We start from the raw sequence: 60,948 nt of genomic DNA, 5'->3' as shown, positions 1-60,948 counted from the left end.
ACTAGGAAAGCATTTAATGAACATTAATTGCTTCTTAATATGATTTAGGTGCTGGAAATAAGAAGGCTAAGCTGGCTCCATGTGACCAGCAGCCCTACAGCACCTCCACCAGACTCCTTTCGAGATGCAATCCTGACAACCTGGGGGCAGCAGCCTTTCATGGATGATAACCAAGGCTGCATTTTGCTTTTCCAAATTAGCAGCTAAGTAGGGCTGTAGGAGCTCAGTAACAAAGTCATGATGACACCACCTGGCTGATTAGTGATCTCTTCCTTCTGTGCAAGCCAGCAATTATCAATTCCTGCTGACTTCAGAAGCTAATGGGAATCAGAGGATGGGGGATACTGCCAAGATGCAGCAGCTTCCAGCTGTGAGGAGGAGGACAAGATGGGACACAGACTTTGTGTCAGTCTCTGTCTTTTCCTGTGTGGCACCTTTGGCACCTGTGCCTTTATCATTTTGACCCTCTACATTGCATCACCTCACACCATCACTTCTGACATGGCAACACCATATAAGAGAAACTTGGTCTTTTGAATCCAGCATTCCTGAATTCTGATTCACCATTGATTCTCATCTCACCCTCCAGTAGGGTCACTTAACCTTTCTACTAAGCTGCTGTGCCAGGAAATTAAGGCTGGTAGCATTTAAAGATACTGTGACAATCAATCAATACAAGTTTGTAAACTTGTTAGTAAACAACAAGCACCAAGTGCCAAGTCTAATTTAAACACATATAGTTTATAATCTTCCCATTTTCTTTGCAAGAACTTTAATATGACACAAAGATTAACCTTCTGATCTCAGAAAAAAAAATCCTTACTGGTATTATAGACTAGTGTTGGCAGCAGACCTCTAACTTGAAATATGATGTCCTCACTGGCATCACTAAATTTCCCATGGATTAGCTGACAGTGATACTTCAGGACTCATGGGAAAACTGTATTGCAGAGGGAAATAACAGTGAGGGAAAAAAACCAAATCTTTTTCTGGACTGTAATTCTTAGTTTTCTTTCATTCAGAGCTGGAACTGAATACCACTAGGCTTTCTAAGATGAAAGACTTACTGTTTTACATAGAGTATTTAATGGATATTATGAAATAGTTGATGATATCCACTAACATAAGCAGGAGCCTTCATGTTTTACAGAGGTGATGGGGGATTGAAATTTCCAGTATCTGCTGATCAATAAACATACACCTACCTTGAAAAGCTTGGCCCCCTACTTGTTCATATACAGTGTTAATTGGTTTTATAGGCCTGAAGCAAGCTTTTGGGAAATGGTGATGAGCCATCTTTATGTTCCAGACATTTATGATTCACAACAATCTCAAACCAGCAAACTTCTTCAGGACTTCAGAAGTCTTAACTCTGGCTTTGTTTCGCTATTACAACTAAGTACGTCAAAGCCAAGAAGACAACTGAGCCTTGCTCCGGGGGGGATTGTGCAATGAGCCATTCGGATACCTGCAACCCCTTGGGACACCAGACAACTGCTTCTAGCTCCCTCCCACCAGCACCCACAGCCCTGCTCCTCAGCGAGCTAATGAATGCCCCAAAAAATCATAGATATTTCCCTGTATATGCCATCACAATCACAGCTGGTGCTGTGCTGTTCCTCTGGTGCACTATTGGCATGCTGCTTCTTATTGTCATATCTAACCACTCACAATATCAAGTCCATGGTACTTCATTAATATAGTTGCAGCAGAGCTCTTTGAGGCTTTCCAGCCATTGTTTGAGAACAGAGGAGCAGCAGCTTCAAGGCTTAAGGAAATGCTAACAGATACAGAAAACAGGAAGGATAGGGAAGACTCTGCAAAAACAAGGTGTCAGAGAGCTCGTGATTGAAAGGCTGCTGTAAGTCACAGCATCTACTACCCACTCTTTTAATAAAGGAGGCCTAGTTATTGGCACCTTGTCACCTTACTAGGTTTCTCATACCAATGGCTGGCTTGGGAAAGCAACACTGCATGCACCATTAGGTAGAAAGATACAAGCTTACTACAGAAACATTTCTTTGCCAAAACCACTGCAAATCATAGACTCGTAGAATGCTTTGGGTTGGAAGGGACCTCACAGACCATCTAGTTCCAGCTGTCCTTTACCATATGCAGGGACACCTTCCACTAGGCCAGACTGATCCAACACCTCCAGGGATGGGGCATCCACGGCTTCTCAGGGCAACCTGTTCCAGTGCCTCACCATGCTCACAGTAAAGAATATCTTCCTAATATTCAATCCAACCTCCCCTTCTTTCAGTTTAAAGCCATTCCACTTGTCCTATCACTACATGTCCTTGCTAAAAATTCCCTCTCCAGCTTTCTTGTAGGCACTCTTCAGATACCAGAAGGCTGCAACGAGGTCCCCCCAGAGCCTTCTCTTCTCCAGACTGAACCACCCCAGCTCTCTCAGCCTGTCTCCACAGCAGAGGTGGTCCATCCCTCAGATCATGTTCATGGCCCTCCTCTGAACAGGTCCACGTCCTTCTTATGTTGGGGGGTCCCAGAGCTGCACACAGTATTCCAGGTGGGGTCATTTTTATCTACAAAATACATATTTTTATAACATACCTTCTATAAGACAAAACACAGCACACATTGACTATTATTTTTTAATTCAGATAAAGAGCAATTGAAGTAGCAGCGGCTTCACTACACCAGCCACGGGACAGAACTGCCTGCCCTCGCCAGACAAGCCCCGCACGCTACTCCCGCCGCGGTCCCACATGGCGCCCCTCTCCCCTATTAAAGTTAGGGCACTTTCGACTCCCTGGGTCCGCCGCCCTCAACACCAGGAAGCGCCCCGACACCGGGAAGTTCCCCGAGCGGCCGCAGGCACAAGCCGAGAGCAAAGGCCGCCCGGGTGCCTCCCTCACGCCGGCCGAGCCCCGCCGCCCCCCGCCAGCACCGGCCAACCGGGCCCGCGCGGCGGCCGCGGTGGGAGGGGGGGCTGATGGCGGCGGCGCAGGGCTGCGGGCGAGGGGCGGAGCGCAGAGACCCTGTGGCTGCCATGGCCGCCTCCCCCTCCCCGCAGTCTCCCTTAAATACTATGGGGCGGCCGTGACTGCGGTGGGTGCTGCTGCCGAGCGCACTATGCGGGCTGTCATCGCCTTGGCCGCGGCGCTGGGCAGCCTGCTGCTGGGAGGCTGCCTCCTGCGCCTGGGCGGCCAGCAGCCCCTCCGCGCCAGGTAGGGCGGCCTCGCCCGCGGTCCGGAGCCGGCTGGGGAGGGACGGAGGGAGGAGCGGGACGAGCCCCGCGGGGCGCGGCGGAGCCCGGCACGGTGCCCCCGGCACGGTCTGGGCTCGGCGCGGGTGCTGGCGGCTGTGAGCGGGGTCGTGGGCAGGAGAGCGGCGCCGCTCGCGCCGGGTGATGTTCAGTCACTGGTCCTGACAACTTTGTTTTCTCGTCTCGCTTGCCAGGGGCTGGGAGGAGGAGGCAGGAGTAGCGGCTGTCACGCCGAAAGTGGTGCGAGCCCTCAGGTCTCCCCTGACGCCCCTTCCTCAGACCGAGAACAGGTACGGGCTGGCCGCCCGCAGGTGGGTCCGTGAGGTCGGGTCTACAAAAGCAGAAATTCGCCTTCGCTCTGGTTCATTCTTCCTTTTGTTTCGGCAGCTTGATCAGAGAGAATGTTAGAGATTATTAGAGAAAATGACACTTTGCTTTAACTGTAATGAATTAATTTGCTTATGGGCCCTCTTAATGACGGCTGTCACTCTGCCGTTGGTTTTGAGCCCAATAAAATGTTGCGTAGAGCAGTTTTGTTAGTGTACGATGCAAAAAGTGCCTGCTGCATGGCATGTTCCAGGTATCTTTTATTCTTCTTTCCAGGAAGGTGGAGCTGGGGCTGGGTAACACTGTTACTGTTTTTGTAATGTGTATTTAGTTAAAAATACGGTTTTATCATTTACAGACCATAGGAGGAAGGTGAGACACACGAAGCCTGTTTCATTTTGTGTTGGCATCGTACTTTGTGGGAGCCCCTTCACTTGATCCTGTGTCTTGACCTTTCAGATCAGTGTAGATCTTTGCTTTACAGCCTGTTATTTTATACTGTGAAGTTTAATATGAAATACTTCATAAAATCAGCTGTGAAACAAGTTGTGTCTTATATGCAGATTTCAGTACTAATGACTTGTTTTCAGGCTCTTGAGTCCTCACACACTGTAGAAAAACTAATAGTGCATAGGACGGTGGTGTAATCCACGCATGAGATAAATACTACATAAGAAGTAGTTTTGAAATATTTTTTGCTTTTCTCTTTTACTTTATATGACCTTATTAACATTGCCGTTTTCATGACTATTATATGTTAATATGTATTATGGTCAAAAACACATAATAAAAATTAGAAAGAACTTAAGAATTGGGTCTTTCACAGAAACTGTCATGTCCTGGTTGTGTTGAAGACAATAGTGACAGTGCAGTTAACCTTACTGAGGCCACCATCTCACCCAATCTAGTTGAATTTGACAGCCTATGCTTTCCCTAAGTGAATGCAAGTGATGTTCTAGTAACCATTGCAGTGTACTGTAACAATGCATTACTTAATGTGTTTCCGATGAGAGACCCTTGTGCTCCCTCCCTCAAAATTTATAACTTTCAAAAGCTGTAAGTTTATAGCATCTTTCAAAATTAGCGTGAAAGAAATGGAACAGAATTCTGTAAATGCTCCTATCTGGTGTTATGAGCTTCTAGCCTGCTTCTCTTTCCTATTCTCATTTTTTTCCCTTTCTGCCTTTTTTCCCTTCTTTCCCTGGTTGCAATGTATTGGTTTTGCAGTATGTACTCAGTTCTGCTTTGCCTTTTTTTGTAGTCATTACTCCATTTTTCTCTCTGTTTTGAGTTATGTCTGTGGTTTCCCCCCGGCCTGTCTCCTCACGCTTTTCCCTGCTAGTTTCTGAGCTGCATCTCCTTTCACTCAGCTCTGTATGCTATACCATGGAGTTGAACTGACTAGAAATGCTGGCAGAGAGCACTTCAGAGAACAGCCTAGCTATTTCCCATCTGCTGTTAGTACACTCACAACTGGAGCAAAGAAAGTAGAAGAAACACATACCAGAGAGGTCTGAAAATTCATGGCATGTTTTTAACCTTTGTAATAGGGAAAGTGAGCTTGAGATTTTAAATGTGTATTTTTCCTTATTCTACTTGGAGGATTTTAGCACTAATTTGGAGCTAGTTTTGGTCAACCTGAAATTGTATTTCTTCATGACTAACTGATTGCAGAAGTGTGTCAAATAAATAATTCACCAAAGAAAGTTTCAATTTACTCAAGCTCCTGTAACCATAGTGTCTTTGGAGAGATGTCTTGCCAGCTAGATCCAGGAGTGGATGTGCTTTCTCACCTGAGTGGCTATGCTCAGTAAGACAGGAGTTTGTGGTGCATGTTTGGCGTATGAGAAAGGAGAGAGAGCTGCTGGACTGGACTGACCAGGAGCTGTTACTTCATCCAGAGAGCAGCAAGACTGGGCAGGGAGCCATGCTGGAGGGGTTTGATCCAGGCAGCAGCTGGGCTGGGCCTGGCTAAGGGCCATGCTGGAGAGGTTTGATCCAGAGAGCATCTGGACTCATTCAGGAGGTTCAGACCAATCCCTCAGTGATGGAGATGGATGGTCTGGTCAATAGGAATTAGATTCCAGTGTGCAGTGGGGAAGTATGGTTCTCCTAAACTACCCTGATCATTTGAATGGCATTGTTGTGTTATTGACAGCAACGTCCTTTCCTGCATAAGTGGATGTGCATGGATCTTTCCAGGAAAGGAAAAAGAAAAAAACCTTGGCACTATCCTTCTTGATCTCTAAGTATAAGTAATCTAGACAATCTTCACAGTCACAAGCTGATCTTTTTTCTTATCATGATTTCCTTTGCTGTTGGAGGCGTATTTGTAACCAGACATCTCCCGAAGAATCTCCAAGGCCCTATTATTCTGTTGCCTCGCAGTATTGAAAGCTAATCTGTTCTTTTACTTTGAGTAATTCTTTTAAAAGCATGAAACTGAAGGATGAAAGGGTGAAAGGCAGGGGATTGAATCAGACTGTCTTAGATATTTCGGCAGCTATTATGCGCAGCAATATTTAAATACATGGTGACCAGGCACCTAAAGTTCTCTGAAGATCTGTGTAGTAGTAAATAACCTTGAGTATGTGGTTTGTCTCTTACAGGACATTGCTTACCCCTTTTTCTTGTTAAGTGTTAGCTCATTGGAGCAATGTGACTGCCTCTACAGTGTGACTTGCAGGTTTTTTCTTGGGTTTATTTCACAGACTACTGTGCCTGTTAGTAGGGTTTCTTACTGAAAAGAAAGGCCATTGTTAGTAAGATATGTCTAGCAGTCCCCAGATTTATTCATGGAACCAGTATCATTTGTACTGCAATACTATGTTCTCTGGCAAATCCTCCTATCTATGCCTCCTACCATCCTCTCAATTTTTAAGCTGTAACTGCAAGTACAATTTCTATTTTCTTGAGCCAACAGTACAGCCAAAACCAGAAGTCTTTCATTTTTCTCACCTTTAAACCCTTGGTCTTCTTTGTCTCCTTTCCTCTCTCCCCAGCTGTGTTTGTGCAGGCATATTTGTTTGTGTAGTGGTTTCATTAATAGTAGTGCAGAAGGCTCAGTACTGCTAGTGCTTATCAGGGGAAAGTGAAAATAGTAAGAGAAGCTAGGTAGTCTTTTCTCTGTTATGAGGCCCAGGCTGTGCTGGGTTAAATTTAGGCAGAAATTCTAGCCCCTATTATACTACCCAGGAATATGTCACAGATAAATATTGGCAGCTCCTGCAAGGGGGGTGAAAATAGCACTATTTATATATACTTTACATAAAAGTAACGGCAAGGCAGAAGTACCCTGAAGAACTGACCACCATTGCTCTGTTATTCTGTGTTGCCAGTTTTAAGGCATTCACTTACTATTTCCCTAGCTTGCTCTCTGTCTTTGCAGGTCCAGGACAAGCACAGCGTAAAGACCACTGGGGTAATTGAACAGTGGGAGGAAGTGATTGAGGAGCCATGAGTAAACAAGTTAGTATTAATACAGTGTTCCACAGTGTTGGTTTCTCCAATTCCTCTCTCAGCAGCAGATCTTTGTGCAGGCCTAGGAAATAAGCAGCTATACTTAATTAACTATGCTACAGAGACCTGTACATTCTGTCTCCTGTCAAAATATTGCATACAGGCAGTCAGAAGGGAAAGAAGATACAGGCTAATACCACAATTATGGAGTAGCCTCATGTATGGCGCAAATAATTTGCTATGGTTTAGATTAGTCAGCAGTGGGTCCACTTCACTAATTTTACTGCTCTCTTAATATTTTGCCCCTTCATTCCCAAGCAATGCATGCAGACATATTTTAGGAGCACATTTTGAACACATGCCTCATGTATTAGTTCTGTCTAAATGAATAGGTGTTCAGTTGAAAGCTGCTGCCAGGACACATTTATGTTCTGACAGTGGTGAAAGGTTTCCCAGACTCTTTCTGTTTACTTGGTCCAAGTGAAACTGCTCTGTCATTCTGTCATGTGCCCTTGTAACATGATTTTAGTGTACCTGCCTTATTCTTTTCACTTCACCCACTATGAGGCTCTGAATGCTGCTTGTCATGTTACCTGTCATGCAGTTTATGGATTTTATAAATAAAAAGTATCTGATGTTACACATAACCCTGGTGAATGCACTGGAGGGTCTTTCAAGTAACTTAAAGATGCAGTTTGTGTTAAAGACCTGATTTAGTGTTCCTTATATAGGCAATGCCTCCATAGGAACTTGAACAAAGATAGTAGGATCAGTCTCTTTAACAGTTACTGTGATTAATGTTTCAAGACAAATTCTCACTACTGTGGTTTGATAAAGCCATTTTTATAGTCCATTTCACCAAGAATTTAAATTGTGTATTGCCTTATTAATCAAGGTGTTGTGAACTTTAAAAACGTCACTATATTCTTATCATCTGATTAATCTAAAATAGTGTCAAAGACAGCACTTAAGACCACCCTTCCTGGGGAAGTATGGATTGTGGTTTTTTTTTAATAGTATTCAACTAACGGATGACAAGATTCAAATACAAATTAGTCCCTTCAAGGGAGAGATTGAGACAGAAGATATTCACAATCTGGATAATTCTATTCAGTGCCACTTTGGTAGAATGATAAAAATGTGCAATTTTGCATAGAGAAGTTATCTTTTATAGCTGAAGATGCTCGGCTGGAACATGTTTAGAGCTCCTGTGCTGCTTCAGACAGACAAGGGCAAGAAGTTATGGAAAAGTAGAGCAACAACTGGTTCTGCTGGGTGTGAAGTGAATAGCCAATGAGTGGGATTTTCCCTTACTTTCAGTGTGGACTTACTAGGGAGGTGAAATTTTTGTTGCTTTCACTGCTGCCTGACAGTCCAGTTCTGAACAGTTTTGAAAATCTCATCCCACATTCTTTTGTTTCCACCTGATTTTGAAGGAAGTCTAGAGGAGTGGCCTTTCAGTCTTGGGCATATCTTCATGTTACACTACAACTCACAGCACCAGCTTTCCTTTTTCCATCTGCCTTTTTGTTTTCTTCCCTACCATTCCTCCATCTTATGCCTATACCTTTTTCCTACTCTGATAACTCTTTGGGGTTGAGTTTGGTTTTGTTTTTAAAGGGCTTCCCTTTTCTTTCCCTCCCTCTACCTTGTACCTTTCTGCTCCCCCAGAATCCCATGTTACTTGACATACCTCTCTGTCCGGTGATTCCCTGCACTAAGGTTCCCTGTTGTCTCAGGACTGAATGCTACAAGAGCAGCAAAAGGGACTATGGCCTTTCCATATAGTTTCTGTATTTCTTATTCTAAAGGTGAATACAATCCTTGTCTTAAAGAATTTTACACTTTGAGGATCTGCTGTCTTCACGAGAGCAAGATATAGAATAAAAACATGCTGATAAATATGGCACATGGTCTTAATCTACTGTGGATTTATTAAAGTACAGATGGTGTACTTCCTGAGTTCCTAGAATTACCATAGGAAGTATGTGGTCCTCAAGCTGTTCGTATATGATTTTAAAAAACCCTGTTTTTCAGATTTGCTCCAATGAGATTGGCTTTGAAAACATCTAAGCCCTAAGGAAAATGCAGCTGAAATTTCACTGTATCATCAGTTTTATGCGTTCAAGCCAAGAGACTGTTTCTACTTCGAGTTCTTATTTAGCTTAATAGTTAACGAAAGTAGTTGAATGTAGCCTGATATCTGTATTGTTAGGCACGTTATCTGATTTCATTGCAGAAGTTGTAGTGCTGCTCTAAGTAGTGAACAAAGATTGTCATCCACTAGGTCAGGTAAATTCATTTAGTGATAAATATTGCCTTGCACATTTGTCCAAAATGAGCAGAAATTTAATCTGAGTCTGATGTCTGCACAACTTTGCCATGAATAATGCAGTAGAAGTCTGGACTGTCTCTTGCACACCCATTTTTACCTAAATGCCACTCTGACAGTGAAACAGAAATTCAGAAATTTAACTTCTGATGGAATGAGTCATTGTTTTACATCTCTTGCAAAGAAATTGTTTTAATTTTGTACTTTTTGCACCATATAAAGAGCATTGAGTAAATTTTATGTGTAAAAAGCCACAGTAGAAGCATTTTGGTGATCTATCATGTGCCTGCACTATATGAACAAACAATTTAGATTACAATTCCTTTCTGGTTTTCTGCTCAATTGTGCCATTTTCACCAATCTTTGCATGGGTTATGGAAAGGGAGGGAAAGACTCTTTGTTCCTTTTTTTTTTTTCCATGATGGCTGTAAAAGTGACTGTGAGGATTTAATGACAGAACAGGGATTTATTTTGTTCTTTCTTTTTCTCTGACTTCCTCCTCTTTGAATTTTTCAGGTCTTGAAATGAGTGCATTAAAAAAAATTACGTATTAAAAAATGAGGCAACTTGCTTGCATTGATCTTATGAATTTAAAAGGACTAAAAGTCTGTGTAGTAAAGCTTGTGTTTGAGAGGATATTTATTCATTGCCCCATAGATCTCAGGACATAAATTAATAGGGAGCTGTAAGGACCTTGTAATGATTGTCTGCACAGAGTTGTGAAAGAATGTTGTTGTTCTGCTGCTGCCTGCGAACGCACCTCTCAGGGAGCTGATCAAACCTAACTGCCTGACTTGGTCATCCTGGCAGCCTTCACATGTTAGAGAGGGTCTCTTGTGACCAGCTGTGGCTCAGAAGGGCTGGGGTCACTTCTCAAATCAGCATCCAACATCTTAGGTTTTAGTTATATGGAAAGGCTTATTTGCAGCGGTAACATGTACTTGGCCTATATCAATAGTTCTTTTTTTTTTTTTTTCTTTTATTTAAGATGCTGTTTAGGCAGCTAAACTTTTGCCTGTAGCCATTTCTCTTATTTCAAGCTGCAGCTGCAGAATAATCATTTGAGGTTACTGAGCTAAAGAAGCAAGAGAGAGGAAGCATGATTTAGTGCTAAATAAATTTGTTTGAGAACTGGAAAGGGCCTACCTGGTTGGTCTGCATAGACAGAACCATTCAGACCAAGCTGCAATAAACCTGTGTACCAAAACTGTGTAGGCAGAATATTTGCTAGCCCTTGCTATGTGAGACCTGCAGAGTTTTTAGCTCTGAACTGTGTGCTCTGAGAGCCTTCTGCTATTTGTATGTCACTCCTTGAGAAAAAATGAGATAAAGAGCTGTATACAAAGGCAGCCAAGGAGCTCTCAGTGGGCAGTGCCAGTTGTTACAATCTATTGAAGTCACTGCAGAACTGAAAGGGTAGAGGTTTATGTTGTATTGTCTTACTGTTGCCCTCAACAAGGGGCATACAGACTGGATGCTTCCTTAGGTGCACTAAGTGTATACTGGGAAGAATTTCTTGGTGGTGGGGAAAAAAGGAAGAGGGCTGTTCTCTCTCCTCTGTGGCCTACATCCTGTGGGAATTGCTGCTAGGGGTGACTTAGTCTCTAGAAAATTCGTGGACAATGGAAAGAAAAAGAAAGGTGGTTCTTTCTTTTTCCTTTATGTCAGCTATGACCATGACAGTCAGTTCAGCAGCAAAATAAACAAGCATTTATTCTCCTTTCTTCTTCAGTCAGTCTTCTCATTTGAAGTGTTTAAGAAGAGGAAGCTCAGGAGGGACCTTATTGATAGCTGAAGGGAGGATGCAAGGAGGATGGAGCCAAGTTCTTAGTGGTGCTCAGTGGTAGAACAGAGGCAGTGGGCACCAACTGAAACACAGGCGGTTCCCTCTGACCATCAGGCAACTTTTTCACTGTGAGAGTGACTGAGCACTGGCACAGGCTGCCCAGGGAGGTTGTGGAGTCTCCATGCTTGGAGATATTCAAAAGCATCTTGATACAGTCCTTGATGACCCTCTCTAGGTGACCCTGCCTGAGCAGGGAGTTTGGACCAGATGATCTCTAGAGATGCCTTCCAACCTCAGCCACTCTGTGATCCTGTGGCTTGAAATGGCATCTTTCCCAAGCAAGATGACAAACTTCAAAATGAGTTTGTCAGAAATCTTGTTGGTAAGGGGTCTCCATATTGTAGCGGGTGAAGACAATGGGGTTTTGGTCCTTGTCAGTAAAAGCAGTGATGATTCAGAAGCTGTGTGTAAAGCAGGAAGACCCTTTCTCTTCATGTCAGTGCCTCTGTACAGGTACTTATCAGTTGTTCTTTAAGAACAGCATACAGCATCTCTGTCTTCTGTGTTTCTACTTCTGGTTTGGACAAATAGGCTGCATTGCCCAAGGGCTCTGTAAGCAGTAAATCAGGGGACAGAAGCAAAAAAGGAGGGGAAGGTGGCAGGGAGGAAGATGGTGAGGGGCAGAGAAAATAAAAATGCCAGAGGACAAATCTTTATGATAAATGGCAATCCACACGGTGGAAGGCTGGTGGTAGAGGAGGGCGATTGTATGAGATTTGACCTAGATACACGATGAACTGAGGTGAATGGAATAAGACCTTGGTATCTCAGTCATTTACTAATTTACATCTCAGTCTTCTACCAGGGCTGCCCAGAGCAAGAGGACCACACAGGAGTTTCGTGAAAATAAGACAGGAATTAAAGATCACTATCTGGCACTTGCCTTGGTTCCTTTTACAAATATTTGTTCTTGCTGTGTAAATAAAGAATAAACAAGGCAGGAAGTATTATGCTTGAGTCAGTAAGTTAAGACTGAAATATAAAGATCCACTTCACCTGTGGTGTTTCCTGTATATATTATATTTGCTCTGAATATTGCATTTCATCAACGATTTTAGGAAATCACATCTGCTAAATATTTTACTAGTGAATATTTTAGATATCTTCAAAACGTAATGTTCAAGAGCCTTTCCATTTAATTTATTTTTTTTAATTACATTTGCTGATTACAGTGTAAAGTGGAAAATATAATTCAGACTATGAAATAGGGTTACTTTAAAGAATCAAATATTTTATAGTCCCTACCAGCAAACTCTCCTTTAATGATAGGAGCTTCACAATAGAAGTCAGTAAGATTTGTTTCGCAATGTTTTCAGCTAAATCAACGGTTATTAATCTTATTGTCATAGCAAAGTAAATGTGACAACATTGGTAGAATATGTTCTCTCTTTTAAAGATTATTGCTTTTTCTCCTCCTGCTCCGTTTTAACAGAACAACTCTTAATAAAAATGGAATTTACCAGTTTGAACAGGCTTCAAAATGTAAGGCAATTCAGGACAACATTTTGTCATCATCCATCAAGAAGAAAAGGTAGGTGTTTGCTGTCCTTTCTGCTTTGTTTTTTTTAAATAGAAGGGTAAAAGACTGTCCTTTTTTTACATAATTCTTGGTATATTAACATGGAGCTATGCAACAGAAAACTGAATTTGTTCAACCAATGTTTGCTGCATTTTTTCTTTTGCATGATAAGATTTATTCGAGGTTGGATTTTAACTTTTTTATTTTCACAATACAAGATTTCTTCTTGTCAGTTACCAACATTTCATTCCAAGTTATTCACAAAAATATTGAGTAGAAATGTGGGATATAATTTCATTCTTGAGTGTTTTTTCCCTGACTGGTGAAAACTCCTCGTTTTTGTGAGCAACTTCAGTTAATGATTCTGTTCAGCATATTAACTAGAGTAAGTATGGAAATGCACTAGTATAAAGCCTTGCCAATTAGTTGCGTGAATTATGATAACTAGTCCACAGGAAACTAACAGTCCAATTTTAGACGCATTGAAAAAAACCCACCCCAAATTAATTTGGGGTTTCAACTTGCTGTTCTGTATTTCTCTGGCATGGAGAAAAATCTGTTTGATATCAGCCCTGCTCAAATTCCTTGTCACTTTCTAAAGTGAAAAGAGGAGAGGCAGCCCATTATTTTTTAACATTTTTCCTATATGGATGCACCAACAAATAAAAGGATACACCAATAAATAAAACATTGTAAGTAAGAAAGGTTTCACATTAGGACTGAGTTGCAGCTTAAAATGGATGGTGCCATGGTGTCTTTAAAACTGGGAGCTTCCCTCCCCACTCCCATCCATTTGGGAAGAGGAATGGAATGAGAAACAAAAGTGAGCTAAAAATAATTATATGAGTTTCCCTATTCAAAGTACTGGAGAAGTCAAATTTTTCCTTAAGGCCAGAACAACATTAAGTGATGATTTGAAAACTTACTGTCTTTTCTGCTTCCTCCTTACTTTCTTACTGCATTTAAAGATCTTTCACCTCTTCTTAAGTTCTCGTATTTCCAGCATTTTGTCTTTGCTCTTATTATTACTTATTTATTTATTTCTTCTTTCCCCCTCCCCCCCTCCTTCTTTACAATCTCTTCTCCCATTAATATTCCACGTGTTTCAGCAACACTATCATTGAGGTTTTTGTTCTTTTGAAAGGTGGTAGACCAGTATGTTTCTGATGCACTGATAGTGAGAGCTGAAACATAGACTGGCAGAGGTCAAAGAATGCAGCTGACTGAAAACTTGAGTGATTAACACCAGGAGAAGGAAAAGCAGTCACTGTATTGCCTTCAAAATCCAGAAACAGAATGTAAATGCTGTTGTTTATCCCACACATTGCAAAGTTGTACAGTCTTTGGAGCTCTTCCTATTGAGAACATTTTGGAGCTGAGATTATAGGAGAAACTTTAAAACATACAAGACCTTTATTCTGTGGTTAAAGAGAAAGGGGCTGCACCATTTAGTGAGGCAGAAGATGAATTGGGCAGGTAGGAAGAGAAACACGTTCTTGGAACACAGGAGCAAGGGATTGCTTTTTGCCGTGAATATTGCTGCTACTGCACTTCACTGAGAGGAGCTGCAGTGATTTTGTTGTTTTTCCAAGGTGTGACCTATGGGCATGGTATATATAAATGCTTTATATTGCAGTTCTGGACTTGCAGGGACATTCTGGACACTCCTGCCTCTTAAGTTGGAAGAAAAAGAAAAAAAATTACTTTAAAGCTTGTCAAATGATTTGATAGTAAGAAATGCTATGTAAGTGGGAAGTTATTATTATAGTAAGTATGTGCTGGTGGTGACAAAGAGCCTGAAATGCTGAGTTTTGTTAGCAGTTTCCCATTCTTATTCTAGAGCAAGCCCTGTGTACTCTGTCCTGGGGGCTTATAAAACTGGTAATTGTTTTGGTAGTATTAGTGTCCACAGGCAAAACAGATCCTCCCCTTATTTTGCACTTCCTGCCATTGTTTTTATTTGTTTCTTTCTTGACCATAAATGTGTCCTTTAGTAGAAATGTGTCCTTTTTTCACTCCTGCTGCTCAATCTTCCTTCTAATTCAAATACCTTTTTTACAAGTAGGTATTTAGTTTTAGCAAATAACCGGTGGGACTGCATCTGTCTGTTCTGACATTTTACCTGTTGGTCTCCATACTATCTCAATGCTTCTGTCCTTGCTGTTGTCCTTTAGATATCTGCCAAAAATCAGAAGATACTAATACTTTGTCAGTGCCTTGAATGTGCATAGTAATTCAACCTTAGTCACTGTAGTTAACATAGAAGGTCACTGCCTACCTGACAAATACTGTAGGAAAAAAAAAAAAAGCCTTCCAGGTGTTACTTGTCAGTCGGGCTCATATAGTATAAGTGAGTTTCCTACGACAGCAAGTTATTATAATGGTTGTGGTGCAGGTGGCAGACAAAAATAGGACAAAACAAAACATGTTCCATTCATTCACTCTTCTCAGCACTGTAATTATTATGTTGTCCAAGTATTTTTATAGCTCAATTTACCTGAGCTTTTTTAATCTTAATAATAAAACCCTTTTAGCATCAGTGAATATGTGCTGTAGGCTCCTGGGTGTCAGTGGAAATATATGTAATGTCCCAGCTCTTTGAAATGGAGCAGTGGAGAAGACGACTGTCTGGGTTACAGCAGAGTCATGAAATGATTCCCTGATAATCTGAACTGATTCCTTTGGAGAAGTAAGTCCCAAAGCCTCCTTTAATGCAGGAAATGCTAAAACTGGATTTCTGAGAGAGAAAAAAAAGCTTTCTGGGCTGTAAACCCAGCTGCAGCAAATCCCAGAGCTTCATGTTGAGTCTTTAAAAAATTATCTATTGGAATACTGTCTGTAATCAAGTGGAGTTCATTTCATAGAAACCTTTTATTGGTGTGAGCAGATGCCTTGCAGAGCTGCCACAGTTGGGAGCTCCTGTCCCCCAGGACAGCGTGCTGGGATGTCTCTGCTGCCTGCGGCACTGTGCCAGCTGGCAAAGATGAGTTCTGGCAGTCCGGAGTGTCTTTGTAAGTCACAAGAGGAGCTAAACTGGGTGCATAGGATGAGCAGAGGTGGTGTTCTGACTTAAAAAGACCTGGAAATCTTGCTTTTCTGTGTGAGCTGGTGAGCTTGGATACCTCCGAGCAAGAGCAGTTTGATCCAGTAGAGACAGCAGTGAAAAGGCTGCAGTGTTCTTGCTTTATAATTGGTGTTTTTACACTAAGTGCATTCATTTTCTGTTGCAAGTCTTAGAAGGTCCTTACAGTTTCTGACAGTTAGTGCCTGTTTCCTATGAGGCCTCAGAACTAGCATTATGGGTGATGCTTTCATTCTTCTCCTTACCAAATGTTTCCCTGTTACTTGCTAATAACTTTGTCAGTCCATGCAATTTCTCTCTGAATCAATGGTAATTTTTGTTTTCATTTCTGACTCTGATCTTCATCTTATCAATGTCTTTAGGCTAGAATTTGCTTTTTCTATATTTTTTTTTCTCCTGGATAATGATAGGCTAAGTAACTCTTCATGGTCTGTTATCCTATTAATTTTTGGAATTTTTTTATGAGTCCAAGCATCTAAGAGTGATTTCTTGTTTAGATTAAGGAATAAAACTAGATGAGTTATTCAACATCAGAATAGGCTGTTTTGGTCCTGTGCTTTTATCTCATTTTCACCCCACAAACACGCCCTGCCCTGCACTGCTCCTGACACTCGTCTGACCCCATGGTGACTCGATTTAGGTAGCAGCTTCAGCAGGAAAGTAGTTCCATTTTCTCTGGCTGCAGTTCCAAGGCTGATAACATACCAGCAGGCAGCTGCCAAAATAGGAGAACCTTGATCTCCATTTCCATCACTCTTTACTTATACTGGGTGTTGGGTTAGATGGATTCTTTCTTGATCTGGTTTCATACAATGAGGAAGAAGAAAATATATATGCATATCCTTTTCCTTCTGGATTATTTTTCTGCCCTGGTAGTAAAAGTGGCCTAAGAAGGCATATGACAAGTGTAAAACCTGGAAAAAGCAAAACAGAGGTGGAGTCAGGTAGGTCTACCTGTAGTGACACAAGGGAGAGAAATCATTTGGAGTTGGACTGGAAGGAGGAAGAATGTACTGCACCAGGTCTGATCAACTACAACTGCCATAAAACTAGGTTTTTTTTTTCTTTTCCTGCTTCTGCCAATTGAGTTCTCTTGAGTTGGGAAGGGCTCAGTAAAATCAGTTTAGTGAGAATCATCTAGTTCCATTAAGAGTTTGCTAAGTGTGGAGGATGAAAATTGTACATGTTGTCACAGGTGCAAACTTGACCCAGAGACCAGTTCTAATGCAGTATTCCTCTTTAAAGTATAATTTATTTTTCCATGTTGAAATTGGACATGATTTTACTCAGGGGTAGATAACTGAGTTACGTTTAGCAATTACAGTACTTTTATGAAGCAAACAATCTGATTTTTCAAATGTGGAACAGAGGGAAGGAAGCTTTCAGATAATTGACCTCTGCTGCTGCAACCACCAGAGTGGTTTTATGTATCGCTTTTAATCAATTCTCGTGCTCCATTTAAAACAAGTGACGTTTCTTGCCATCCCAACTCTTGTAAAACTGTTCAAAACAGACACTTCTAAGTTCCAGCTTAAATAAACTCACGATCATTTGGGTCAACATTAAGCTATTTTTGTTAAAATGAGTTGGGTCTTGTTTGGAGACTTGAGTCCCACAGAATTTTAGTCATGCATCCATACCATCTTTTCTTCCTATTACCCCAGTTATTATAAGTCAGTTACTGGTTTTTTTAAATCCTGTATTATGATCCAGGCACAAATGGGAGAAGTAGTAACATTGAACATGAAAGGAAAAAATGTCTCCGTTCTTTTGACTTAGATGTTACAAAGTATTTCACTTATGAACAAATTTATATCTCTTGAACATATTTTCAAGAGCAGAGAGCTCTTTGGTTATATGTAGCAATGTAACCAAAGTTCTCTTTTATGTAAAATAGCAGATTGTTTTATTTTAGAGACAATTTAAAGGAAAATTTACATCTCTAAATATTGGTCTATGGTCTTTAGATAATTGAGCTTTGGGGACACTATAAAGTAAATGAAGGAAGAGGCATAAGAAGTGTTATGCTTCATCGTGGCCTGCTAGTGCCACTTTTCAAAGCATTTTTAAAGTTTAAAAAACCAAGTAGAAGAGAATTATTTGTATTATTTTTGACTTTTGCACTTGATATGATTTCTAATAACTTCAAGATATTTATGGTCAGTTATGTAAGTTTGAAACAGTGGTACTTTAGAAAGTTTCTGAAGTTCATTAGGACATCAGTACTAAGAAGAGATGTTTAATAGGTCATGCTAGTTAAATGAGGGTAGTGTTGTTACAAATTACAAAAATAAAATGGGTCATGGAGTTCTAAAATCAATCTATTATATATGCACCATGCACATTATTCTCAATACATGCATCATTTGAATGTTTTTGGAGACTGTTTCTAAATATCCTTACATATATATTCTAGTGTTTGATGTTGTTTCCTTTTTTAGATACTCAGAAGATTATTATCTTCACATAGTCACAAAACTGCAGAACTGCACCTGGGTAAGGAAACCAGAAGAATCTACAAAATTCAGGTAATTTTCATTCTCTCATTTAGAAAAACTGTTTACCCTAGATTTTTCTAACAAGGCATAAATTTAAATATTCCCTTTTAAACAGATAATTTTGTATTGCTTGTAGTGATTTCTATGAATCTTTTGATGCTGGGGCTCTTCTTGTTTGTTGGAACTTAACTGTGCAAACTGAGTAGAATAAAAGAACTACATAAATAATTTCACTTATTTCCACTATAATGAATAGTAAGCCAACTTAAGTAGAATGAAATAAAATATTCCTGGCACAAACCCTACAGTATTAAAAAAGTATTGATAGTGTTATTTTGTCCATCTGAACGGGCACTCTGATAGAAGACTGTAATGAAGCAGTGTATTCCTTACCCCAAGACTATTGCCTCTATTACAGAAGTGCCCAAGGCACTCATTAGGTTTGACACTGCATGTCATGGCCCCTGAGCATGATGGCACGTGATTCCATCTGTCCTTGTTTGGGGTGGCACAGAAGCACATGCTCAGTAGGGATGGTGATCTCTGAAAAGCCTAAACTCTCATTTGGAAATGCATCACGCTGGTTCTAAAGAACAGCTTCACTGTGCCATCCCTGTTTTCTCCAGGGCAAAAAGCTCTCTTGAATTATGTTTTTGCATGGATCAGAATTAAAGATTCTGTCATGATTGTTAAAAATAAATAAACCGACCTATCTTCCAACTCTTTGGAGTTAACTAGCATTGAGAACTAAATATCCACATGCTCAGCATGATACCTTTGGAAGAAGTAGTTTTGGGGCGGGGCAGGATGGGGTAAAGGGTTTTGTGCAACATAAATTGCTGTGTTTGCTGTGTATAACAACTGACTAATGGTGTTTCCCGAAGCTGAGGTAGGAGTATACATGGAGTTAAAGAAACTCTGCATCGACTCAGGCAGGCCTTAGCTGTGCACAGAGATATCAAGCATGATAAGGAGCTGTAAAGCAGCCCATTCCATTTCAGAACAGGCAAGTGTCTTGCACAGAGTTGACAGGAGGTGAAGCTGCTCTCACCTGCTCCTCACCTTGCTACATTTAGGCTTTTAGTTTTCCAATCTGTTGGTTTTTTTTAACTTCTCTTCCTTCCAAACAGACCAGCCACCGCGTACCAGCTATTTGCTTCTGCTATACTGGGTGTTTGAATCAGTGGCACAGTAGCCACTCCTTGGTCCAGCCTGACTTCATTTATTGCTTATACAGTCTCCCCCCACTGGGCCAACTTCTACTTCTTCTAGGCTTATGGGAATCAAACATCCAAAACATAATGCAAGACTGGACTTTAAGTACAGGATGCTTCCTGTTCCTCCTGCTGTCTTTGGCTTCCAGCAAGGAGTATGGGTCATAAGTACTCAAGGTGTGTTAGGCAACCAATGATGAAACAAAAAGACAAAATTGTGGGATGCACTAAGCCACCAAAAAAGGGTGGACTGTATGTACGTTGAGGTGATCTTACTAGCTTTAATTTTGCTCAAATACCAAGCAGAAAACCATCATTTAAAATCCGTGTTTCAGCACAGGCTGGACAAACTTGTTACTGAATCAACATTCAAGGGCTGAGCTGTTATGGTTTCCTTGGTTTTTAACACCCAAACCAGCTGGAGTATTAGCTAGTTCATATGTACATAACCCATGCTGCAATTCTGATGACAGTACTTTGTATTCTTCTAATCCTGAAATTTGATCACATTTGATGTCATCAAAGATTTCCATTGATACGACCAAGGACTGGTACTTTGTTGTAGGGCACTGTGAATCATTATTTTACAAAAGATGGATTTTTTTGCATAAGTCTTTTCTTTCTTTTTTCATTCTCAAAATCTTCTCTATTGTTTTTTGGAGATAGGATATTAAAATTTTACAGTTGTCCTTAATCCAAGACCTGGATTTTCTGTACTGGAGATTTTCAAGGCTCTTAGCAGTTGGTCAATAGAGGCTTTAAAAAAATATATTTTAAAAAGAGGAAACCCAATTTTCTATAAAATTTGCTGCCTAAATCTCCATGCTTATAGCGCTCCCAGACTTATTCATCAGACTTAAGCCTGGAACTAGCTTTGCAGGGGCACTTTAGCTGAGAAATGATGCATTAATAGAGCTATGGGGAAGAAAATGTTTCTAGAATTGCAGTGAAATAAATGAATTAATAATCCCTGGGCAGTAGATCTCTTCCTTTGTCTGACTTAGCCTAGTGTCAGTAATAGCTATGTAATACAAATATTATACAGTCTGAAAATCTCATTAAGTAGGTAGATAAACACCCATTTGCAGAAGAGGAAATTAATCTCAGGTGGGTTGTGCAGCAGAAATTGGGTACTACAGCCAGCCACCTTCTGCAGGAGAAACTTGAAGCTGCCTGCATCCCATTATTCACCTGCCAGTGCCACCAGAAGTCTGCCCGCTGACAAGACTGCAGAGAAGCTGCTTGACTTCTTTTCCTGTTTGTCCATCTGTTAAATGGAGAGAACGCTTAGATGCTTCTCAGGCGTGGTGTCAATTTCATGACATCTCTCTATTATCCTGAAGTTCTGAAGAACAGGCGTGCATATTTATAAGGGATTTAATATCTTATGCTTCAGGGCATAAACTAACCTCTAATTAATAAGGTTCAAGAGCAGCTTCTCCTGGGGTAGGTAATTTTTCAGAGCTTTCCTGTGTTTTCCTCTGCAGCTTTTCCTGTTGGCTTCCATCATGCTGCTAGTGGAGTGAAGGAATATGTGATCTTAGCCAGTAACTCTTATGTTCCTAGAAGACAGCACTGTGTGCCAAGGAGTGCACGTCCGTTCTCATTGTAAGCCGCTCTCCCAGCAGATCCAGGCCAAATAAAATAATATAAATTAGAAGTGCAATGCAGGAAAGAAATACTTCTTTTTATTTGGCAAAAGGGCTACAGCTGACAGCCATGTCTGGCACAAACTACAGTGTTTTTTGCCAACTCCCTGTTGGAGAGCAGAGTGCAGGAGTCCAGGTTGACCCTCTACTACCAGGCTCAGCTTTGTCATGCAGCTGTACAAAGTGTGTCCCTTTGTTGTCAGAGGGCTGCCCATTCCCAAATGGCTCCCTCTAAAGCTGCTCTGCTGTGCAGGTTCACATGCTCTTTGCTAGGTTGCTCTCTGGCAGTGCTCAGTGGTTCTTGACAGCTACGTGATGTTTACACATGCATTTCTAAAAATCAAGAAGAACCAGGAAGCAAGTACAAGCCATGAGGTTCCCTTAAATACCTCCCATATCCACAGTCACTCTACTGTGGTTTATTTTTGTCCAGACTCTGTCAGGGAACCGATCTCCTGGCATTTCACTTATCTTAGTAGCCATAATGGTGACATCAGCATTGCCAGATATAGGCTGCCCTCAGAAGAGCAAGTGCAAGCACTTGGTTCATTGCTCTTGAAATCTAGTTAAGATTTATTGTGCCCCACAGTAGTATTTGTCAGTCCTTGTTAAAGAGGCTTTATCTAACTTCACAATAGAAGCTAGCAAAGGGTTAGTTACCAGAAGTGGTGTAAGTAGCATCCTGCTAATAGTGATTTTGGGAGTCTTCTCCAACATTTACTGCTAGGGACGTATGGAAAACTATTTTTTATTCAGACTTTTTCTTTATGAAATTCATCTTCTCTTGACCTTTTTAAAATTTCTTTTGGTCTTTAGAGCTCTATGATCATCTAGCATCTCCCATTATGCCTTTGCTTCTAAGCCCGCCTGAATTCTTCCTTCCTTTTCAGATTTACATCAGCTCTAATTTGTTTTAGACAGAGCAAGTCCTCGGATTTCTTGATTTTAAGAGAGAAACTTGGTAGAAACTTGGAAGGGTAGGGGAAATAATCTCACAGCTGCCTGGAAGGGTCATCCTTAAAGCTCTAGGAAAAAAAGCTGTGCCTGGGTAGATTTCTCTGCAAAGGGTCTTCTAGCTACAGTCAGCAGAGTCTCAAGTTCCCTAGGTAACCTGAATATCAATTATTATATTAGTATTCTTCAAAGGTTTTCCACTTTAAAGAAATGTTTCATTAGTGCAACAAATTACAGAGCCCAATTAAGTGCAAGCTGTAATTGTTTTTTACACCTCCACATCTCTCTGCTTTACAGACTTTTAAGCTTGATTTATTCTCATTTGGGATATACATAAATGGTATCAAATAATCTGCAGGTTTTCAAAATAGTTGCAACTCCAGTTTTCGCAGAAAGCTACAAAATAGTTAAAACAGCCCTCAAAATGAGGGGAGAGAGGTTACAGGGAAAGGCTAAGCAAATTCTGTCTTTCAGAGAAGCCTCTGAGCGTTGTATTTCTGGGCTATCTGACTGAGCTTGAAGCCTGGCAAAGTAATGCAACAGTGCTCCAGGAGAGGTATCACACTGGAATAGTGAGCTGTGGGTACTGGGCCCTCTCCCTATGGAAAGAACATTCCAGACAAACCTTACTTGCATCTCATAATGAAGGGAGAAGGATGTTCCTAGGTGTAAAATACAGATTTAAAATTCCTGCTGTTACACTGCAGTTTAGCTGGCATGATGTTCCCCCCGACCAAAATATTTTAAATTTTCTTCTTTTTTAAAGGAACATTACTACTTTAAAAAAAGAACATAGACTCTTGAAGAGTTAAAAGATCAACCATTTTCCTGGTCCTGTTATTTTCCCTCTGCCTTTTTACTCTACTTGACCTCTATTACCCTTTTCCCACTTTGTTTAACACACACTTTTGAGAAGAGATATATTCCTGCAGATTATAGAATCCTACTTCTTGAAGAGATTAGTTTTGTTGCAGGCTACACTCTAACCCATGTAACAGTATTGCATATCACATCTGTGTACTGCAATGAACCCCAGCTGAAACACAAATAAAACACACTGCAAGGTCAATTTATGCTTATATAAGCTCACACCACCACATAATCAATAGCTTTTCTAACACTAAACAGATCAATATTTCTGCTGTAATCTCTGAAATCTTCGAGTTTACAAGAAAATACACAGAATTCTGGGACTGCAGAGTGGTTTAAGAGTATATTTGCTGCACAGATTTAATAGATCATATGTAAAATAATGAGTATATATCCAAAGACATATTTTATTTCAGGAGAGAAAAAGCAGGGTGGAGAGATAGTAGTTAGTGACAGTTTGAAGAAATGCTTGAATCTTTTAATTGGTCTACAGACTATTATATACTTTTCTAAAGGTTGAAGGATTCCTATAAAGAGAACCTAATTTTGGATCAGTCTGAGCTAATTATGTCTTCATGGCAGACTCTTTAAATAGTCTTTAGTATGAAAATTTTATTACACTTCTTACATATTCAGCCTTGATTTCAGATTCAACCCTTTTGGCTTTCTTTGTCTTAGACGTTTATGATGTTACTTTATTTATAGACAATTCAAGGGCTGTCAGTGTAGTATTCCCCTTCAACGTGTTCTGTTTCAAATATCAGATTTAACCACTCTTTTCTAAAAGTTTGGAATGTGTCATAATATGCCTCATTGCACTATGATTGACACACTGACTTGGATTGACAAGAGCCTGGAGAAACCTGTATCATTGTCTAGAGCCCCCAGTGCAGTACGATAAGATAATTGCTTGCTCATTATAAAATATTACAGCAGTGGACATAGATAAAAAGTAGTCTTGGTGTTTGTAGTTGTGCCCTTGAAATTTTGCTGTTACATACTGGAATTTTTTGTGTGTTCTTCTACTGTTACAACAATCTCTGCAGTATGAAACCTCAAACTCTTTGATGTCTTCACATGTACAGTACAATAACTCACATGACCTAATGAGTACAAATATCCAAGCTAGATAGCCTATTAAAACAAACTGTTAAGCAAGCACAAAGCTTTTTGTGGTTTGTAGCAATCCATGGACTTTTGTCACTTGAATGCTTTGCCCTTTGTTCAAATTAGATTATAAAATGTGAAGTGCTGTGAAATCCACTTAGCTTACGGGAGTTACAGCTTTAAATATTTGCTAGTTTCAATTTGCATGTGGTTCTCTTTTGTGTGGTGTTTTTGTGTGTTGGGTGACTGAAGATCCACAAGGAGATACATCTCTCTCTGTAAGCATTGCTGGTGTCAATAATGTGCAGGTGCTTTATAACAGGACTGATAGGATACTGGTTTTGCAAACAAGCATTCACTTTATAGATGTTTGTAAATGGTGACTTAGAATCAAATAGATTTACACCATTATTGAAAAAGGTTTGTCCTGATCGCTGTTAAAATAGTCCAGTTGTTGAAATTTTGCACCTTGCCTAGGCAACCTGTTTCAGTGTTTCCTAATACTGAACTTAAGCTTTCTTTAGAGCAAATTGAAATTATTTTCCTCACCCTTCCCACCATGGCCTGAAAAGACAGTTGAACATTTATTATTTTGAACAATGTTTTGAATATTGTGATACTTCTGCAGTGTCTTATCTCCTGCCATTCTTCTCTTCCTCCCACGCCAGTTTAGTCCAACGTGTGATGACAGTGAGATATTTCACACTGTTCTCAGCAGTGACAAATGCCCTCAGGCCACAGATCCACAGGCACTGGTGTCATACTGAAGTGTAGTCTACACAAAAGAAATACTATTAATTTCACACAGTTTTGTCAGACTGTAGACTCACTGGGGCCACTGCACCACCCTGAGGATCACAGTTAACTGTGTTGGCCCAGTGGTCCAGCTGTAGGCTGGAGTATACCAATTCCAGTGGCATACTTTCTTTCCTGTGTCCCAAAGTAATGCTGTGTAAAGTCTGGGTGCAGAAGCAAGTGCCTTTTCACACCAGACATGTATCTGAGTAAAATACTTTAAAACATATAAACCAAAATCACTTTAGCTAAGCATTGTTAATGTAAAAGGGTTGGAGGAATGGGAAGTTTTTAAACTCTGCAAAAGCTTTTTACATAAAGATAGATTTCACCCTCATTATAGATTCTTCCCATTTCACTCAGAGTAAGGGCAGTGCTGGCTTTTGAACCAGCAGAGAGAGTCTGCTAAGTGACTAGTTGTTGATTGTTTTAGCCTTTATGGTTGGTCTGCGTTGAGTTTTTGGAGATGTTGAGAAGTTGGCAGCATCTTCAGGATGTGTGCACGCTGTGACTTGTCAGCAGACACTTGCAGCCTGTACACAAGGCCTGAATCAGCTAAAATGCATATATTCATACTAGCACAGAACCAAGGTCGCTAATTTTGCAGCTATCTTGGCTCCAGAGCAACTGCAGGAGCTGCAAAGAAACTATATCAGCATATTTAGAGCCTGCATATTCCACTAAATAGAGTGGACTGTTGGGGTCTCCTCCCCCTGCCATGTGGTCCTGGGAGAGGGGCCCTGGGGACAGACACGGGGTTTCCCTGCCCCTGCTCAGCCTCGTTCCCATGGGTTGGTTTGTGTTCCCTGCGCGGGCAGGGACCCTCGGGACCCGTGATTGAGCAGTTCCTCGGCAGAGTCCCGGCCATGCGGCTAGAGAAATAAACATCTCTGAAACATCTATCAAGAACCGGTCCATAGATATATTTCCTTTCCATGGGACTCCTGGTTTGATATATGTGTGTTACAGTAATCCCCACTGTAGCAGTGGACTATCCATGTCAGGTGTTTGTAATGCAGAAAACTTTGGGAACATGTAATCAAGGCAACAGCCCTCTGTTTCTGCCAACAATTCATCATGGAAAAACTGCATAGCAGTTGGAAAATAACATTATTTGGCTTGTCTCACAAGCCAAAACGATTTTGGTAACTGGCTTCAAGGAACTGGGATTTTCGTAAGGTCTCAGCGGCCATGAACCTTAAGAAGTTATTTGGATGCCATGTAGGCTCAAAATTCTGTACCAGCTGAATATAACTTGGGTCCTGCATCCTTCAGCCACAAAGGAAAAAATTCAGTGAAAGTATATGCTGAGCAACAAAAAACATTGTATGACTCTGTATTGTCTAATATGATCAAAGCTTCCCAGACAAATGCAGCACATGGCTCCACTTAGGTTATTGACTAAGATAATCATGACTGTACTTACTCAGTCCTATGAGATATGTATTACCAGTCAAAATGGTGTTGTCTTTTTCCAGATTTTGAGTTTGTTCCTCAGTTATTACAAGTGACTTTTCTAGATAATGCAATCAACTCCCTTTCTGCTTATCTTGGCATAAGAAATATGTGTTTGGAGTTGTGCCTCAGGATTTAAAAATAGCTCTTAGATATCACTCAGCTTCCACATCCCTGCAGGAGAAAGTGAGGAAAAGGCTTCTCCAAATAAGAAACTGTCAGTAATAACCTCTTCTACAGAGGAGATACTTTCCAAAACTATTGCCCTACAAAACTTGGGTACTTTGACTCAAGCATCACCTTCCATCTGGGCTTGTGATGCTGTGACTGGATCATAAACACCTTTTGTTCTAGGGCAACCCCCCTGTCTCTGATAAAAGCTGGAACTTAAACCTTCTTACTGTAAGATACACTCATCTTCTGACAGGTATGAGGTGGATGCTCAGCCTGTATAGCAGCGTCTTCCAAGAGCTGCTTCTGTACCTCAGGATTTTCTCCCAGTCGGAACAGACAACGTGAATCAATTTCCATTCTTAAAATAAAAAAACAAAACCAGAGTTTGGCTTTAAGTTACCACTGTTTGGTGCTGTTAAGATTTTGACTCTTGTTTTAAGTTTCCATCCACCCAGGTGGCACGATACACAAGTTAAAATGTTGTCTTGGCTTTGCAACTCCTCACATGTAGCACTTGTTAAAAGGAGTGGCTTGTAGATTTCATGTGTTAATCTTGTGAAATAAATGCTCTTTAGTGAGTCGTCACCTCCTGACAGACCACATATGAATGACATTAATATTGTGATGAAATTGCAGTAAAAGATTGCTTGAACTGCCCAGTCTCTACCCCTTCCTCATCGTTCGCTGTCAGTTGTAGATTACCACGTGTCACAGTGTACAAAATCCTATGTGAGCAGATTGCTGAATACACTGCCATGGGTATTGCTGTCTGCAGGTTACATGCATTCCCACTGGAGCTCTGTACAGGGGTGCTTGGGCACAGTGGGATTCTGTGTCATGATTTGATCTAAGTAAAAGGTTTCTATTGTTGCCATCAAATTTTTGGCATGAATGCTCTAAGAATATTTGTCATTACTCAGTATGTATTATCTTGTTCTTACTGTGTTTCTGGACTAGTTTAGCTCTGTTTTACTTCCTCAGTGGATCCATAATATTAATTTTAACTATTACTTTCTTATTAATTCTGGTATTTATTTTTCTTCCATGCTGTTTCTGCTTTTATTGAAGCACTCGTTCTTGTGGAATGAGTAATAAAAAGCAAAAACCTGTCATCTCTATTAATGAATGGGATCTGTTAGCAGTTTGCCTTTTCAGGGTCTGGTAGCCGTTGCACACAAAAGAGCTGTTTTACTAAAGCTGGCAGGAATATTCTGTCATTATTCCTTCTCCTCTGAATGTCCAGTGGTTGACACAGATAATATTTAGGCTTGCATCATTTAGCTTCAAGAAAATAAGCAAGGAAATCAAAATTAAGGGTTATATGATTCCTCATTTCCATGTAAGCACCAGGGAGCAGTGAAGGACAGCTGCTTCCTGAGGGACAGGGTCCAAACACAGTAACCTGGCCAGCAGAGCAGAAACTGGTAGTTGGGCTCATCCCACCTCTAGCCAGGAATGGGGCAGCCCTAGCCCAGGCATGGGCACAGGATGGACACAATTGGAGACTGGCCATGCTGTGGTGTTGCTGGGATGGGGACTGATGGCTCTAGAAGGTTGAAATAGGGTCCTGGACCCTAGACAGGGTAAGGGAAGCCGCAGGGTGCTGGGCAGGAGTAGTGAGGCTTGGTGGTGCCTTTAGGACCTGACAGTGATATCTGAATCCTCTTATTGTTACAGTATTTATTAAGATTGGAAAGAGCTGGTTATAGCAAAAAGTGTACAAGAAAAAAAAGCAAGTGTGCTCCAGTCAAAACCAACTGATTCAACAATATCCAGTGTTCCCAGACATCATCGTTTGACTCTACTGCCTCATTGCTCCCATTTTATTTTGCCATATATTTAAAATAGGATACTATATATGCACAGAGCAATTGTTTTCACCATGTGGGTACCTCCTAACCACAGAGCACAGTCTCAGTTCCATCCCCACCCTTGGACCTAGTGGTTTTCATTGACCACCGATCTTCCCTGCCCCTTAAGGCTTGGAGCAGGGCAGTGGGAATCATCATGTTTAGGGAGTGGAGTGGAATGCAGGTTATGGAAATCTGAACCCTACTGGCTCCTCTCTCAGGAGTGACATTTCCTGGTTACTCTCCTAGAGTGGTTATTTCACATCTGTGCCATCCCAGCGCTCAGTCATTCCCAGTGTTCCTCATACATCTGGAAACTTTGTCATGGAGGAGTTTTAGAACTCAGTATTCAAAATGGGTTAATATATACCAGTAAGTCATCTGACAACTGAAATGGTGCTCTTTTCTTTCCTTCCTTTGGTATTTTATGTATGACTCAAACCAACCTTCCCAAGCTTTTTTTTCCCCTTTTATTTTGACCATTTTTTCAAGGGAAGTGAGATTGAGAGTTATCCCAGACCTGTTCATAACATAAAAATGGGAAACATAATCTTTAGGTTCTTCCGTGTGCTAGACTATGCTATGGTTCCATCAGAAACATTATTATTATTTATAATATTTTATAATATTTATAATAATAATTGGTATTTTTGTTATTTTTATTATTGTATTTTCTCTGTCTTCATTGTTGAGAAAGTGAAATGAAGCAACTTCTCTTATCTGTGTCTTACCCCATTAAAGTCAGCTCAATTTCAAGCAGAATTTGGCCTCTAATATTTAACTAGTTTCAACAATTTGTTTTACTTTGCACATGAAACAGTATGAAATAACTTCTATTCCTTTGGCTCTAACTGTAAATTTTTTTTTCTTCTCAATTAACCTTCAGTGTGGTATTTTCAAAATTCTCGGCAATTCTGTTATAAATGCATTTCCTTCTCTAAATTGTTAGTAATTCTCTTAGTAGCTCACCTAATGAGAAAGCTGTGTCCTAGAAATTGATACATAATGTCTGGCTATGAATATTTCAGCCTTACAGCCTGAAAATCAGATCCCATGGCAGCAGAGAGGATGTTGTTGCCTAAAGCAAAATGAATTATAGTGTTTTGGGTCTGATTTCAAAGGCCTGATGGGGATTTTCATTTCATTTCACTGTTAATAATGTAGAATGTTTGCACACATAATATTTTTATATGTTTGGAGGTAACAGGAATTGTAAGATGAGTGATAGTCTTCACTCCCACAAAAGGTTTAAGTGAATCCCTTGCATTTTTATTTATTTAAGGACTTCTGCTAGGTGTTTTGGGGAGCAGCTAGGCTGTCTCTACCACATAGGTATCTGTCTTCTTTAGGTGGAAGTTGTGATGTAATTTATTTAACACCTCTGTTGCTGTGCACAGGAAAATTGTGATGAACAGTTGTAGAAATTAATTATTAATTAATTGGCTTGCAACCATCTAGCTGTTCACTAAGTACCATTGCCAGTACCTTCTATCACCATCTCTTTTATTTCCTTTTTTTTTCTTCTCCAGCTTTCTATTTCTTACCATCACTTGTTCTATGTTGATGAAAATCACATTTTTAATTCTTTGGGGACTGTAGTCTCTCACTGTTTCTGTATTAATCTTAGCAATTAATAGTATTGAGGAGATCAATTACAACTTCTTTTCAGTAGGAAAAGGAGACCAAGAGATAAAAACATTTCTAAGTTCGTAGTCTGATTAATTTCTGAACATTTGCTCTGAAAATGCAAGGCAAGTCAAAGGAAATGACGTCAGAGAAGGTTAATATAGCCTTTTGTTGCTAGTTAATTCAAACTGGTGTTCATTGGTCTGGTTCTCTAGCACTGCTTTCCTACTAATTTGCCTGTCTTTGATCTGGTTTTGTTTGTTTGGGTTTTTTGCAGGTCAGAATTAGCTTCCTGCTGTGATGCAGTTCACAATTTTATTGCTTCTCAAAACAACAGCCCACTGGGAAGTAACATGAGTTACGAAGTGGACAGTAAAAAGACTATCCTCATTACAGAGGACATTTTTAAGATGCTGCCTGTGGTAAGAACTGTATCTTTACTTATTATTGTAATCACAGCATCCTATATATATTTTGGGTTAGTAATTGAGATGCTTTGATTCCTCTGGAAGAGACCGTCAGCCCCTGCATGCACTTCTTTATTCACCTTGCAAGGTGGTTTTTCTTTTAAGCCTTCCTCTGCAGTGGTAGAGGCATCTACAGGGTATCACAGATCATAGATTGCAGGTAGAGTTGCTACAGAAAAAAGCAGTGCCTGGCTTGGCAGCCAGCTGAATTCAGGAGCAAATACTCTGAGAATGTTTGCCTTGCTTTTATCATTCCCATTGTTAAAGGCCTTTCAATCTGGAAGAACATGTCATTTCCAGTGCAGGCTGGGGTATGTAAGTTATGAAAGCTATTTTGGTGGTAAATCTGATACAAAACAGCACAGAACAGAATAGAATAGAACAGAGTAATTTCTGTTGGAAGGGACCCACAATGATTGCATAGTCCAACTGCCTGACCAATTCAGGGCTGACCAAGTTAAAGCAAGTTATTAAGGACATGGTCCAAATGCCTCAGACACTGACAGCTGGGGACATCAACCACCTCTCTAGGAAGCTTGTTTCAGCAATTGACCATCCTCTTGGTAAAGAAATGCTTCCTAATGTCATGTCTAAACCTGCCCCGGTGCAGCTTGGAACGATTGTGATGTGTCCTATCACTGGATACAACGGAGACAAGATCAGCGCCTTTCTTTCCACTTCCCTTCCTCAGGAAGCTGTCGAGAGCAATGAGGTCACCCCTCTTTTTCTCCAAACTATACAAGTCCAAAGTCCTCGGCCACTCTTCATAGGACATTCTATCCAGCCTTTTCACCAGCTTTGTTACCCACTGGGGCAGGGTGTTTGCAGCCAGACACACTGGTTGAGGAAAGGAATCAGACTTTGTAGCTCAGGATTGCAATAGACAAACAAGATCTTGAGACGAGACAAAGAGGTTGTATTTGGTTTCTTGAAGCTAAGAACACATGAGAGACCTCTTACCCATCTCTGACATTCTTGATTTGTGAGATCCCAGCTACCATGAGTCTAGTTTTTCCTGGTGCTGCTGTGAATCAGTCTTAACTAGCTTAATCACAGTAGACAATATTAGTGGTTCCAAATTTAAACTGAGGGAAGAAAAAAGTAGTATGTTTTATGTGCACATATACATGCTAAGCTAGCCAGCATTGTCTGGCCTTTGTGTTCTCCTACTGTCCTTTCAAAATTGAACAAAATATTTGAACATGTTGTTTTGTAATATATCGCCAGGCAATATGATATTTGCCACTTTCGCCACACTTTTTGCCTTGTTCATAACAGTGTCGCTTGCTTTTCTTTGGGCAAGCTGATGAGAGAAGGAAGGCTAATGCTTTCCATAAGCAAATTTTGACTCACTTTTACAACTGGATTTAATTTCTGCAGTCATGTATCCCAGCTGTTGGCCTCCGTTGAATGTCAGTGCTCCCACAGCAGAAGAGGTTGAGCAAGATACATGAAAAGTTTCTGAGGCTGGGATAACAGCCAGCTATAGTAACGTCAGCCTAAATAGCCAACAATTTACATTGATTGGCTAGGTTGTGAACTGTGCTGGTTCTCAAGCTCAGTTGCTTGATGCACTTAGCTCCCACTCGGGTTCCCCACTGCAAGACAGCAAGCTGTAACAGGAAGAGGAGCAGAAAGGGTGAACAGCCAGAAACAGTAAGCTCTTCAGTGAGGCCTCCCATTCCCAAAGAATTAAGCCAGGGCATATCGTTATCCTTTACAGCATCTTCAGGTTCCCCTGAATTCATTGTTCTGCTTCAAATGTAATTGTGTGATGACACAAGTGAGGAGAATTTGCAAAGTTACCTTCTATTAGCTGAGAAAGTAAATGACTGTATGACAACCCCCAGTGCAAAGGAAAATGGATAAATTTAAACTATCTTCAGTATAAATTAGTTCCTTAGCTTGTCAAGGTTTCAATTCACTACTAGATAGTTTTAGTGTTAAGTCTATTCGAAAGGTACTCAGTTTTAACAATCCAGTGTTATCCTCTCAAAGTTCTGATAGCAGAGGTAGCAGTTCTCTATCTGTTGATGCCTGGTTTTGGCTCTTGGCTGTCCAGGTTTGGCAATCCTGTCTGCTAAATGATGAATGCTTTTACTGGGATTTACCAGATTAAACCTGCAAGAGCAAATAAACACAAAGAAACAATCGAAACATTTATAAAGAATTGGCTGCATCTTTTTATTTGTTGCAGTCCTCTCCTCTTTCAGTCTATCCCTTCAAGAACTGTGCTGTGGTTGGAAATGGAGGCATTCTGAAAAATTCCAGCTGTGGAGCTGAAATCGATAGTTCTGACTTTGTGTTCAGGTAAGAGCTGCTTCGTCTTCCTGAAGTGTGTCCAACATTTTTAAAAACTTGGCAGGGTTGGAAGTGTGCCAATGCCAGTTTGTAGCAATGAGGAAGGATCTTGACAATTCTTTATTTCTGGCTCTTTAAGGATACTTCTGCTTTGTAGTTTTCAGAATGTTGCTTTCTAATTAAAGATCAGGCTGGATGGATACATGTATGATCAGTGATTGCAAAGACACCTTGCAGTCATGTGAAATGTGATTATCTGAGAACCTGACATTTCTGGTCATTTAACAACCTTTAGGAATTTAATGTCACATGTAGATCTCTGGTTTAACAAAGTGTTTATTTAGCTGTAGTTTGGCTCACTCGTGTAGTTACTTAATTGCCCCGATATTTGTTTCATCTTCTGTTACTCATTTAAAAAATTAAGCATCTATTTAAGTAGCTTTTTTAATCTCCCTCTATAGACTGGGAGAAAACCACGTGCACTCCTAGTGTAATTTGGCCCACTCTGTCAGTATGTGACTCAGTGTTTGTAGTTCATGCAAAGAAACAGCAACAGAGGGAAGGTTCTTCTCTCAGTGATGTCCAATCACACAGCATGCTAAATTTTGTTTCCTTTTCTTACTTTTTGCCTAATATTTAGACTTTTGAAATCTAAAAAAAACCTCCAGTTAGACGACTGTTTTAATGAAAATGGGAAATCTGTGTACTAAGATGATAAACTAAGTGACTGAATTTAAAAAAATGCCATCTTTACATATTAAAGAAATCACTGTTTCTATGATAGGACAAGTTATGTTGTTGTTAGAAGATGTAGTAGAAGACTTTCAGCAGAAAAGTATTGTTTAGGCAAGAGGGGCAATACTTCCTAGCAGCTAGCATAGGGCTTTCATAGACTGGCTCCTCCTGGGATTTTGACTGTGCTCCTGGTTTGTGATACAATTTATGAAAATGAGCTCTCTCTGCCCTATTTTAACCATACAGTAGATTAAATATTTTTACTAGAAGTGCTGTAAGCCTTAGTTAATATTTGTAAAGTGCTTAGACATCCCTGGGAGCTGATGTGAAAGTGCCATTGTACAAGAGAGGAATTTGCAAAGAATAACTCTAAAGCATTTCTGGCGCACATCTGTTTAAGCAAATGTTTCTCAATTTCAGGTGTAACCTCCCTCCAACCGCAGGAAACATTAGCAAAGATGTTGGCAATAAAACAAACCTTGTGACTGTTAATCCGAGTATCATAGCCCAGAAGTGAGTACTGCTGCAAATCTGTTTCTGCGCGATGGTGTATAATTATTTGATATGATTTAGATTTTCATGGAAATCCATTGGGATACCAGCATAGAGAGCAGTGCATGTAAATACCTCATTAAGACTTCGTTTCCATGTAAAATATGTACTAGCCTAAATGGAAATCTTCTAAACCTGGCCTTTTTTGTAGCATAAAGGAATCAGCAATACCTAGATTAGCAAGAGCCTTGGCTGATATTAGTTAGCAATTTATGGCTGAGTAAAATTGGTGATTGTAAGCCCAAGCCTCTTCTTTTTCCGCCCATGACCCTCATGACCCCAAGCATTTAGAAAGGAATTGTAATCATAAATCAGGAAAGCCTGGAAATGCGTGTCCAACTCTATCAGCAGGTCTGTGAGCACACGTTCTTAGGTAATGAGCTTAGAGGCTGTTCTGATGAGGGCTGTTTCCTGAGAGGCCCAGTTTCTGTAATCCATTTTTTCAATCCCTATGAAAGCTGCTTGCTCACACACTTTTTTCTCAGCAGAGGTGGTTTTTTTTTCACCTTCTTGATGAAAAGAAAATCTAATAAGGCCAGCCTGACTAATCTGACATCTTCAGCAGGCTGGAACTGCAGCTTATCTATGAAAAGGACTGCTGTGCCATGTTATTTACTGCTTGCTAATCTTACTGTATCTTATTGTCTGTCATAACTGTATTGTCAAAAAGACAACATCAGGCAAAGCTTTTTTTTTTCTCCTTGAAAGGAAGAAGGAAAAAGTACAGTGAGTACATAGAAATTACTAACAGGCATTTTTCATTGATTCAGGGATAGAACTTCATTTTTTGCAATGAGTACTAACTACGTTAATGCTTACCCAACCCTTTTGACTTTAATGAAGAGGAATTATTGCTTCTCCAAAAATAGATTTAGCTTGTTGATGCTAGTGGGGCTGCACAAGAATATGAGGAAGGGAAAGTGTCCAATGACTCAGCATCCTTGGTGACTACTGCCCTGATCCACAATTTTTCTGAGCTTAATCAAAGTGTTCTGCCACAGCTGCACTCATTTTTTAGCCAAATCAAGTCACACTAGGGTTAAAAGGAGTTACACTGAAGGAAATAGGAGACAAACCTGTGGGAGGATTAACTGAGATTATAAGAGGATTTTATGATTTTAAAAAAGTATTTATTTAAATATTCAGAGAAATCTGTAAATGCTTTTGAAGAAGAAGCAGGAAGCAACTTGGTACCATTTGAAAGAACTAAGTTCGTTTCTTCTCTCAGAAGACCTATTGGGACATTATTCCCTGTAATTTCAAACTCTGTGTTTGCATACTGGCTTAGTCTGATGTTATTGTTAAGGTTAATCAGCTTTTGAACTGTGTCTGTCAGGGTGTACAATGTAGGTGTCCTAATGGAACTGGGCTACACTTCTCCTTACAGTGGCAGAGCTGCAAAGGAGATTGAGACAAAGTTGAGTTGTCCAGGTTTCTAGCTAAGGAAGAAGAGAGATTTGATTTCTGTCCTGGAGGCTCAACACTTTACACTGAGTAAAAGCAGAGACAATTCCTGGAGGCCAGAAATTCACCCTTCAGCCGCTTTTCCTAGACACAGGCTCAGGCATTTCTTGCTTATTTTGGCTGCACGGCTCTTGCATGCGCAGAGGTTCAGGGTCAACAGGAGGACCTGAGTCTCTCTCATTCATTTTGTTTGAGAGTCTGGTGGTAATGGCACTTTTCTGGGAAGCAGAAGCTGTAAGTTTAAACCCCTTCAGGTTGAGAAGAGGTGTATCACTCCTTGCACTAATTTAGTTGTGCAAGAGGTAACTCTTGTGTGAGTGGTTTGAATAGAAATGGCAGTGCCTGCTGTCCTCCAACTTGAAGTGCTGCATGAAAAGAGGGTTTGAACCTACTCAAGCTGTGAAGAGAAATGAAACCAATTTTTCCAGCTTCTGCTGGAGCCATTTGTGAAAAGTGGACTCTGGTAGCCTTTGAAAGGTGAAAATACACTGCTCAAATAGACAACTACCTGGGAAAGAGGACTCTGTGCTTTGAGTCCCAAAGGGGGTGGAAGCTTCATATGTTTAGGTGATTCAGAAAGTCAGATCTGTAGAGGACGTGAGTTGAGCGACCCCCTTGCTTGTATCACGTCTTGGATAACTTGGGAGTTTCACTAGTACATTTGGGAGCACAGAATTCTCCAGGGGCGAGAACTAAGTCTCTTTGCCCTTTTTTGGGGACTGAAAGCATCTGAGAATAAATTCTCATCATTTGTGAAGTTAGAGCTCTAAGTCTTTATAGATCTCCATGTGTTGCTTTTGTAGTTGAAGGACATAAACAGGGATGCCTATATTTTTAGGTATTTAAAAGTATATCAAATGCAGCTAAAACCCTGCAAAACTTGAGCACACACTAATCTTTAACACTCTAAGACTGCTCATGCATCCTTGGATTTCCACACAGGGCAGACAGAGATTTTGAAGAGAGATTCTTGTATACCTATTGATGTAAGAAACACATTCCACAAACACATACAGTACATATTGTAGTGCATGTATTTTTAAACAGAGGAAGTATGAACACAATATTTTTTTGCATTCTTCTCAATTTCTTGAATTGATCAATTCTGTAAATAGGTCCTTCAGTATCTCCTGTGTTGCCAGTTCAATCCTATTTAGTGTGTTCTTGTTAGACAATAGTCAGATTTTCACAGCTGCACATATGACAACTTATAATAGGGTGATATGAATTTGCAGTGTAGACAGTCTGAACTGGTGCAGCAGAGTTCATAACACATCTTTGCAAATGCAGTTGGGCTGTTTTGGATGTTTGTGTCAATACTACATTCCATTCCTAAAATGTTGTGCTTTGCAGATACAACAAGCTCAATGAAAAGAAGACACAATTTCTGGAAAACATTGCAGTCTATGGAGATGCTTTTCTTTTACTGCCGGCATTTTCCTTCAGAAGCAACACGGCCACTTCTTTTAAAGTATACCACACTCTGAAAGAGTTCAAAGCAATGCAAAGGGCAATATTTTTTCACCCCACTTATCTGAAAAGTCTTGCCCAGTTCTGGAGAACTAAGGGTGTGAAAGCCTACCGGTTGTCATCTGGTTTTATGATCACTAGTGCTGCTCTTGAGCTGTGTGAGAATGTGAAGCTCTATGGCTTCTGGCCTTTCTCAAAATCCACAGAGAAGATGCCAATCAGCCACCACTATTATGACAACCAGCTGCCTAAACCAGGTTTCCATGCAATGCCCAAAGAATACAACCAGATCCTTCAGCTTCATGGCAAAGGCATTTTGAAGTTGCAGTTTGGTAAATGTGAATCAGACTAAAAAGGTAGGTCCCATTCTTACCACATAAAATGTCTTTATTTCACTAATGTGCCAAGGGAAAACTTGATTTACAAAGTGTGAGTCTTTTCTTCCTCAGAGAGATGTTTCTACCTTGCACTCAGTGAAAATTGTATTCCTAAATAAGTGAAAGATTGTATCTTTCTGAATAAATACGTATCACAGAGTTGAGAAATATTTTCTAATTGTGAATATTAGATAGGGAGCATAGCTGAGTACAGATTACCCACATAAATCATAGTCAGCTGTGTCTCCTTATCTCGGATACATGTCTCTGCCAACCTATGTTTGGCTTGCTATCAGTTCCCAGGAGCCAGCCTCCTTTGAGAATTGCTTTATTAAAGGCATTCACACATTGTGATCTCCAAAAGGAGACGCCTAATCCTGGCACAGCCTTTCCAGATATATACAGAGAGCAGAGTAAGGATGAGGATTGTTCCAGGAAGGGGAAGCATGCATCTATGGCCTCGTTCCCTCTTGTTAGGTACAGATCAGAGCAGTGTGCGCTCACGGCCCGGGGCTGCGGAGCAGTTTGTGGACGGCAGTAAGGGAGCTGCCATACACTACAGCAGATCTTGCTGAGCATTTTACCTTGAGGCAGCGCAGAATCTGGGAGTTACAAATATAGGATGAAGTATCGTTCCCTTTCCTCTGGTCTTTCTGTCCCAACCCCTTGGAACTCTACCTTCTGTGTATTGCCTCAGAGACATACAGCACAGTCTGGCCTCTGACCTTGAGCCAATTTACTGTGTACACACTAGAGATGACTCTGAAAAGATTTGTCTGCATGTTTTGCATCTTGATTTTCCCTTTTGACAAAATAAGACCAATTTGCGTGAGTACTTCTTCATCTTTTAAGCTAACTCAGAAATTCCTGAACTCACAATACTGTTGTCAAAGTCTCCTTCACAGAACTCTATTTTTCCAGGGGGTTCAAGTTAATATAATAGTAAGTGAAGTGTACAGTAGAACTGCCATTGTATACAATATGCTTTAATTGGACGGATGTAATCTCATGACAGTATCACTCAAGTTAAATAAAATAAAATAGCATCATCTTGTTCCAGCCAGAAATCTTAAGCTTAAAAGCTCAGGGTGCTTTTCTTCTGGCTAGGTTCTGAAATGTATTTGAGAATATCCTTTGTTGGTGTTTAGAAAATGTGTTGTCAGAGATACATTCACACTTAGTTTATCATCAGAGAATGCTAAGTTTTAAAATAACAGATTGCTAGTACCAGGAAGGCACAATTTTATTCAGTTTCAAGGAGTTTTTCAAGAAATAGAAAAATAAGTGGCTTTCTGATTATTAGAATAATATAAAACCTGTAAGAAAGAACCTAGAATCCACCTAGTGAATCCATTCTCCTAGTCCATGGCAGGAGATTACCTAGGAGGCATTGAATTGTATATATATGCAGTTTCATGTGGCTAAGGTATGCTTTTTTTGGTTGTAAAAGATTGCAGAATATTGGAAAGGTTAAGAAATACATAATGTATTTTTTCTTAGTGGCTAAGCTGTTGATATCCAGCAGTTTTCATCGTATTTGTTATTCCTATAATATAAATCATTGGAGACAGACGGTGTAATTTTAATTGTAGTAACTACACCAGCTAAGAAAATTAAAGGCAGCTCTTTAGAAATCTTTACTCTAGAGAGAAGCAGATAGAAGCCACAAAAATGTTTAAGTATCTGTATGTGTTAATTAAATGCTGTCCATGCTTGACAGACTGAAAATCACTTGTGGCCAAATTTGCCAAATAAGCTGTAAAGAAAAAAAAACACAAGAAGAATAAGTTGTGCTGCCCTAATTTACACTTATATTTACAAGGAGAAAACCAAAGAAATTAAATGCTTTCAGTATGAGCTACCATTCTGCTAGTATTATCAACTATTAGAGATAATTGAAATTCTGTAATGAGTATTTTTCACTGAAGATGACCTTTTCTAAAAATTGAACAATCTCCTTTCTCTTTTCAATTTCCATTTTATGTTCTTCTCCATGCTCTGTGTTCTTCCCTCTTAGTGGGTAGCTGAAGGTTCCTTACACCAGTGGGTGCCCACAGAAGGCTCAGGCAGAACCTCCCACACACTTTACTGGGACGCAAAAGTGTGCTGCTGTAAATAAGTGAAGGAAGCTTCTCTGCTGCGAACACTTATAGGGAGAGTATAACTGCATCCTAATAAATAATTTTTGGCAATATTGCTCCTAAACACCATCCTTGACATTGGAAAGGTGAATTTTCCTTATTGGATAGAGAGAATTGTCAGATGTGAGAGACCTATAGAGTCCCACAGTGCGGGAAATTCTGCCTTAATATCCTCTCCTGTACCTTTATGATTATGTTCAACAGACATGTACAGGCTGTCACTAAAGTAGGTGTCCATCTATCACAGGGGGTCAAATGGAAAATGCAGCAACAGCAAAATCTTGAAATATAATTAAAATAATTATCTTTATTATTTTGTATTAGATTACCAAATAATTTTTGCTATATGGCCCTGCAGCTGGAGGAAGTCTTGTTTGTTCATTGGTTTAACCTGATAAGCCTGAAGGGCATGTCATTAGCTTCAAGTAAACACAGGTTCAAGGAGCGGAAATGACCTGATTCATATTTAAAAATAGAAAAAAAACCCTGAAAATCTGATTAGAAAAATTGTCAGATGATAAATTAATCAGACTGGCATAAATTTGATTGCCCAGAAGCCTGGCTAAAATGCAAATTTTGTCTGTCCGAGAATCCATCCGGTTTTCCGTTTGCTAGGAAAAGACAGCAGGGAAGATGAGTATGTGTTTCTTTGACATACAGAACAGCAACATTAAGCAGCTGCTCAGAGGAGTCAGTCACCACAAAAAAAAAAACACAGAAAGGAAGAATGAAACTGAGACTCTGAGCCTGGGGAAGTCAATAGTGTTCAATTTGTCTGAGCAGAAGGACTGAGGGAGGAGGGCTTGAGCAGAGGTGTGCGGGTGATTAGGAAGTAAGAATTGCTGAACCTTCCACTGTGTAAGTGTATCTTACCTGGAAAGTAAAAAGTAGGTATGGGTTTTTTAACTCCAGCCAAACGATTACATGCAATCTATTTCTGACGGAGAGCAGCAGTGACTCCCTCCACTCAAGGTGGAGCTGCCAGAGCAGCATCCTGTAAAGCAGGGGGATGCCTGCTTACTTGCTCAGGAACTGACATGAAAAAGAATAATTTTGTTCCAAACTCTGTCCTCATGTGATGTTTTTTTTAATCTTGAAATTTGCTGCAACCAAGTAAGTGATAAATACTGTTACACATAACCTATTTATAACAGTAGAATGCCAACATGAGCTTAAATTCTGTTGAAATTCTTTTATGCTTGTGGTGTCCTGGTGTAGCTAGAGAAATAGGAGCTACCCCACAGTTCACTTTTAATTACCTTGAGAAAAATTATACCACATTTTAAAATAAGGATGCCTCTGGATTCCTGTCAGACAGCCAAATTTCAGACTATCCTTGACTTGGGCAAATATTATCCGATGTGAAATTATTAGATACTGAAAGAAAGGTTTTCTGCCTTAGAATCCCTGCAGTACAGCTTTTAAGCACAGACTTCGCTCATGCATTCAGTGAAAAAAATTTACGTGTTAAGAATAATGTCAGTAATTAAACAAGTGGAGATAAATTGCTTCTGATTTAGTTAAAACCTACCAGAATAGAAAAGTATAGATTAAATCAAATTAGAATTTATGTTAGATTTCAATTCAAATGCAGAAGTATTTACATATCTAGAAGAATTCTGGTTTGGTTTTCCACAGCAGAACTATCCTGTTGAAGAAACAGAATAATTGCAATCTCTAGCTATTTCAAAATATGAGTAGATAATATAATTTAGAACATATCCATATTCAGATTGGCAGTGGATGTGTCCCCATGAAGATACTGGCTAGACCTCGGTTAGCTTAAGAAGCCTGAAGAGTGTGGAGCAGGTGGGGTAAATGTGAGCGGTTCTGGGGGTATTCAAATGAAGGAGTCCTCCTTTAGAAAGAGCAGATGCTTGAGTTACACCAGGCACGAGCATTCCAGCTTAACCAGGAGGATTCTGAGAGCCTGTGATTCTGTATAATATCACAGACTCACAGTCTGAAATACAGATGAAAAGCAGATGCAGAAGGTGCAATGCATACACAGAAGACTAAACTATTGGCTTCTTTCAAATATAAAAAGTGGATTTTCCACTATATAAGAAATACCAATAACATATTTTATTGTTTTAATTCCAGAGTGATGATCCTAAGGAGACAAACTCAGCAGTTCGGTGTTGGATTTGATCTGATGTGATTTTGTGAGCATTAAACTGCATTATTACAATAGAGAAATATTTTACACTTGGGGAGAAAACAAAGTGGATTTTTCACACAGTGACTGCTACATTTACAAATTTTGAGTGATCATTTTTTAAAATAATGAAGTAACAATTATTTGAAAAATTCTGAAACTCCTTACTCTTGGTTTAATGGTAGAAAAGCACAATCTCAGGATGGTGGCAATATGTGACATTCATCATATTTTGCTTCTTAGAGGATCACTAAAATATTTTGACATAAGATCTCTGGTTTTGTTGATATCACATAATATAGGCAATAGTTTCTGTATGGTGGCTGCATGAGTGAACATTTTCAGTTAAAAACTTCATCCTGCAAATACTGGCCTTTGTCTACATGAGAAAAGTCATGAGAAGAGCTGCAGAGGAGTAATTAATTCAGAACCATGTCATTCTTCGTTTGTCTCAGGGTGCACAGATGAGAAAATCCCTGAGGTTAGAGATAGTTAAGTGGTTTATGGGCTTTCATTTTTTGTGCAATAGATGATGCTGTGGATTTAATGGTATCACTCATATGAGTAATGTTAATTCTGAGAACAAGTGTATGAAGGACCAGAGCTGTATAATTATTTATAAACCACTTTACTTGCTTGTTTTCCTGTCTAGAGTCCAGTTTAGCTCCAAATGAGGACAGTGAACCTGGTTCCACACTACAGTCCCCAGAGTCCTGGTAGGGTATGACTTTGCACACATTCTTGCCATTCCAGCTCTGTCTTGGCTGATACATGAGACAGAATTTCCATTAGAAAGATGATGGGTACCAAGCCTATAATTCAGTTTCTTTTCATGTATTATAGCTTGTATCCATATATGACTACGATAATGAAACTGCACTAGGCATTATTAGAAGAATGTTCCTCTTACCATCAACCCCCAGCTCTTCAACACCAGGACGTATGAGAAAAGTGACTACCTTCACTTAATTTATAACCTGTGCAGTTCTTTAAGTTTTCCATGCAGTCCGAGAATACATGTGGAGCAACATCCTCCAACAAGAGAAAGTGAAATATCAGCCCAATGGAAAGAATCACCTTATCATTTACAAGAACTATGTCATACCATGACAAGCAGTTGTACCCTAGCTTTTACTGTTTATATGCTTATATGTTCTACTGCAGAAAAAAAACCCCAACCGAGCAAGCAAACAAAATTTAAAAATTTTAATAATCAGATTCTGTTAAGAGTTTCACTGACTTTTTTTTGAGAGTCCTTTGAATGGTCAGTTCAAAGATAGAGTGTCCTTCTTTTACAGTCAGATACTATCAGATATTTCATTTACTAAAACTCCTTTTGCTACTGCAGCATTAAATCCCAAATCAACTGATTTAAAGAGCATTCAGTATTCCACTCTTCGAGGATTACATCTGCAAAAAAAATTCCCACTCAAATGAATTGCACCTTATGAAATAAGGTTCAAAAAAGCCTTTTAAATGTATACCTCATAAGAGCATTACTGCATTGTAATATTTGAAAGCTTACCTTGCAGCAGTTTTATAATCACGTAAACACTCCTGGAAGTATTAGAATCAATCATTGGGGTTACAGGTCTGTTGATTGAAACACATTCAGCATCTGGATCTATTTCCAGGATAATGATATCAGAATCCAGTATTACTCCTACCCAAGCAGAAGTGTCCATAAATTCTGGCTGCAAATATCAGCAGTAAAGTCCATTTTTGAAAATAAGGGGTTTTAAAAATTACATAGTGATTTGGGGCAATAACTGATGCCACTAATACACATGTGGACCTCTGAGTGTCAGTAGAGCCTTTAACAGAAACAAAGACAGCAGAATTGAGCTGAGTCCATCTGCATTACCAGGTGGTGACTGAAAGAGAGGAGCACAAGGGTTTGATTTACTCTGATCTGTTCCAGTTCCAGCACCAGAATCCACATTTTTTCTTGCCCAGCAGTGATATTTTTGCCATTTTCTGGCCACAGGCATCTGCTGCTCATGTGCAGAAAACTGGCTGCTGCAAGAACCTGCATCCATGTTACAAGTGTTATCGATGATTGCCTACTGCAACATCCTAGTTACAGATCAAAGACGAATTTGCTCCCAAAAAGAGCATCTCCTCTGCTATAAATCACTCACATGGAGTGTTTTTAGTAGAAGCTGTGCAAAGTGATGTAGTTGTCCTTTGGGTGATGCAAACAGCAGGTTGAGGAGAACCTTGCTGCATTTCTTCCAGAGAGGCAAAGGCACACCTCTGTTCACATAAGGACTGTAACTTATTCCAGTCTAGTGTAGAGCAGTGAGGTGATCCTGGCTGTGTAGCAGTTACATGGTTTGCCTTGGGGAAAATTCATACATCTTTTAGAGGTTCTTGCATTGTATCCAGAACAACTGCAAATGTTCCATGTGTACATAGAGATAATGCAAGATCATTCATTGCTCAGACTAAATTCAATTAACTACTCAGCGTGAGTAAAGGGGCAAAACCTGGTTGTGTGAAGTAGAAGATGGGGAGAGGAGAAGATGAAATTTATTTTTAGCAAAGAAGCAACTTTTTTCAAAAGCACTTGTTAGTACCAGATTTCATTGTTTCAGTGAATAAATGTAAACAGTGTACCATGACACGCCATGAAGAGCTGAAGTTACTGTGCATCTGAACTATTTCTGTGCAGCTACACTATTTGAAATACACATGTATTAGTAACTGGAAAGGTCATCAGAATACATTTTAGGAGAGGTTTAGCCAAAAAGAGGAAACCTATTCTAGCCTTGATGAAAAGAGGTATTAACTGAAGGAGTGTGGTATAGCACTCACAAATGAGAGCAAATAGAAATTTCTGTAGTATGGACAGCCACTGACTTTTTAGCACTGTTTCCATGAAGTTTAAACTTGCCAGTGACCTGAAGACCTGATCTTCCCTGCTCTCAAGGCTCTCAGTGATTTGTGTGGAAGATGGGGCTGATAAGAAATGCGTGAAGGAATTGTTGATCTTTCCTACCCTTTCCTAAAAATGCTCTTAACTCTCCATAGAATAAAAATACACTCTATTGGACTTTAGATTAAGAACCTCAGGCCTTGCTCCAGACATGAAGTTATTATGAGATGTTAGTTGCATCCCCTTCACTCTACAGGAGGGCAGACATTTTACTCAGCGTTATTATAACTACCGGTGCTGTGTGCTGGCCGGGTCGTGCTAATTCAGGCACAGGCTGGGCAAGTTAATAGTGGCATTTCTGCATCACAGGGTATAGTTAGAATGACCAAGTACATTCACTGTGGGAAATGATGTATTCTTGGATAGCTGAATAAATTATTTCTCATTTATTTTACATCTGTGCCAGGTTAATAATAATAAATGGATTTTGTACCTGGCTGGGTATGTTTTTGACACTTTTGTAAGACTGAGACAACATCAGTTTGGATTAAGGATTCTTGACCAAAGGTTAGGAAGGACCTTTCAGTTTCCTCTATTTCACATGAGGAATATTCATTTTTAGGGATTGTGAGCCTCCAATGCTGTCACATGCTGTGGAATGAATATTGAGATTAAATAGCTTTCTAAAGATAGAAACACTGGCAATGTGCTAATATTTCCACTCTACCTTTGCAGAAGCTGACAGTGTCCTTGCACGACTGCATCACACCATCCTTTGATTAAAGCCCGCCTGGCTGCTTTTATTCCTTTTTCTCCTCTGAATCTCTAATGTTGCATCCTCTTTCAGGATCCAATGCTGCCTTGAGTTGGTTATTTGTCTTTACCCTGTGGAGTGCTATGCAGTCCTGTTTAGTGTCTGTTAGGGAGTTTGTGTGACTGTGAATCAAACACTGCTATGCTTGCAGCTTAGTAAAACATGCTCTAAGCGACCGGGTTTACACCTCAGGGAAGGCTGCTTGGTGTGATATTCACGTTGCCTAACTGGAGGTGCTAAAGTTGGAAAGCAAAGGAGCCGGTAAGACCATGCAGGTGAGATTGTAGGGACACAACAGGCACCATTTGTTATCCAGCAGCTGTTGGACAGACCCAGAGTCCCCTGAAAGCTTGACCAAGTCCAGAGGTAACATCTCTGAGGGTCTGCCTGGTCAGAAGGGAGAGATGGGCCCCTGCAGGGGGGATTGGCAGCACAGCAGCTCTTCTGGTGGGCCGGAGCCCATCTCACCCTGTGGTGCCAGAAGGTGCTTAAGGCACCTACACTATGGACTCTTGGTGCCTACACTGCTGATTATTGCTCACCTTTCTCTCTTTCCCATTACAGTCATTTTAACAAGCGGTTGACCACCGGCAGATTAAGAAATGATAAGCAGAAAAATTCTTAGTTCACTGATGGTAAACTTGCATAAACTTGCTTGTTACTCAGCATGCCTCTGCTTTCAGTCTCTTCTAATCCCAGCATCTAAGACAGCATCTGCAGAGAACAGAGGTGAACAAGGCCTGGGCGGTTTGAGACCAGTTGCTCTCATTTTGATTCTCTTTCCTTTGTACAGTAGTGAGATGACTGACATACCAGCATGCTTGACAAAAGATGAAATTCTCTGTCTTGTGTGACTCAGAAAAAGAAACTAAATTATCTAGGTGACTTTGAACCTTCTGTGGCTCTCTAAATTACTGGCAAAATATTCCTATTGTTAGGTATTAGTTGATTTTATTCAGTGCAAGTACATGGATCAGTTAATTGATCATGTACAGCTTGAGCCTGCACAGACTCCGTGGTGGAGCTGCAGCCTAACAAGGCAATCGAGGTTTAGATCTATTTGACCTAGAGATCTTTTTTTGTTCTGTCAGTTGCTCTCCTGTGACAAATTTGTGGAGGGAGGTCCTGAATATCCATGCAGTATCTCCTCCAGGGACACTCAGGTCCACAAAACACACATCCATCTGTATGTGATCTGTGAGTCTGTGAGATCAAGCTCAAGGAATATTCTGTGGAGTGCTTTATTCTGAAACAGCCCTATCTCAAACAGCTGATAGCCACTTGTTGCGTACTTTGAATCAGTAGACTTCTTACATATGAGCCTTTTAGTTAAACATATCTTAGTTTAAAATATTCAAAGCTAGGTAATCCTTTATCTTGTGGTACTTCAGCAGCAGATCTCTTTAATCTCCAGGTCTGCTAGCCAACAACAGTGCCAAGGGGGCGTGTAGTTACTTTAGAAGGCCCAACTCTCTTTAATTCTGTCATTTTAGACAGGATCGTCATTCTCTGAGTTTCTGGACAGACAAATTTCAAATGCTGCTAATCTCTCAGGGGAAATCCTTAAGGCTTTTCACCTACAGCATACAACAAGTGGGCAGATTTATATTTATTAAACTTTGTTCCAGATTTTCATAAAGTATTTAATTGGCTCAAAATTATCATTATGATCAAGTAGAGCAGAAACGCTCTGCAGCATGCCACTAAACAAAGGGACTATTGCTGTTATTTCGTGGTCTCCTTTCATAAGGGCACATTTCAGAATACCTTCCTGTTCTGAGAACGCGGCGCACCAGAGGAATGACCCGGGGTTACTGGGTTACAGCTACAGGGGTAGCAGCCCATCAGTGTGCTCTCAGTGTCGAGCAAATTCCAGTAGTACAGCGAGAGCTTAACATGATGGGAGAACATCAGCTTGAGTTTGCCATCGACCAAGGAGTAAGTGCAGTACTGTGATGTGGATAGAGCTCACATCACTCTGAGCAAGAGCAATAACTGCCCTTGGGTGGCAGGTGCTGGCAGATACTGGTTTACGATGAAAACAGTCTGGCTGTGAAACACAAGGAGTGGCATCTTCATGTTGCCATCAAAAGAACATTCAAAAGAACATTTGCTAAATCCTGATGTACCTTCAGCAATACATCAGTGTTTGTTGCTGCACCTGGTACTTCTGTGTCTTGTCTTTTTTTAATCCCTCTTTTCTCCAGTGAGGGAGAAAACTTACAATGCATGATGGAAGTATTTAATGATCCTATCATGGTTTCAAGGCAAGAGCCCATCAGAATGAATCATGCAAATAGTTGTGACAGGATAGTCTACTGTCAATATTGCTGAGTTTAAATTCCTCACGATTCACTTTCATCCCTGACAAGAGGAGATTCTTTACAGCAAGTCTGTAGGTCAACAACATGCTAGGCTTCTCAGCTCTTGGCTTGGCTGTGAGATGTCCCTAAAAACACCTCCTCCTTGGTGTATTTATTGTCAGTGTTTACAATACAAACCCATTCTTGTGACACTGAAGTGTAGCAGCTAACATTTCTGCATTTTTATATGCACTATTTATATAGTAGTTTTATATGTATTCTTTATGTTAATATTCTTGATATTCTTTTGTTTGAGTACCTAATTAAAATTATTTTAAACATTATTCTTTTTTAATGCCACCGGAGTAAAGTGTGTGGAAAGTTACATAATGTCACCTAAAAAACCAGTCATACAAGCCAAAATAATTTTAAGGGTATTTGGCTGATTTCTGGAGGAGTTTTTTTGTTACTCATGTGGACACTTGCATCTTAGATTTACCTTTCTAAGATAGGCCTAAGAGGCAACCTCCACTTGTGATTTAGTTCAAGATCTGCAAGTGACAAAACAGGTGAATGGAGAGGTCCTATGCAGGGCTGCTCCTCAGGGATGGCAAATGTGTGGCTTTTCTTTTCAGAGACTCATCCATGTGTCAAAATGTAATTTCTTAAAGTTACCATGATAGCTTTTGCCCAGAGGTTTCGTTGTCTCTTAAAATGTGTATTGTTTGCATTCATTTGAGCTCCATTCTTTCCAATGCAATTGTCAAAGCAGAGCTTATTCCCCCATGGAGCTGGTATAATTGTGCTCCTCCATGTGCACCAAGCTCTCTGCGAAGCTACTAGTGTAGGCTCTGCTACTGCTGTTCCAAAAAGGTTCCTCAAATTCTCTCAGTGCTGAATTTATTTATGTTTTCAGATGTGAACTTGGTGTTGTCTGAGTAGAATGTGTGCAGCATAATATAGAAATGTCTCTGCGCAGGGTTTAGGAGGAGGCAGGAGCCCCTCAGCCGTGTGTGTGCTTTTATTACAGAAAAACAAGATGAAGTTGTATTGTTGAGTCATCTGTTACAGCTGATTTAATTTGTACTTTGTTTTCATGTTTTAAGTGCCTGCTGATTTTTTTGTGAAGGAGTCAATGGTTTCACTGTTACAAGGCATACTTAGAATTCTGTACTTGTTACCTGTTCTGTAATAGAATATTTTTGCAATTTATGTTTGGAAATAAAGACTTATTAGGCATAATTGTGGTGGGGTTTTTTTCTTTTGTGAATTTCTGAGACTAAACAATCAAAAATATGTCTCCTGAGGCCAGCAGCATAGGAAATGCATTAGTCTGAATCCTCTGGAACAGTATCAGCAACTGACAGTAGAAATGCGGACAGTTCCTTAAGATTGTGCAAGGAAGAAAGCAAGCTTTGCTTAAAAGCAGGTATAGGGGGTTGGGGCACTGGTGCATGTGTAAACATCTCTTGCTTAAATGGTACCTTCAAGTGGTTTCAGTCTTTTGTGTTCTTGAATGGCAACACAATTAACCATCTTCTTTTGCTACTTCTAATGACTTGAAATACTTTTCAAAAATTATTTATTGAAGAAATGTCAAATAAGGAAAGGAACCAAACAAGAAAACACAATTGTTACCATCTTCCTCTGAAAATAGCTCTTAAATTTGAAAACTATCTCTAAGAATAACAAAATGCTTCAAAAACAATGATTAATGGAAAATGTTAAAACTATAGATGCAAAAAATCTTTTATACAAAATACTGACTTTGTATAAAATACTTTTTTATGGAAAGTACCTACATATCTGATAGATGTGTATCTAGTAGATATCTATGTATATTTTAGTCACTTGTGTTGGGGTTTTTTCTTAATATAGGTTTTGGCCACATACAAAGATGCTTGTAGTGAATGAATTTCAAACAGATAAAGTTCAGAGAGAGAATTTTCCTTCCAAGTGTTTACTTTTTACTTTTGGGCAGAAGGCAGCTGTAGAACAACTGTACTGCTTACTGTGACTTCTCCAACTAGAAGCTGACTGCCTCGTTGAATTGGGTTAAATATGTACATGCAGCTGTTTGGTGAGGAGGACTGTTATCCTTTAGGGCCCTCTAGGGACTGAACTGCAACTGCCAAATTTTATTGCAGACAGAACAGAGGTTTAGAGCGGAAAGCTTTTATTTGGGCTCATGGACCATCAAGTGGCTTCTGCCCGAAGATTAAGATCTGGATCTTTGTGGCCTACCTCCTTCCCACAGTGCATGAGTCTTTCACTGATGATCAGAACCAAAGGGTTTCTTTTGTTTGCTGTGCTGATAGCTGGAATTGCATATATGAGTGATGCAGATGCAAATGTGTCCTCATAATCAAAGCAAGTTCTAAATCAGAAGTGTGATTTCTGCTGAGGAAAGTGTCTTAGATTGAGCTTAGCCATCTCAAATATTTATGAACAGCCAATGTTGAAAGCGAGCACTGCCAAGTGATTAGGACTGCTTGTTCCAAGCACAGAACAACTGAGGGCAACCCTAGACAAAGCATTGCCTTTTTGTTAATACCTGGTTTAGAAGGGAAGCAATCTGGGAAAAGTGAGCTGGACAAGAGGAGAGTTGGAGGGAAGTGGTTGTGCACTGAGGTTGCCTGTCACGTTAGTTGTTGTACCTCTGGATCACACCAAGCACAGACCATGCTCCTAGGGGTAGGGCACCTACCATCAAGATGGCATTCCTGCTGTGGGAAACACTTGGTCACTGGTGTTAGAAGGGCTTTAGAAGCAATGCTCCGAAGAGCAATTATATGGTTCAAGACCAGGTTAAGTTTTCCTCTTGCCTCTGTTAGGCAAAAAGTGTCATGTGAAGATTTTACAACATGAGGGCACTGTCTTAGTCCAGAAGAAGAGAATGGCCAAAGTCCACCAGCTGAAAGCCACAGCAGTGGGCTAGAGGATCTGGGATCACAGCCACAGCACAGCCAGCAGCTGGAAAAATACACATATGGGCTGAGGAATCATCAGCATTTTAAAAGGTGGGGAGAGATTGCCTCCTTCTCAAGGATCCCAGTATGCCCATGTTTTGGTAACTACATATGCCTGGGTTTTGAGATACATGGCTAAGTTTTAGCTTGCTTCTTCCATCCTGTATCAAGTGTCTGTCATCCTCACTCTGCACCAGAGCAAATTAATACTAAATAGGAATGTTAAGGTCTCATGGCCACTGCAGACTGATAGATGGAGCCATCTGGTTAATAGAGATACCATAATGAAAGCATTAGTTCTTAAGTATAGCACTGCAGATCTTTTATCATGTAAGTGAAAAAAAAGAGGCCACAGCGAGGACTGAATTTAGGCTGCTGTCTGTTTTCTACAGCACAGGGAAGCAAAACTGAATTAGTCCAGGAGCTCACATACTGCTGCTGTCATTGGAGTAAGAAATGCTGGATGTGCTGGGAAAAATATATAAGCATTAGAAATTGAATAACTTTCATATTTGAAATTACTTTTACTAGGTAATTTGAGAGACTTTTAAGGCAGAAATATTCTGAATTTTAAGCACAATGCTGCTTGTGTAAATCCAACCCTGCAGGGACATCGGTTCTTTTTGTTTAGCTTTTAATCTTGTAAGGCCAAAAATTACTCTTTTATTAGGTGTAGAGTTTTAATAAAGTAAAATCATTCAGTAAAGGTCCCTCAGTTTGAACTGCCCCTTTAATACTGATAGTTTCTCTGAAACAATATGCATTGTGCAACACCTGCTCTGATACCAAGCAGGATCCCAAGAGTGGGCTGCAGCTTCCCACTGTGTGTGCCCTCTAACAGAGCATGGGCACAGCTCCTGCCTCTGGGCTGCTACCAACCCCCACACTCGGGTTCCTGCCTGGAAGGTAGGAATGATGGGTCTGAGTCACCTGTAGGAGGGGAAGGAGTTGAGGTGGGTGGTGGCATGCTGCCTCAGTGAATGTCCTGAAGTTGGATTATGATATAAAAGAGAAGCAAAAGGACTCTTAACCTGGCTGGATTTTAAATTAGTTGGTTCTCTTTAAAAAACAAAACAAAACAAAACAAAACAATGACAAAAAGAAAAAAAAAGAAAAGAAAAAAAAAAGGTTTTTGCACTCTCAGAAAAGGCTTCAAGGCTGGATCAAAAAAAAGACAATGATGTTCTTGTTCTCTGAGGCATTGGAGTAGAAGAGTAAGAGACAAAGTTTAAGATACTCTGGATATGCTTGTGTGTGACACATCATGGAGAAATGTTACAAAGGAAGGATGAGGGGGTGTAATTATTAAGTGGCAGAGGGAGTGACCTAAAATGGAAGACTTCAGTACTCTGGCATTGAATTCACAGTTCTCCATCAAATGTGGGTGTAAAATAACTGCTTTTTAAAAAGCCAAACATGTTGAAGTACTGAATGGGCGAGAGTGGGAGGCAGATGGGCACCTCACCTTGCTGTAAAGCTGAGTGAGGTGACAGGAGTAAATAGCCCCAGACTCATCTCACCACCCACAGTCTCCAGGGTAGGGAGACTTGCAAGGTCCATGGGCCTTAAGTACAGAAGGCTCCTTCATAGTCAGGGTGACTACTTTATATATAAATTCCTACATCATAAACACCTACATTTACTAGATCAGTCCCATCATGTCCTACACTTTCCCTATCTACAGTGAATGTTTTTTCAACAGTGTTGATCATAGAGCTCTGAACTCTGTTGGCCCTATTCACTTCACTGTAATACAGATAATTTCTAGGATGAAATCTCTCTTCTAGAATACATGTAACATCTTTCAGAAGAGTCTAAAATAGGAACTCTAAGAACATTAACTTAGAGCATTTTTTAAGTTCATCTTACTTGCAGTCCGTTAAAGTGAAGTGACAACTGAGGTGTGACATGTAGTAATTATACTGATTGTGTTGTATGTGCTCTGCAGGAGCCGAATGATTTGCTGAGGATATTAATTTCAAAAGTCAGACAGCAAAGGATCAACTGAGACGAAAAATCACTACAAAGTGACCTCAGACCAGGGGAAAAGGAAGAGAGGGGAGTGTGGCCCAGCTGAAGAGTTCAGTGCTGTACAGTCTAGCAGTGAACAGAAGCATTTTGACACCAAAGGTGGTTTCCATGGAACTGACTGCAGGTGTCATCACTACAGTTCAGTCACCACTGTGGGTTCCCTTTATGGCCTTGGAGAGAAGTGGAGTATAATACAACTGGCTTGTTTAGGTGTCTAAATTAGCATGTGATAAATCCTAGATTCCCTGGTTTATGGAGGGAATGTGTGTGTGTGCTGGCCCATAGTTCAGTGCTCCACCCTGAGGGAGGGGGTGAAATGCAGGTGCAACCCCAGACTGAGCTACCACTACCTTATTCATACACAGCCATGGCTGAGGCCTGATCCCTACCCTGTGGCATTTCACCTCGAGAGCAGGGAAAGAGTAGCTAAAGAGCAGAGTGTATAGCATCCCTTAGAGACTGCATATAATGAGATCAGGTTGATAAGGACTCTCTGAAAGAGAATAGGTATAGATTAACCTTTGCGAATAACAAACCTAGTGAACCTAATTTCTTTGACCTCTAAAACAACTTTTCATGGTCACAAAAAGTTAATCAGAATGTAAAAGCTCTTTATCAAATATTCACTGTTGGAATCAGTATTGGATTTGTGTACTCGAACTGCTGTGCAGCCCTGAATAGACACATTAAAAGTGGTTTAATCCGATTGTACTTTGGCTTTAGCTTAGTGTGTCAATCTAGCAGTGCAAGTCAAACAGCTTTCACTTGGGGGTTTTCACTGCTTTGCTTGCATAAATTCATTAGCAAAGCATAAAGTAACTGTGAGGGACTTTGGGAGCCATGGAGATCTTCCTGATGGAGCCAGAACCTGGAGATAAGTAATAGCTGGTTCTCAGTGTAACACAACACTACAAAGAGAATGTCATGAAGCTTGACTGGGCAGCATATTCATTGAATCTGGTTATCCACACTCAGAGAAAGATGTAAGCAGTAGTAAAACCATGATTTTTTGCTAACAGGGACGCACCTCTCCCCCCACTCCCTGCTTTGCTTCAATGTGTTCCACATGGCTTCATCTGTCATTTGTCAGAAAAAGTATCAAACGACTTTAATTTCACTAAAGTGTTGACTTGGCCAAAAAACAGTGTTCTGGCACACCTAGACCAAAACGAAAGTCTGGAATCATCATGGTTATCACTGCTAGTTACTCACAGACTTCATGGGAAAACACAAGCAATCCCTGAGCTGAAGGCCCTGGGCTCAAGGGCTCTGAGCTCATGTCCAAGGATCCCTGGTCCCTTGTGGTTTTGGCTGCTAAGGCTCAGTCTGTACTGAAGAAGAGTCTGGCCTATCCAGCCTGTCCCAGGGTAACAATCTGGGCTGTCTTCTGTAGTCAGAAACAGGCCTTTTATCCCATCCATCACAGAGCTGTTCTGCCCGACAGCAGAAAGTCAGTTTGAACAAGAGGTTTAGGGTTTTGGCAGCAAAAGTAAGTGAAAAGATCACCTTGGTTACTGGTTAGGGTTGTATCCTTGCATAGCACCATTAACTGCATCAGTACTCCAGCCTGTGCAGCACAGGCACTATGCACAGGTGATAGTGAGAAGGGGTGCCAAGCAATTCATGGCTATCAGGAATCTTTTCTCGCTTTCCACACTCCTGGAAATGAGGTGAGACGCTGCAGTTCAGATGGAAGGATGCCTTTGTAGGGAACTTTTCAATCTTTATGTAGTGGGAATAGACAGCAATCCCCGGGTTTCTCTATGGAAAAGCAATTAGTCCTATAATATTTCCTCTTTGAAATGGGGACAGTAATGCTTGGTCATCTCCCAGTAGTATTATGGGAGTAGATAGTATGTCTTGAGATCTATTTATGTCCTGTATGAATGGAAACCATGCATGACCTGCAGACAGACCATATTTCCTGTCCCTGAAAATGACAGTTTATCTCTTGCTGCTGTTTCATAGCTTAATCTATACTTGGTTGGCTATGACATAAAGCACAACTGGACAGTGTAGACATATAGTACTCTTATTATGAAATTTAAATTACAAAGACAGAAAATATCAAAAGATCAGGGAGAGAATTTAACATTTTCAATCAGCCTTTCTCCTGCATTTTCTTACTATTTAAGTTAAACCAGAAGTGTTTCTTTCCTCCTGTAGTAATCACCCATCTCCAAGAAGTGAAAGTACTCTTGCAAAGCTAATAAATGAGAATCTATTTGCAAAGATATTTATTTATGCGCCTGGCACTTCAGGGTGCTTAGAGGGTAATCTCAAACTGTGAGCTCTGCACTGTGTAAATTTAGAAGCAATTTTTCTAAATGTCAAGTATTTATTACATGAAAAAAACACTTGGAGTGTAGAGCAGGTCCCCAGTGATATACGGTGCATTTGGGGAAGGGCCTCTTGGATGAACAGAAATAATATTTGAGAGATGAAAAGCAAATCCTCTATTTGAAATTGCTTTGCGTACGTGGAAAGGAGCTTGGACAAAGGTAGAAGGCCAGTTCAGTTCTTTGCTTTGTCTCATGCATAAAATAGTGCTTTTCCAAACCTTTATAACCTTTATACCAATCTGTCTTTTCTCATCCTGCAGCACTTCTACCACCTCTGCTTCTCCTCCTTACCCTCATAAGAGCTCCAGCAGGCTCCATTCAGACTACAGAATGCAGAATTTATTCGTGTAGGATTTTACCCACGTAATGCCTTACCTTAATGTCAACATATCTCTTAAGTGTGAAGCAGTAAAGTGCAACTCTCCAACTGCCAGCTGATGATATGAAATATAAGGGACACTGATCTATTGTGAGAAGCCTGTGATGACTGTTGTTTTGCATGGAAATATGAGAAGCACCAGAAGCAAGGGAAGGAACAACTGAAGGTGGCCTTACAATGACATCAGCCAGTGCCCTCAGCACTCAGTGGTACATCCTCTTGGGGCCCAGGGGTTTATGTATGTCCAGTTTGTTTAAGTGTTCTCTGACCTGATTCTCTTCCACCCAGGTACACCTTTCGTGCTCCAATCTTTCACACTCGTCTCTGGGGATTCCTGGGAATTTTGTCTTTTTAGCAAAGGCTGAGATGAAGAAGACATTAAGTACCTCAGCCTTGTCCATGTCCTGTGTCACCAGAATGCCTGCCCCTTTCAGCAGCAAGCCCACATTTTCAATGGTCTTCCTTTTGCCCCTTATGTATTTATGGAAGCTTATCTTGTTGCTCTTGACATTCCTTGCTAGAGTCAGCTCCAGTGGCTTTGCCTCTTTCCTAACAGTGTCTGTTTGCTCAGAAGGTGTTTCTACATTTATCACAGGTTACCTGACCCTAATTCCACTTTCTGCATGCTTTATTTTGAGATCTGAGTTTTTCCAGAAACTCCTTTACAATCCACACAGACCCCCTAACATTTTTGCTTGACTTCCTATTCTTTAGGATGGATTGTTCTCAAGCATAAGGAAGGTGATTGCTGAGTATCAGCCAGCTTTCTTGAACTCCTCTTCCCTTTAGGCTTCTATACCATGGGAATCTTTCAAGCAGATCCCTGAAGAGGTCAAAATGTTCTCTCCTAAATGCCAAGGTTGGGATCTTGGTCTTTGCCCTGCTGTCTCCTCTCAGGGTTCTTCACTTCACCATCTCTTGGTCACTGCAGTCAAGGCAGCCTTTGACTCTCACATCCTCAGGGAGCCTTCCCTTCTTTATAAGTGGGAGATACAACAGGGCACCTCTCCCTACTGGCTTCTCTATCCCTTGGGTCTGGATGTTTTCATCAATACTCTCCAGGAACCTCCAAGGTTGTGCTCTTCCTCCATCAGGTATTGTTATAGCTACAGTCTGCTGTGAGGACCAGAACCAGAGAATGGGAGGCTGTGAAAGGCCTCATCTACTGGTTTTTCCTGATCAGAGCAGACACCCTCTGCAACAGGCACCTCCTTCCCCATGGAGGTGCCTGATACCTTGGGCTGGGCTGCTCCATCTGTCATTCCACAGCAGCCTGCCCTGTTCCCTGGCTGGGGGAGGTGGGACAGTCCCTGATGGTTAAGTCATTCCCTGTCAGCCCATGTTGGGAGCGTCTACAGTGCTTATTCATCTGATGACAGTAAGTCAAGGTCTGTGGATAGAGGTCCTGTGTCTTATTAGTTCATCTAATAAAGTTGGGGGGAAATGACAAACTTTCATCTGAAAGCTTTTCTTCATTTCTGAAATAGATGCTGTGAAGTTCAAATCAATTGCTCCAAGTTCAGTTAGGTACATAGGAACTCTACTACCTACAGAGGAAAAGGCAGCTAGAGAATTATGGGTTAAAGAAGAGAAAACCTAAAAACATATCTTGCAAAGGACAGGGAGAGACAAGTAATTTACAGCCTGTGAGGAAAGTGGAGAGGTTAGTGGTGGAGGGGATATAGCAGTTGCACAAAACACACACAAAAACAACCCCAAAAACAATCAAACAAAAAACCACAACAAACCCTAGAAGCCAAAAATATGAAAATGCTGATTAGACACAAAGATATTTTTTTGAGACACTTTATATCCTGGTTTCATGTGGGAATAGAGTTCATTTTCTTCCTAGTATCTGGTATAGTTCTGTGTTTTAGATTCCGTATAAGAACAATGTTGATAACACACTGATGTTTTGGTTGTTGCTGAGTAGTGCTTGCACTGAGCCAAGGACTTTTCAGTGTCTCATGCTCTGAAAGTGAGGAGATAGCTGGGACAGAGAGCAGCCAGGACAACTGATCAAACTGGCCAAAGGGATATTCCACACCATAGAATCTCATGCTCAGGATATAAACTGCAGGGAGTTGAACGAGAGAGGCTGAGCTCAACTCAGGGACAGGCTGGGCATCAGTCAGCAGGTAGTGAGAAATTGTATTGTGCATCACTTTTTTCACCTTTTACTCCTCTTTTTTTTTTTTTTTTTGTAATCTTCCTTTTCATTGTAATTATTAGTAGTAGTAGTAGTAATATTTTCTACATTATCTAAATTATTAAACTGTTCTTATCTCACCCCCTGGGTTTTACCTTTATCTGATTCTTCTCCCCATCCCACCAGGGGTGAGGGGGCAGGGAGCAAGCAAGTGGCTGTGTGGTGCTGAGTTACCAGCTAAGGTTAAACCATGACACCATATTATACTGAGAACTGCCCACCATCATGTTGAAAAGCCCTCAAGGAACAGGAAGAGGAAAAAGAAAAGGAAAAGGAAGAGAAAGAACAAAAAATCTCACAGAAAAACACCACCCAAGTTTAAGAGGACAGTGAAAAGGACTACTAGTCATGTCCAAATGGGAAACCCAGGAAAATCTGGCAGTTGAAAAGTAGATCTCTAATGAGACGGATCAAATACCTGTTCAAGTGGCAAGTTGCTAATAAAAAAAACACTTTTAAGCACATCCAAACCATGATGTCTGCCAGAAATTCAGTGCAGCTTCAAGTGAGATAGTCAAGAAGTAGAAGGATTACTCAGCAAAAATAAGAAAAAAATCTTAGATGAATGCAGCTCATTAAGGAAAAGGTGAAGAAGCCCCCTGAGACAGACAAAGAACAATCTCAAAGTGAAAAGGTCTTGAAACAAATCAATACATTGACAGGTAAGAAGAAGGCAGGATGGCCACCATCAAACAGCTCTGCAGCAACTCAGCAAGAAACTGCTAATCTGTGAACTGCAATGCACCTGGTGTCAGAAGAATAGACAATGCTTGCTATCATTTCAGGCTCTTAAAAAGAGGCTCCAGGGCGATGCTGAAATCTAGAGAGCAATAATGCTAATGTTTTTACCTGGCAAGATCAGGAGGAACTGTGAGAGCAGCTGTGCTGGGTAGGATCCCTCATGCATTTTTTCCTGGGGAAGTCACACCTCATGGATGTGGTGGAAACATCTATAGGATTATACAAGATTTGTGGGTAAGGGTGGGGCAGATGGAAGATTTTGTCAAAAACCTTTGCAAAACAATCACTTCAAATTTCTAAGAGACACAAAGGTCGTGTTCTCCCAGTTTTAAGCTAGAAAGCAGGAAATGACAGAAATAATGGGGAGCCTTCACTGTGGAAGGAAGCTGTCAGTGGGCTGCCACAAGTATTTGTACATTGGACTTTACCATTCAGTACATTCCCCAGGGACCTACCCAAGGCTGTCTGGCAGGCTGACAGAAGAAAAAAAGGCAATCAGTATTAATGCTGAGCTCAAAGATGCAGAAGGGTTTTGTGTTCCTAGATAACTGGGTGATCAAATGGGGAATGAAAATTTAATGTCAATGACAGCAAAGTGGGAGAAAAAATAACTCATAGCTATTAGTCCTTAGGAAATAGATCTTTGAGTCACTTTGGATAACTTTCTGGAAACATCAGCCCAGTACTGAGCAGTGATCAAAAAAGTAGCTAGGATATTTTTACTTACTTTGAGCATAAAACAGGAGTTCTCATTATGTCACTGTATTGCTCCAATGCACATTTTGAAGATCACATGTTCTTAGTCACCTTGTTTTAAATAGATCATAGCAGAACTAGCATGAGGAACAGAGTGATGAGGATTATTAGGGATACAGGATGACTTCCGGATGAGAAGGCACTCTAGATGTTGAACCATGCAGAAGTGCTAGAGGAGAGTGAGTAAAGGATCATAGACTCATAGAATGTTTTGGGTTGGAAGGGACCTTAAAGATCAACTAGTTCCAATCATGGAAAGTACTTTGTGTGGTACAGAAACACACTTCCACAGCCACCCAGCTGCAGGACACTAAGGGCTGAGAGGAAAAGCTGGGGGGGGGGGGGGGGGGCAGAAAACCTGTCATGCACTCCAGCAAGCATCATCAAAGAAGGACTGCTGGAGCAGAAGGTATGTTTGTAATTACCATCTCCAATTTGCAAAATAAGCCTTAAAAATATTATTGTAATGGTTTACAGTAGGTGGGAGCCAAGGTATTTTTTCAGTATTTAAACAATAGCTAGGAATGGGAATGGAAACCTGGTCTGCACATGGAGTGCTTCAGACAGCAAAACCTCCCCATATTAGTCACTCTTCCATGTATTATAAAGGTGGTTGTATAAAAGGACAGAGATCTTCTAGCTCATAGATTCCTCAGACACCCATGAAATCTATAAGGTGTCTTAAGTTGGTGTTCCGATTTGGCCAAATTTAGAAATATATCCTCTGAGAGAAGGCACAACCACCCTTCCCCCACCAGGTTCGGGAAAAATAAATTTTCCTCAAAGGAAAGTGAAGGAGATAAAACTATTTATTTAACAAACACACGGGGAAAGGATAATAATGCTAAATAATAAAACCTCTCACTGTGGAGAAAAAACCTGGGAAAGTGTCAGAGTCCTCCCTTTGGTCTCCTCAGAGCTGGGGCTTGGCCCAGGGCCAGGCCCTCTGTGCTCGGTGGAAAGTCCTCCTGATGTGTTCTAATATTGAAGCACTGCCATGGAAAAGGGAGAAAATCTGAAATTCCGGGGAAGGAAGGAAGTTCAACTCTCAGTCTCTCTCCAGAGAAAAAGAAGCTGAACCACTGGCCAAAAGCTGACTGGAAAAAACAGCAAGCCGGGTGCTTCCTCGCTTCCCTGCCCCAGCTGGGGAAAAAAACAAGTCGCTGTCTCTGTGTGACCCTGAACAAGCTGCAAACTGCTTTGAAAAAGTTTTGCTCAGTTTTTCCTTCCCTCTCAGGCTCAGTTTAAAGGCATAGAAAGGCACAAAAATTAATTTCTGGGCATAGGGCAGCGATATGGGATACACTTCATAAAGTCACCCCAAGACAGTTGGGAGGTTTGTGTTTCAAACCTTCTCCTTAATTTGGAAAATACGGACTTTGAATCTAGGTCATTCTCAGATCTTGTATATGGCCTCCATCCCACTGCCAGGTACAAAGACACACACCCCCACCTGAATTTCTGCAAGATTCTTGACTGGGTCTGGCCAAAATGGAGTTCACTGTGTTCACAGCAGCCCTGGGGGTGCTGTGCTTTGGATTTGTGACTAAAACAGTGTTGGTGGTGCACCGATATTTTGCCTGTTGCTGAACAGTGCTTGCAAGGCATCAAGGCTTTCTCTTTGTTTCCCACTCTGACCCATCAAGAAGTCTGGCTGAGGGTGGGAAAGACACTGGGAGGGAACACAGCTGGGACAAATGACCTTCATTGGCCAAAGGGATATTCCATACCTTACAATGTCATGCCCAATCAGCTCAACCATCAGCAATAAAGTACTGGAGTAAACCAAGAGGGAAGGCTTCCAAGGTGGCCATTGTTCAGAGACCAGCTGGGCCTCCATCTGGCTGTGGAGCATCGTGTGTGATTGCCTTTATT

General features: G+C 40.6%; 1 protein-coding gene across 2 annotated transcripts; it reads left to right on the top strand.

Annotated features, from left to right (window-relative positions):
* Window positions 1–2,636: 2,636 nt before the first annotated feature.
* Window positions 2,637–48,888, top strand: ST8SIA6 (ST8 alpha-N-acetyl-neuraminide alpha-2,8-sialyltransferase 6). Of its 2 annotated transcripts, XM_032113506.1 has the most exons (9): window positions 2,637–3,191; window positions 3,424–3,519; window positions 12,626–12,724; window positions 18,236–18,322; window positions 30,264–30,408; window positions 32,651–32,763; window positions 33,910–34,002; window positions 36,859–37,331; window positions 41,597–48,888. In XM_032113506.1, the coding sequence occupies exons 1-8, from the start codon at window positions 3,097–3,099 to the stop codon at window positions 37,325–37,327; spliced, it is 1,197 nt and encodes a 398-aa protein (XP_031969397.1). In that variant the 5' UTR covers window positions 2,637–3,096; the 3' UTR covers window positions 37,328–37,331; window positions 41,597–48,888. The 2 variants fall into 2 exon arrangements, with proteins under 2 accessions (XP_031969397.1, XP_031969388.1); XM_032113497.1 differs by lacking the exon at window positions 12,626–12,724 and having other exon boundaries at window positions 2,936–3,191.
* Window positions 48,889–60,948: the final 12,060 nt, after the last annotated feature.

This window comes from Corvus moneduloides, chromosome 1 (assembly GCF_009650955.1).
Source record: "Corvus moneduloides isolate bCorMon1 chromosome 1, bCorMon1.pri, whole genome shotgun sequence".
Taxonomy (NCBI): domain Eukaryota; kingdom Metazoa; phylum Chordata; class Aves; order Passeriformes; family Corvidae; genus Corvus; species Corvus moneduloides.
Note: the sequence above shows the minus strand (reverse complement) of the source record. Positions and strands in the feature narration are given on the sequence as shown.

Coding starts and splice junctions, on each gene's coding strand:
- ST8SIA6 (XM_032113506.1), top strand. CDS start 3,097: ATGCGGGCTGTCATCGCCTTGGCCGCGGCGCTGGGCAGCCTGCTGCTG. Junction 3,520..12,625: donor CTTCCTCAGACCGAGAACAG/GTACGGGCTGGC, acceptor CCGTTTTAACAG/AACAACTCTTAATAAAAATG. Junction 32,764..33,909: donor AGTTCTGACTTTGTGTTCAG/GTAAGAGCTGCT, acceptor TCTCAATTTCAG/GTGTAACCTCCCTCCAACCG.